The sequence below is a fragment of the Sinohyriopsis cumingii genome, chromosome 10 (genome assembly GCF_028554795.1).
Source record: "Sinohyriopsis cumingii isolate HCF-2022 chromosome 10, ASM2855479v2, whole genome shotgun sequence".
Classification (NCBI taxonomy): domain Eukaryota; kingdom Metazoa; phylum Mollusca; class Bivalvia; order Unionida; family Unionidae; genus Sinohyriopsis; species Sinohyriopsis cumingii.
This window is the reverse complement of record NC_142970.1, coordinates 105118596-105190684: the sequence shown is the minus strand read 5'-3', so window position 1 is coordinate 105190684 and position 72089 is coordinate 105118596. Positions and strand designations below refer to the sequence as shown.

At 38.9% G+C, this 72089-nt stretch overlaps 1 long non-coding RNA gene across 2 annotated transcripts; it reads left to right on the top strand.

The window, feature by feature from the left end:
* Positions 1 to 33546: 33546 nt before the first annotated feature.
* On the top strand, positions 33547 to 44483 carry LOC149790766 (uncharacterized). 2 transcript variants are annotated; one of them, XR_016423643.1, is made up of 4 exons: positions 33547 to 33603; positions 36230 to 36333; positions 42577 to 42612; positions 43945 to 44483. It is a non-coding gene; the product is annotated as an uncharacterized LOC149790766 (long non-coding RNA). The 2 variants fall into 2 exon arrangements; XR_016423642.1 differs by having other exon boundaries at positions 33553 to 36333.
* Positions 44484 to 72089: the final 27606 nt, after the last annotated feature.

Sequence of the window (72089 nt, the reverse complement as noted above, 5' to 3'; positions counted from 1 at the left end):
GAAACTGAAGCAAGAAGCCAGCGGCTATCCTTCCTGGTGTCACACTCCCGAAGACCAAATACAATTCAAAGAGAAATGCTACGAACAAGAAGGCATCTCTTTAGACCACATCGAGAAAAACGAAGGCAGGCGATCGTTTGCCAAAGTGATGTTAAATTGCTTGTGGGGTAAAATGGCACAACGACCGTGTTTACCCAAGACGGAATATTTGACAGAACCTTCCCGCTATTTCCAGATGATTCACGACAAAACCAAATACATGAAACACGTGGACGTCGTTCGAGAGAATTTGATCTTGGTCAATTACGAAGAAGATCTGGACTTTGTACAAGACGACCCTTTTGGAAATGTCATCGTTGCGGCTTACGTGACAGCCCATGCTCGCTTAAAATTGTACGAAGCTTTAGAACTGTTAGAAGAACTCGTCCTGTACTTTGACACGGACAGTTGCATTTACATCCATCACCCGATTCAACATCACCCTAGCATCGACGGAGACCGTTTAGGAGCCTGGACAGACGAGCATCCCGACGACAAGATTCTAAGTTTCGTCAGTGGCGGTCCCAAAAATTACGGCTACGAATACCGTGACAAACAAGGAGAAGTGCACACGACGTGCAAAGTGAAAGGACTGACTCTGAATTATCGTACCAGTCGAGTGGTCAACTTTGGGGTATTGAAAGAAGCCTTGCAATCGGGAGAGGATGGAAACTTTAAAGTGACCACCTATCAACCGAACAAGATTGTACGTTTACCCACTCATCACATCGTCAGTCGACCTTTGGAAAAAGTCTATCAAATCGTGTACCAGAAGCGAGTGCGACTTCCCAATCATTTCACCTTACCGTATGGACACGTTGGTATAAAACATTGGTTGTAAGAGGATAGCCCACCCACCAGAAAGATGACTTCGCCACAGCAAGAATCGAGTAAGAAACCCGATGAGAACTCCAAGTTCAAACCCTACCATTTTCCAGTCTTCTTACCTGACTATTGTGATTGTGCCCGTCGATTGGACACGTTTCAGAAATGGCCTACGGATAGGGAAGGATTACCTTCTTCGCATGTTTTAGCTAGAACAGGATTTGTGTACTTGGGACCTGAGTCAGGATTGGGATACGAGGTACAGTGTTTCGCTTGCGGACTGAAGTTACGAATGGATCTATGTATCTATAAAGATTCAGCTATTCTGGAACATACTCGATGGTCTCCGCACTGCCCTTACCTTTCTATGGCTTTTCCACCCATTACACTACGGTACAATGTTGACGGTACCTTAGAGACGGTACCTTCCGAAACAAGACATAAAAAACGTAAAAAAGGAAAGATGTACAAGCTGGAGACTGCATTGAGACTAGTATAAAAAGGGGGCTATGGTCAAGATTGATAGTTCATTGTGACTACCAAGACCGAGTGAACAAGATGAATACTTTGAAAGAGACATCGTTCCAGTTTGGGGATTGTAAAAAAGTTGTATCTTCCTCTAGTGTGACTAATATTGGATGGATAAGACCCAGGCATTGCGACGGAAAATGTCCGGAAGGAAACTGCGATTGTCCATGTGGTTACCATTGTAATTGCGTAACGGAGTTTGCAGACGAGTGCGATTGTGAGCCTTGCGATGGGACCGATGCTGTACGTTGTGACCTGAGCGATGCCGTAAAGCATCATGGGAACTTTGTTCTCACTGCCCCTGTCATGGAAAGTGATGCTGTGCGTGTCAAACCTGAGGGATGCGAAAGCGATGCCGCTCGTCCTCTTAGACATTTTACCGGGTTTAAAGAGGAATGTTCACCTTCACGTTTACCTCCCTACGGATGTCATCCAGCCCTGAGCAAACTCCTGTTCCTGTCACCCAACCCTCATCGAAACGAACCTGTGAAAAACGAATATTCGTTTCCTGTGCGTTTGTCGGAATACTGCGACTTTGAAAATCGTCTTCAATCGTTCAAAGGAAAATGGCCAAAGTATCTGGGAGGACCGACCCCTGAAGAATTAGCCAGAGCCGGATTTTTCTACTTGGGCGAAGGAGATAAAGTCAGGTGCTTCAGTTGCGATGTGACACTTCACCACTGGGAACCGCAAGATTCGGCCTACGTAGAACATGCTCGATGGTCACCGAATTGTCATTACTTGCCCTTAGTGGGACCGAGACATTGAAGTAACTTCTTACCATAATAATCTGTTCATGGATACTTTACAAGAGAACATTCGTGCTTTGCCTGTGGAGTTGAGAGAACGCATTTATCGAGAGTTGGTCAAAATACAAGTGAAACGTAAAGAACAATTGCATCCGTTACGTCACCGGTGTTTGAACCACTGGTACCTGAAGGCTATACAAGGATTGATTCAATTGAAAGTGTTCCATCGGACAGACATTGATCAACGATCCTCTAGTTTTAAAAAGGATTGGTTTGGTATGGACGATTCTACCTACATCATTGTAAACGTACTGCATCGAATTCCAGAGGAAGAGTTAACGAATTACCAACATCTTGAACACAATGTCAACTTAGTGAAAGAGGAAACTTCTGAACGAATTGTAATGTGTAGATTAGTGACTCAACGATTTAAATTCGACACTGAAGTGAAACCATGTTTGTGCAAACAGTACATTTCTTGTGTCAGACCAAAGAGGATTTAGTATGACCTATTCATGGATACTTTGCTAGAGAACATTCGTGCTTTGCCTGTGGAGTTGAGAGAACGCATTTACCGAGAGCTGGTGAAAATACAAGTCAAACGTAAAGAACAATTGCATCCGTTACGTCACCAGATCTTTAACCACTGGTACCTGAATGGTATAAGAGAACTGATTCGTCAGAAATTGTTTCAGTGGTCAGACCTTGTTCAACACTTTGAGTTAGTGAATGATGGAAATGTTCATTATTTTGGTTACTTCGAGATTCACCTACAGCAATACATTGAGGAAGACAAGTTAAAGGATTATCAACATATTTGACGTGGAATCTACTTAGAGGAAGAGGAAACTTCTAAACGAACTCTGAAGTTTCGGTTACAGTATGCAAGATTTAGATTCCCTACTGGAGAACGAAGATCTCTGGCTAGAAAGTACGTGTATTGTTTCCGAAACAAAGAGACTATAAAAACAGGCTGCCATGCCACGACTTATGTCACATGTCATCCAACAGATTCCGTGGAAGGAACTCAATGACCATATTCAAACCGTGGATCATTACCATCGATTATTACAAGAACTGTATCCATTCAATTTGGGACGACAAGTGGTGTGTGTCTTAGTGACTTGTTTTTTGGGATTTCGTTTACCAGCCGATTCTTTGTGGACTCTTTACGATCAGTACTTACCACCTCCATGGCCTTAAATGGTCACGAAAAACTCCTTTTGCTCAAAGCCTTGCGTTTTCATCGGGATACTTCTCGACCTCTACGGGAAAAAAAGATTCGTCAACTTTTAGCTACCCAAGACGTGTATGACGATGTGTGTGTAGCTTGTGACTTACATCCCCATTGGACAGATGTCCGTGCCTGGAAAGAATGGGATTTTGAGGCTTGGACCCAAGAAGTGGCCCAGTATGCACGAGAGTTGTTCAAGGAAAAAAGTTAATTTTCAACCCGTGTTAGTGACGGTGCCAAAAGAACCCGTCACCCAGGACAGGACTGTCGTGGACAGACCTGAAAGACCCTTTCGGGAGGACACTTGTGTGACCTTACCCCCTGTTGAACTGGTTAGAACATTACCCAAAAGATGTGATTGTTGTACAGACACTTGTGTTTATTCCACGTTCATCGTTATCATGTGCCTTTTATCCTTGTACTTAAGCCTTTGGGTTTTATGTATTTTTGTCTTTCGTATTCATGTTTGAAAAAAAAACATTCAATAAACGTGTTCTGAAAAAGTATATAAACTCTTGTCTTCTTTATTTTCGTGTCACAAGTGACATTTCTCACACCATGGCTACCTCTGCTGTCTCTGCTCCCTCTTCCTCTACTGTCAAAGTCATCGACGAACACTTAGATCGTGCCAGTTGGGAGGCTTTGTATCTTCGCCATCCCTTTAACATGCTCATTGCTGGACCTAGCGGTTCAGGCAAAACCGAATTCGTCAAACGTTTGATCGAACATAAACATCATTTGATCGATCGGCCACCTCAACGGATCGTGTGGTGTTACAAAGAGTGGCAATCGGCGTACAGCCTCTTGCGAGAAAGTCAAGGCGATTCCATCGTGTTTGTGGAAGGCATTCCTAAAGAAGACGACGGCATCGTCTCTGACTCCCGTCAAACCCATTTGGTCATTTTCGACGACATGTTAGGAGAAGACGAAGAAGAAATTAAATTGTGGTTCACGCGCAAAGGACATCACCGTAATGCCAGTGTCATTTACATCACCCAAAATTTGTTTCAACAAAGTAAAGCCCATCGCACCATCAGTCTCAATGCGCATTACGTGGTCTTGTTTAAAAGCCCTCGAGATAAATCGCAAGTGCAAGTCTTAGCCAAACAGTTAGGAACGCCTTGGCTGACTCAGGCGTACGACGATGCCACTCAAACGCCACACGCCTATTTACTCGTCGATTTGAAACCTACGACCCCGGAGGATTTGCGATTTCGTACCCACTTGTTTCACCACTGGTGCCAAGACGGAGGGCCTGTCCTGTACACGTCTCCGTCCTCGACTTCATTTCACTCCCCATCAAAAAATCTATAAAAACCTCAGACCCTTTTTCGTCTGTCTCACACAGTGTGAACATGACGTCCCTTCAGTCGCATCTTCCCGTCAAATTGATTCGTGCCTTGTATGGCATCAGTCGAGAAAAAGATCCACAAACACGAGCCCGTGTCTTAGAAGCTAGTCTCAAAGAAGTCTTACGATGGTTCACGGTGACGGCACGTCAATTACTCCAAGGAATCATTCAGATTCCTCATCAAACCCAACGCTTTTTTGATCGAAACAAAGTCGCTTTGGTCCAACTGGCCGATCCCCGCATCGACACTCAAACCAAAAAACAAATCATTTTGAAACCTGGAGGGAGCGGTACTCTAGGAGGGGTCATCATTCGCTCACTCTTAAGATGGGATCCTAATGCCCCCAAAGTTATCCCCAAGACAAAAGTCCAACGAAGCCCCAAGAAGAAAAAGAAAAAGACCAGGTCCCCAAGAAGAATAACTTCTCCAGTGGCAGGACCCTCCTCTTACCAGACACCACCACCCCGGAAAAAGAAAAGAAGCCCCCAGAAAAAGAAACAGAGAAAAAGTCCCCAGAAAAAGAAAAGTCCACAGAAGAAAACTAGTCGCAAGAGAGGCACTTCGGCCAGGACGCAACCTTACACTCGCAAACCACGACCTGCCACGGCAGTGACTGCGTCTCCGGCATCCTCACGTTCATCCACTTCTCCGTTGATGACACCCAGAACTGAAGAGTACTTGGAGACGTTGATCACACCAAGAACTTCTCCGTTGATGACCCCCAAAAGAACTTCCCCAGTGGCAGGACCCTCCAATTTAGTGGCAGTGGCTGCTGCTCACAAAGTACCTTCTCCCAAAATCAAAGTCCAAGAAAGATCGGGCATGTTACAAAGTTTACTGGATTTGTCCAAGCAAGAACTGGCTCGATTTAGTCCGTTGCGTACCCCTGCACGACGTGTCATGCCTGTCCTCAAACTGATAAAACGTAAAGACAATCAGTAGCGACGCGTTCCAGTATAAAAAGAGCCTGTGACCAAGTCGGGGTATCAGTGAACTTGTAAAAAAAATGTCACCTCCAAGAAGCCACAAAAGAAAGAGACAAAGGCAGACGCTTCATCCGACAAAGCGCTTAGCCAAGCATCGACATTACCCTAAGAAAAGACACAGTCGTTCCAAGGAAAAGAGGCGTCAACAAAGGGGAGGATTCCTTGGTGATTTTGATAAAAACATTGTCACCTTTATGACAAAGCGATAGTCCCAAAAAAAAAAAAGATAAAAGGGTGTGCGTTAAGTCATCGACGTTAGTGTCTGTTCGGTGAATGTCCCGGAACCCACAAGCAAAAATGTCACCCTCCAGAAAACCCCAAGGAAAGAAAAGGAAAGGACTGCCACCACGTTTAGCTAAACATGGGGACCTGTTATCTGTCCTGTCCAAAGCTTCTTCACCCCTACGAAAAAAACTCATTCAAACGGCCTCCAAAGAGGTCATCGATACCGTGTGCGAATGTTGTTTGAACGTTTTGAAAGGCACGATCCCTTTGTCCAAACACCAGAAACAATGCTTAGGCAAACATCGTCACGTTCTTCGCCAAATGGTTCAAAAGAAAATTCCCATTCGTCAAAAAAAGAAAATGTTAGTGCAACGTGGAGGCATTTTACCTCTCTTGTTAGGCCCCTTACTGAAAGGAGTCTTGGGAACCATGTTGGGAGGACTGGTGGGAGCAAGATAAAAAGGCCTTCGGAAGTCCCAAGATCTCAGAATCGACCCCTGACAACCCCATGGAAGGACGAAAACTAGCTTTAGTGCCTTACAAACGATGGATGGAATACCATCGGTGGCAAGAACAACGCACCCCGCATTTACCTCCCAATCCCCATTTGAGCGAAATGTCCCAGTTACAACACGAATTGCAGTCCTTGATGGATCGCCAAGATTTGTCCGAAACAGAAAAATCGCAAAAGTACGGTCAACTCTTGCAACGACTGCAACTCTTTCACCAGAAAGCTTTAGACGAAACAGCTCTACCCACTCTGAAAGATTTTAAGACCTTGATGAAAAGTCCAGCACCATCACCAGTACCAGTACCAGTTCCACCACTACCCGTGACCAAGACAGAAAAAGGAAAAGAAGAAGACGAAGAACGGTTTCAAACTCCACCAGAAAAAGTACGCAAGTTAACAACACCACCTACCTCCAGAATTGGATGGATTAAAAAGATGATGGCCACCCCTTCTTCCTCACAAGAGAAAAAGAAAGTGAAGACAGAAGTGAAACAAGAACCGATATCCCCCGCTCAGACATCCTCCTCCTCTTCAACACCTATTGCCGGTCGCACACGCAAAGCCTTGCAATCCAAGAAAATACCCCAAGAGAAAAAGAGTAGCCTCTTCCAAGAGTGGGTGCCTTATTAACACACCAATCAACACAAAAAATGGAAAAAGTCTTAGCCAGCATTTACTACGATCCCTCGCATCCTGCAGGTTACGCAGGAGTTCAAAAATTGTATCGTGCTGCCAAAACGCGACTGAAAAGTCTCCGTTTACCTCAAGTGCAACGATGGTTACAAGAACAAGCTACCTACACTTTACACAAACCCATTCGACGCAAGTTTGCCAGAAGTCGCACCCGAGTGGAAGGCATCGATCATCAATGGCAAGCCGATTTAGCCGATGTCTCTCATTTGGCCAGCTACAATCGTGGTTACAAATATTTGTTTTGTGTCATCGACGTCTTTTCCAAATTTGCCTGGGTCGTACCCTTGACTTTCAAATCGAGCAACGAGTTAGTGCGAGCCCTGCAACGGGTGTTGAAACAAAGCGGTCGTCACCCTCTTCGATGGCAAACGGACAAAGGCACCGAATTTCTGAACCAAGCTTTCCAAAAAGAATTAAAGAAACGTGACATTCATTTTTTTACCACCGAGAATCCCGAAACCGAAGCCAGCATCGTGGAACGTTTTCAACGCACTTTGAAAGAACGCATGTGGAAATATTTTACGCATCACCACACTCTGAAGTACATCGACATCTTACCGCATCTGGTGCAAGCGTCCAACCAATCTTACCATCGAAGCATCGGACGTGCCCCGCAAGACGTGACTCCCGACAACGAAGTGCTGGTGTTTGAGCGCCTGTTCGGTACGTCCCCGACGAGGGCTGTCCCCAAGAAAAGTGGAGAGTTGGCCGTAGGAGATTGGGTGCGCATTGGCAAAACCAAACGCACTTTCGACAAAGGTTACTTACCTAACTGGACGACCGAATTGTTTCGCGTCACTGGACGAGTGCATGGCCGTCATCCTGCCGTCTATATATTGGAAGACATGAACGGAGAAGTACTCAAAGGAACGTTTTATTTGCCCGAGTTACAACGTGTCACCAAAAAAGAAGACGACGTGTACGACATCGAAAGCATTCTCGAACGCAGAACCCGTAAAGTGGGCAAACGACGTGTCAAAGAAGTCAAAGTACGTTGGAAAGGATATCCACCCAGTTTCGATTCTTGGATCGACGCTTCGCAAGTCATCGACTATAAAAAGAAGAAGTGACCATCATGCCCTTTCACACAGCAGACGCAGCTACGTCGACCACTCCTTCTTCCCCTAGTTCTTCTGTGCAAGATTTACAAAAACAACCCTTGTGGGTGTGGTGTGGAGAACGTGTGCCTAAAACGCAAATCGTCTTTTTCTGCCAAATCTTCGTGGTGTATTGTGTCATCGGGGCAGCCATCGCCAATTTGAGTTTGCAACAAGGAGACAAACAATTGTGGACCATTTTATTGAGCAGTTGCATCGGTTACCTGCTTCCCAATCCCTCCCTGAAATTCTCCTCGAACGGGAACGTTGTGTCCAGTGCCAGTGCCAGTCACCACTCCAATCACAATCAGAACCCCATTTTAGACGGAGACACGCCTCTGACGTCCACTAACCCTTCGGACAGCCACAGAACTCTGGAATTATGAGTCACCAAAACCAATTTTACTTAACCTTACCCAGTGACAGTTCCATGGAGGTGTTTCCCAACAACACGTTGTGCTGTTACACGGCTAAATTACCTCAAGCCATCCCCTTAGATCACGAAGCCCATTGGGAAGTGGCTTTAGTAGAAATGATTCACCCTATACAGATCCAAAACATCACCGAAAAGCAAAACACTTTTGAGGTCGAAATCATGAACCAACAATTACAAGAAGCCATGAATGACATCGGGTTTTCAGGGATCACAAGACCATCCACCAGCAATCCAGCCTTCAAAATCTACACCTTCAAAATTTCAGCAGGGTTTTATTTTAGTGGCCAACATTTGGTGGACACTATTGCGGACAGGTTCGAGTTCACCTTTGGCAAAGCCCTGAACAGAATCAAAAAAGTGTCACCCTGGAGTACCATAAAGTGGCTCGTCTCATACTGATGAGATTTCAAGATACCCAAACGTTGTCCATCAGTTTTAATCGTGACTTGTTTGATATTTTAGGTGGAGACACAAACATGGCTCCAAATTTTAATCCGAAGATCAACAGCAATACGGAATTTTACAAGTTTTTTCGATTCCCTGTAGAACTGAACCAAGGACTGAATTTAATGTTCGTGTACTCCGATGTGGTGGAGTATAACGTGGTGGGACACACCTCTGTACCGTTACTGCGTGTCATTCCTCTCAAAGTGGATAGTACCACGACCAGTGACCAGGAAGGTGGAAACACCTATCACGTCCACCGGGAATTTGTGCATCCTCATTATTTGCCGGTCAGCAAGTCTTATTTGGACACGGTCAACATTGCTATAAAAGGAGATTTGGGACAAAATATTCCATTCACCAAAGGAAAAGTCACGGTGAAACTCCATTTTCGAAAACGGTTCTCTCACGATTCGTAAGTAAGTCATGTATCCAGTGTACCAAGGGGTTGCACGACAGCGAGGACACGGTTTAGGAGATATGTTAAAATCGGCCTTTCGTTCGGTGGCCCCAGTGTTGAAACCGATGGTGACACGCGGATTGCACGCCTTGAAAGATGCGGCACTGACGCAAGGCAAAGAATTTCTCCAAAATGTCATCATCGACAAACAAAACCCTAAAGAAGCCTTTATGAGGGCAGGCAAAAATGTCTTGCTGCAAACGGGTAAAGACATTTTGGGCCGACGAGACACACCTATAAATGCCCTGCACGCTACCGAGTCAGGCATTCAGCAAGGACAAGGCAGAAAGAGACGACGAAGAAAACACCCTTTCACCAGACTTCAAGCGAGAAAGGCTAAGAAAAGAAGAACGGTTCGAGACTTAGACGTTTTCGATTATTGAGAAAGAGGAAAAAAATGATGCACCGAGAGTCTTGCGCTTGTTCCAAGACGGAACTGGATCTGTTTGCCATGCCCCCCACGATGATGACGATGCAAGAATCCCAATGGGTGGAATTTCATCCCGTCTCCTCACTGACCGATTCTGCTCCCGTCGAGTTTGAAATCAAGGGACAGCCCGAAGATTACATCGATCTGAACAGCAGCTACTTGTATTTGAAAGTCAAAGTTCTAGATAAGGATAATGGTGAAGTAGCAGACACTGAGCCAATAGCTCCCGTCAACAATTTCATACATTCCTTGTTCAGCTCAGTGGACTTGTACTTGAACAACAAACTGGTTAGCAGCAGCATGGATACTTACCCTTACCGTGCCTACCTGGAAAATCTCTTGACGTACGGAATAGATGCCAAGAATACTCATCTCAATGCCTGTGTGCTGTGGGAACCTGATGAAGCGAAGGCATTTGAGGAAACAGATAAAGACAATGACGGCTTTGTGGAAAGACGAAGCAAAATCCTAGGTGGAAAGAGTTTAGAACTGATGGATCGTTTGCATTTGGACATGTGGTTGCAAGATAAATATTTGCTGAACGGGGTCAATTTCCGCTTGAGACTGAATCGTAGCAGTGCCGCTTTCCATTTGTTGGCTGATGCTGCTGCTGGCAATCCTAAAAGCCAAATTTTTGACGCCAAACTCTACGTACGACGCGTGAAAGTGTTACCCAAAGTAGGTAACGAAATCAGTCAAACGTTGAGCAGAACGACCGCCAAGTATCCCATACGACGTGTGGAAGTGAAAACGTTCACCATTCCCAAGGGACAGCATTCTATGATCGAAGATCATCTGTTTCAAGGACAGTTACCCAAGCGTTTAATCCTTGGTATGGTCTCGAATTCAGCCTTCAACGGAGCCTTCGCTGAAAATCCTTTCAACTTTAAACACTTCGACGTGAAGAAAATCGAAGTCAGTCGCGATGGCAAGACCTTGTGTACCCGACCTTTCGAACCTGACTTTGATCCCACAAAGATGAATTACTTGAGATCGTACTTGTCCCTGTACGAAGCCACCGGCCAGTTAGGAACCAACACCAGTCACGGCATTACGTACGACGATTACGCAGGAGGCTATGCTTTGTGGGCTTTCGATTTCACTCCAGACCAAGGCAGCGACGAGGGACATTTCCACCCTATAAAATCTGGCCAGATTCGTGTGGAACTTCAGTTTGCAAAAGAACTACCAGCAACAGTGAACGTCATCCTGTATGCAGAATTCGATAATACCATAGAAATCAACAGTTTGAGAGAAGTCATTCTAGATTATTAGAAACCATGGAAGACTGTTATCCCTCTTTACCTAGTGGAGAAACTTTGGAGATGAAATGTGAGGAGACCGTGGAAAAAGAAGAAGAAGAAGTAATCATGATGAAATCGAGATGGCCAGAACAAGAAGCCCATTTAGTCTCCTGTTTTGCCAAACACTTGGTCGACAAAATGACGGAATTGATCAAGAAAAATTGTTATGGATGTCAAAACGATCATCCCAGTCAAATTCAACACGATAAATGCCTGATGTTGAGTCAAGAAGAAAAATTGGACGAGTATCTGGACGAAGCTTGGAGTCTCATCTCGAACAAAGACGTGTTGCACCAGTGGTATAAAGACTTGCGTGAACATTCTTGTCCACCATTAACCACTCAAGAGATCCATCGTATCGAAGCTCTCCTGAATCAGAGTGAGGAAACAGAACGAATAACCGTTTATTCGTCAGACATTTTCAAGCAAAAAGTCAGGATCGAATTGACGACTTATTATTACCTGTGAAGAAGAAAAAAACATGGATACCTGGGAACTTTATTACCTTTTGAACCACAGTTCGTATACAGCTTCTTGGAATCCTGTCGTCTGTGCTAAAGATGAACTCCCTCATCGCAAACCTAAAGACCATCAAGCTTACGTGATCAACACGGACGATAGTCATCTCCCAGGAACCCACTGGGTAGCCGTTTACTTTCCTCAAGAAGGCTGTGTGGAATATTTCGATTCGTACGGATTGCCCCCTTTGGAAGACGATATCATCGACTTTATGAGAAGAAATGCTCAAACCACCCGATTCAATAATGTGAAATTACAAGGCACAGATTCCTTGGTGTGTGGACAGTACTGTGTGTATTTTCTGCATCATCGCAGCCTGGGCTATTCCTTAGAACATTTAGTGACTCATTTTGATCCTCGTTCTTCTGCTAGAAATGATGTGAAAGTAGATCGATGGTTTTGTGACCATTATGCTTATCTTTTGTCTCAAGCTAGGAAACGTAGTGTCCATCAATGGCCTAATGATTTCCAACAGTGGAAATCACAATTTCATTCACAACGTTGTCAGCCTTGTTTAAAGTAGATTGTAATTGAAGAAAAAAATGTTAGTGATTTGAAAAAAATTGTTTGATGTTATATTGTTAAAAATGTTAGAGTTGTTGTTTAGTGTTAAGTGATTTTTGAATAAAAAATGTTGTGTTTAGAAACAAATGCCTTTGTCTTTTGTTTAGCTATAAGAATGTTGGATTGATGCTCTTTGATTTCTTACTATCCCTCTCATGACACTCACTGAACGTTGCGGCTCGAAAACCGTGTGGGGGATGTTTTCCTTCACGTCCGCGCTTTCACTATAAGAACCGGGGTTGTTTCCAGTCTAACCATCCATTGTCGACTCATCCTCCTACGAAGATGTGTTCCAAACTAGCCAAGCTCAACGAAGCCTACGTGAATTTGCATAGTGTCAGACACAGTCTGATACCGAAGCCAGAAGAAATAGAGAATGTGAGAATGTTAAAAATCACTGAAGACCTGATAGAAGAGCTCTTCAGAGAAGAAATGAACAGGGAAAAAGAAGAATGGACAGAGAAGTACAGACTTCAGAGACAGCAGCAACAGCAGCAACAACAGCAACAACAGCAGCAGCAACCTGAACCTGACAGAGGCTTTGTCGATTGCCGTATCGACACCAAAGAGTTCTTCTTCTCTTTCCGAAGAAGCAGACCTATCGCCAGAAAGTCTATCCTCAGAGGACATCGCATTCTTAGAAACTAAAAAAGAATGCCATAGCAAACAAAAAAAACAGCCCTTTTCAGGGCTACCCCAATACTCTAGAAAAGAAGTAACGATCGATTTGCCAATGTGTGTGTAGGTAGAGTAGTGTGAAAATAAACACTAACTCTTTTTAAAAATGTGAGGGTATGTGTTGGTGTGTTTGTGTTTGTAAGAGCTCAAGTAAGTTGGTGTGGATAGTAGATTAAAATGATATCTTTTCTTAGTGTTTGAGGTGTAAATTTGGAGTTAGATTGAATTGCTTTGCGTATGTGGATAGTCTATTGAAGTGATTTATAAAAAAATCATAAAATAGTGATGGGTAGCATAAAAAGTGAGTGAGTGTTTCTTTTAGGTCCGCGCGTTGTTGTTTTTTTTGGTCATGATCTAGGTAAGATGAATTTTATGTTATTAGGGGGATGTTTTCCTTCACGTCCGCGCTTTCAGTATAAATTGAAACTCGTTCGGCAGTCCAGCTACCCTTGTTGATTGATCAACACCAAAAAATGAACACGAGACTTGAGAAACTGTTGGAGCTTCTTGTGCATCTGGAATATGCCAGGCGCATATTAAATGAACTGGCCGCGGAAGCCATTGTGGAGGAGGGAAGGATAAGAGAGGAGGAAAGAAGAAACAAAGAAGAGGAGGAGAGAAGATATAAAGAAGAAGAAAGAAGATATAAAGAGGAAAGAAGAAACAAAGAAGAGGAGGAGGAAAAGGAGAGAAGAAATTTCAAAATCCCAGAGAGCGAAAATTGGGATTCTGAAGCGACATATCCTGCCTCTGCTCTCTCCCCCCAAAAGGTAAAAAGTAACTGGGGGATAAGATGTGTATGTGGCGCCAGGCCTGGAAGGTGCCACCATTAACCAGGTGTCCATGAAGTTCCAAACAAAACAGCCCTTTTCAGGGCTACCCAATACTCTAGAAAAGAAATAACGATCGATTTGCTAATGTGTGTAGGTAGAGTAGTGTGAAAATAAACACTAACTCTTTATTAATAGTGGAAGTGTATGTGATTGTGTGTTTGTGTTTGTGTTAGTAACTAATAAAGTAAGTTTGTGTGAATAGTAGATTATGGGTTTCTTTATTGTTTCTTAGCGTATGTGGAGAGTATAGTTTGGGTTATATTATATGAAAGGAGAAAAGTGGGGATGTTTTCCTTCACGTCCGCGCGTTGTTGGGTCATGATCTAGGTAAGATCAATTTTATGTTTTTTAGGGGGATGTTTTCCATCACGTCCGCGCTTTCACTATAAGAACCCACAGTGTTCGTTGTTCAAACCATTCTGCAAAGAATAAAAAGAAGATGGCGTCAAACCAAATCGACAAAATACAAACCTTGCAAGACGTTTTAGACAACTTAGGAATAATGGAACAGATGCTATTAAGACTGGTTGAAGACCATTATTCCTATAGTCCCCATCGTGTGAGGATGGAAATTAATAACTTAAGGAAAGCAAAGGACAAGATTAGTGGTGTCATGAAAGAGATCAAGGAGGAGAAGGAGGATGAAGAGGAAAGAATAAGAATACGCAATTGGAACGAAAAAATTGAAAAAGAAGAAGAAAATGAAAAGAGGAAGAAAGAAGAGGAGGAAGAGAAGAAGAAAGAAGAGGAGGAGAAGAAAAAAAAGAAAGAGAAGAAGAGTGTAGGAGATAAAATAAGAACTTGGTGGAGGAAAAGAAGAAATTAGAAGAAGAAGAAGAAGAAAACCCAAAGGCCCTTTTCAGGGCCAGCCATATTTCTCGAAAAGAGATAGTCTTTGAATTGCCTACCCCTTTTTTAAAAAATTTTTTTAAAAAAAAAAGAAAAAAAATCCCATGTTCCATTCCCCTTGTCCCTAAACAAGCCCAAACTCTATTCCCCATGTTAAATTCCCCTTGTACGTAGAGTGACCCACGATTTATCGCCATGTTAATTCCCCTTGTACGTAGAGTGACCCACGATTTATCGCCATGTTAATTCCCCTTGTACGTAATCTGACCCACGATTTTTCGCCATGTTAGATTTCCATTGTACGTAATCTAACCCAGGGGGGGTCTGTAATGCTAATTCCCATTGTACGTAAAGTGCCCCCCTTCACTACTCAGCTCGCACAGTGATTATTCTGCCGTTGTTTCAGCGTGTTAATAAATTCAACTTCGAGATCAAAGTCACGTTTTTTCTGGGTTTTTTCTTCTCACTTTGTTTATAACCCTCTAATTTTTTTCTTATTATATCCTTGTCAATATCATCATTGATCACTGACTAGTCCAAGACAGTCCTTCGTAGCTGAGCTATTTTTCTAATTCGAGACACTGCAAGATAAACTAAGTTCGACCATTCGATACGATTATCAACGATCCAAACAACTGTATCAGTAATAGTTAATCCATGAGATGAGTGAATCGTCATTGCGTATCCAAGCGTCCAAGGAGATTAGTCAGCGTGTAGAGCATCCTCAACAACACTGACATCAACTACTACAATATCATTCAACACAAGATTCTGTTTCTCGGTCTGTCCTGGTATATCAACGTCAATATTCTGCCGTCGCGTATCAGCTGGTCGATAACACAGCGGCACTGGCAATGTTGGACATTTTTCTTTATTAACTGAAACAACCGCTGTTGAAGTGTGTCTCTGAGTATCTTACTACTTGCCACGATCAAATCGTTTGGTCTCCACGTTTGTAGAAATTCGTTCATAGAAGTTTCTGAAATTATTTTACGCGCTATTTCACATTGAATTTTGTTCGGTTGTAGTCTGATTAGTTCCTTGAACTCGTTTAATTCTGCATCAAGAGATCTATAATCATCAGTTACCTCTGAGTAATAATCAACAAAATTATTTAACCAATCGTGTGGAGATGGTTCAACAAACGGTGGTGGTTGGCCATGATCGTCGCACATTATCACAGCTGTATTTTTCAATAACAACCAATCTTTTTAATATTTCCAACGACACTGTGCACACTTCATCCCAAATGATGATCTTTGGAAGATATTTCTCTCCCATTAGATCTGGAGTCCATGTGTCACCGTTGTATTTGAAAAATCCGTGATAAATACAAGAATTAACTCCTCGTTGTTTCATCTCCCTGGCAAGTCTGTGTGTTGGTGTTAGAACAATCATATCATCGTGTTTCTGTCGAAATGATTTGATTACCCGAGCTGTCTTACCTAAACTTCCCGGCCCGTTCAAATAAACCGTTTTGTATCTGGATACTGGATCATACACGGATGGCTTCGACGATAATTCTGATATCTGACCGCTGCGATAATTATCTTTAACCGAAACATCCGCGGATTCACAATAACAATGTAACATTTCTTTTTTATTCTCCACAAACCCCATCATTCATTAGTGTTTGTAAACCGAGCCAGTAATTCGGAATATTTTCTATTCAAGTAAAATGAATCCTTTGCAACTCTAACTGCAGTGTTAGGAAATTTATTTATCTTCGATAGCAAATTTATACAAACATGAGCGAGCATTGAAGATTTTAAATGTGTATACTGAGGAAAGTCTCCATCAGTTTAACACACAATTGTGTCGAACTGTGTTCCGTCGGACAAGTAAGCGTCTTTCCGATTACAAAATATATTTCTCGCAGCGGCAACAGCAATTATAAAATGTAATTCAATATAATATATAATCAATCGTGCATGATGCCGTTTATGATCATATGCACCACCCTGAGTAAATTTGCCAATTATTTTTCTACCGAGATCTTTTGGTGTTTTTTCACTGTTGCTGAGTTTAATCCTGAGAATATTAGGAGCATTATCGACGATGACATCAGCAGGAGTATTTGGACATTTCCGCTTATATTCTTCGATGACCTTATGTACACTGATACGCTCCGGTGTTGGTAACCAAACCGAGGTCTGCGTACGATATGATATAATTGCATCAATGACCGTCAACGATATTAATACGTTACTGTCAAGCATATATCGTAATAACACTATTGGGGCCCAGCGTCGCTCCGAGAAGTGTCTACCAAACCAAACATAATAACACGGATGAAGATTTTTAGCGAATTCAATCGACACTACACGAGCAAATCCTGTCAGATCAAAATCGCCATTAATAGCCACTCGTGTCATCTCGTTTGTAGGATGTCCAAACCGCGCAAAATATCCAGCCCACTCACCCATCCCGATAAAACTTCCCAGATAGCACGCGACCATATCCACCGAAATTGACATCCTTGTGGTTATATTCGGCATTCCACAAAGCGCCATGTCCATATTCAATACAATTTAACTGAACATCTTCGAGGAACTCGGCGCGTGTTGGTCTCCATGATTTTCTCTCTCTCGCGGCGTGGGCAGCAAATGACGCGACTGTAAAACAATTTTTTTTAATAATTACTCAGTATTGTCTGAACATCTTTCCGCGAGTTTTCTCATTGCGAGTTGGAGATATTCTTTACGATATAAATCACCGTTGGGTCTTACAAATTGAACATATTCTCCATCTTCGGAACTCTTAAACAACCGCACTGACACAGGATCATTTTTACTTATCTGTTTAATAAAATCAAACATACTTTCTGGGGAGTAAAATCTCACTACACGATCTCGTGGAAATATTGTTACCTCGAATGTCCAAGCGTGAGCGTTATGATCAATAATTTCAATTGGTGTTCCCTTTCCTTTATTCGCTGATTCATATAAAACCTGTCCGGTTAACATTTTTACTACCATTGGAAATTTTAATTTAGTCGAGAACTCAGCGATATCGTTTCTTGACGCTCCGGCATCTTTGACCTGCTCAGGCTACTTCGCAATTTTTTTTTTACGTCACAGATCGGTTAAACTGTTTCCAGGTTTCGCATTTTTTAAATGTTCTGTTACTCGTTCGGCTACAAAATTCAACTTTGAAAATCTCATCGGGACAAGATCATTAATGTTAGGTCTATCATTTAGCTGATAAATTCCATAAATAACCGCAGTCACAGGATACGATCGAGCGTAATATGGTCTGTCTATCCCAGCTAACATTCCTGGTTTGGAATCTTTACTTAATACAGCAGTTTTTCCATTTACAAGGACAGGATCACGTTTGTCACGGATAATCCACGTATTGGAATCTGCTTGCACAATAAACTTTTTTTCTGAAAAGATATTTCTGATTAAGGTAGTCGATAATCCCTTTCGCATGTGTATCGTTCATTGTAGCATCAATGACTGAGTCGTCGCGTATAATTTTAAATGTAGACCACACGTGAGATGCTCCATCATCACGAAATTCTTTTTTGGCATCCCTGATAATATCAGTCAGATCAGTCAGAGCTCGCCTCCGCGAGTCAGGGGTTAGTCTGTCAAGATCGAATCTAGAAGCTTTCCAAGGCTTGATTGCAGATAATCTCTCAAACTCAACTATATATAATAAAGACAAACATTTAAATAAAAAATATTATATATAATGAATCACGTACGAGATAAATGTAAATGGCTTATGGCTGGTTCATTGACTCCCTGTAACAAATCCTGCGTAAACAAATTCTGCGGGCAACATTCACAATGTGTTCGTGATGGTAGTTTAGGTCTAAAGCCTTGCCTACGGTGTGGTGTCGGAGTGCGAGGACAAACACAGGTGTACGCGAGTTGTGGCGATAAACGGTATAGAGGAATTAAGCGTTATTATGACAAGAAAAATAAATACTCTGTCAAGGACAAGGTCATAAGAACTCCTGAAGGCTATTTAGCAAGATTTAAAGATAAATTATAATTTAGACAAATAATATTATATATAAAATGGAGCAAAAAGAATTTGTCAGACATCCGATCTTTAAGAATTATGAAGCAAACGGTGATAGCGTAGTTAGACACTGTAGGTTAAAAAAAAACATTTGTTGCAGTTGATAGTGCTGGTTATCTTAGATTTACCGCTGGGAAGAAAACTTATCACAATCACAGTTTTGTATTCTAATGTTTCTTTGGAGAGATCAAAGACGGTCTTGTGAACGATCATATCAACAATGACAACCTCGATAATTCTCTTTACAGGCTATTATATAAAGTGAGAATTCTGCACGAGGAGAGACTGGGAAATTCATAAAGATTCCTAGAGCGATTAAATCTTTCAATGTAGAGACCGGCGAAGAGATGATATTTCAGCCAATGACCGCGTTTTCAAATACTTTGGTATCCATTCACGTTCGTTCCAACGTGTTACACATAAAATATTCAAATCATTTTCATACCGGTTTGGAGACTGGATTTCGTTCTATTATATTTCATTGGTGTTAGATACAGATAACAGAGATAACTCTGCCGCGATTGTGTAAAAGTCAATGATGGAGTTACCTCCTTTGATTTCAGAAGATTGCGGAATACACGTCATTACCCTTTTAAAGGTCATATATTATACAGAAAATAAATAAATTTCGAGTAGAACTAAATTCAATGTTTTTTTTTGCAATCCAAAAGTAACGGTTTGAAATATATGGTTCCGTGGCGAACCGTCTATTGTATACACACTACAAGCCACAATGTGAAGAAGGTAAAAAATTATCTGTGTTACCTGCAAGGTTAACACGGAAGTAAAAAACATCCGATTACTTCCCATTGATAAAATCAAGGATTGTCAACACGGGCAGACGTATAATTGATTATTGGGATAAATAATTTTTTTTCACAGACAATATATATGTTTTACTGAATCCGTCTAGTTTTCTGGTTCGTGTATATTTTTCTACGATTATATTTAAGACAAAGGAAATACAAAACGGCAAATAAGTCACGCCCATCGCGTGAGCTATCCTTAAATTTCCAGGTATCAGTCAGCTTATATACTATAGGGTCCGTATTATTAACTGGGGTTTTCGAAACTCAACAAAAAAAACCCACCTTTCCGCCATGTCACCACGTGGCGGTAATACTTGTGCACCTCACGGGATTGATTTGGGGGAGGGAGTGCAAATCTGTTGAGCGTAGAAAATAACACCGTATCTGTCTGTGCCGTCCTACTGAAAATAATGTAAATACTATGTGTTGTGCAGTCCTTGTTGTAAATACCTGTAAATACTTGTAAATATCCGTAACTATTGTAAATAGTGTAAATACTTGTAAATACCTGTAAATAGTGTAAATACTGTATATATGTAAATACAATGCTGTAAAAATGCTGCTATATGCACTCTGCCGTCCTTAGAATTAAGTTAATTAGGTTTGTAAATATGTAAAAATGTAAATACAGTGCTGTAAATATGCTTCAAAACAAAATGGGTCAGCAATGACCCTCCCATTTTTCTTTCAAATATATAATATTTGGTATATGAATTACGAAAATATCAATGATGTAATTGTTGCTATTAAAAAATTAGAACACGACAGTATAAATATATCTGATGAACTAAATCCTGAAAAATTATTTCTGATTTTGAAACATAAAGGAAGATATATTTTACCCTCTTAATATTTATAAAGAAGATTCAGACGGCTATGTGTCAATCACTAGCTACGGGAGAAGAAACGCGGATAAAAGAATTTGTCAGTCTCTCTCGTGCAATCAAAAAAATTAGGTCGGAATTATCTCTTGAATATGAAGCAAAGAATATAATTAATTCTCGTGTGAGGCAACTAAGAAACATTATGTCAGATCGTGAAACGAAAGTTAGACTCGTTGATTTCAAGGATTTTATCAAGTAAAAGTGAAAGTCGTATGTCAGTCCACAAGGATGGAGAAATTTTTTTTCCTTAACCACTGACAGACTTCAATAATTTTGTTTTTGTTTTTCACTGAAATGTTAGATTTGTACGATTTTTATTAGCAAACACCCTATCAGAATTAGCAAATCAGTCGATGCGCACAATATATATATATATATATATATATATATATATATATATATATATATATATATATATATATATATATATATATATATATATATATAATATTTTTACTATTGCCCGTGCACAAAAAATAAAAATTATTATACTTGCTTGTGAAATCAGTAGATTTACAGATTTTGACTACTAAGTACACTTCAGAATTAACAAATCAGTCGATTTACACGATTTTGACTACATAAATACCATTCAAAATTGAGAAATTCTACAGATTTTCAGTAAAAAAAAAAATAATTTCCTGTAATATTTTTTATTCGACGTTGTAATTCCTCAACGATTTCTTCGATTTGATAGCTCCCGGTTGGTATTCCAACAACGTTCCTGTTGGGTGTACCATTTTGTTTATTTTTATTTGTAAACACAAACGAATTATTCGCTGGTAATCCACCAATGACTTTGATCTGATATTGGGCCAGCTGTGATATACTCGCAACTGTGGCAGCGCGATCTCGCTTAACGGAATCGCAGGTGGAAAATTAATACTGAATTCAGGTTTGGTTGAGCCCACTGTTATCATCGGCGTCCTTGCTGAAGTTGTATTTGCGGCTATCTACTGAAGTAATTCTGTCATTATTCATTTTCGTTGTTTTTAAATGGTGGACTTCATCGTATGTCTTAACTATTGACGCTAATTCTGAATCTGATATTGTTGTGTCGTCGAGGCTTGATGATATGAGCGACGATAATTTTGAGTATGCTGCTGCTGCTTTGTTTAATCGCGTAACCGCGTCAAGTTTTGTGTTTGTGCACGTTTATATCTTTTTCGCGATTATATTAAAAACACCTGCAATTGCCGCTGATGATGAAACGCATATTGTTACTGCGATTTCAGTTGTTACTGGCGTTAGCGCTGATAATACTACTCCAGTGGATGCAACTAACGCGGTAACCGAGTATACTGCAACGTCAAGAATAACGGCTCGTGGCTTATATTTGTATAATTTTGTTGTGTATTTGTCGATGATGGTTTTTAACTCTGATTGCCATTTCGCGTACTAGATCATATCTATATTGCTTGACATTTAATGTTGTCGTTGACTTCGTTTTTTGTCAATGCCATTATTATTTTACGCAGTGACCAATTGAGGTGTTTCAGCTACAAATTCCAAACACCACCAGTAACATGTTGCGGTTAATTTGTTATCGGCTGCTTCCAGTATAAATGTTTCTTCGGTTCCGCTTTTTAATATGATAGACACAACCCCTGAAAACTTGTCAGTGGAATGTCGCCAGGGGTACGTTGTAAATATCTCGAATTTTGCAGCACTGAACACACACAGTCTATACACACCAGTAACTGTTGCGGTAAATTTAATAGTATTATTTTGTTTTGACTATGTTGCAAACCCGGATGATAATGTGTATACTATGTTGGTAATATGCCCGGGAGTAACTCCGGGTGGGATTTGAATCAGACTAATTTTATTATCAATCTCAGGAATTCCACTGACGACATCTTCGAGTGTTTTCTTGATCGTGTTAATGTTAGTTTTGATATCTGAGAGTATTGCTTCAACGGTCAATGGGGTATGAAATAATTCCTCTGCGGTTTCATTAATTTTTCTAAACTTCTACGGAGATTTGTAAACGCGTTTACGTAAACGTCATACTCGGCCCACAAGGTGGATAATTTACCGTCAACGGTGCTGTAGTTAACGTCAAGATAATTTTTCGTCGCGACATTTTCGTCTGATGTTGAATCTCTTAAAACCACTACCTTGTTTCCATTCATGCTGAGTTCACCTGTCATTGTGTCACCGTTTCTTTTTAAACGACTAGCGAATATGGTTCCGACGGTTGTAAACAATGTGCCAACATATTTTTTGTTGCGGCATCTTCGTCGGGTGCTGGATCTTGTAGAACTGTTATCTTGTTTCCATTCATGCTGAGTTAACCTGTTATTGTGTCACCGCTATTTTTAAGCGATTAGCAACATATTTTGCAATTTCATCTTTGATGCCGGTAATAGACATACTTTAATCTCTGATTTGTCTGCTGTCAATGAACACAGGGACTTTATCCGGGGTAGCTCCAAGAACCCTGCGAACTATGTCATACCATCTGATATCGCTGGGTTTTAGCTTGCCATGCCGGTCTTGAAAAATAACAACCTAATCTGGGTCTGTTCCAGAGAGGGTTAAAAGATTATCGGTTTCATCCTTAGTCGCAAATTTTGATAAATCTACGTCGCCGCGTTTTTTACTCCTTATATGATCAAGAGATCTTCCGTAAATATCAACCATTATTCTTTAGGGATTGTTTAATTTATCCGTGGTATACTCGTGTAGGACTTTGTGAGATGGTTTGGTTGATTTGGATAACGCGTCAAGTACATTAATTACTTCACGGCCACATTTTGGAGGATCAGTTAGTGTTTGTGTTGGTAACGTTGAGTACCAAACTGGAATAGGAGTGCTTTGCACTTTGTGTACGTATTTTAGAAATTCAACTAGCGGTGCTAATCCATACGAATCAAAATAAACAATTCCACGTGGATATATCGCGTAAGCAACCTAGTGAGTTCCTGGACCATTGCTGTTATCGAGATTAATAATTCCCGTTTCTGGATTAATTGGTTCACGCGGTTACTGATCTCTCATAAAAACACATCTGAATTTTTTTAGATTTAATTGTTTAGCGGCATTGAGTAAATCAAAATTTGACATCGGCGTCAATGGCGTTTGGGGTACCATGAGGGCGGAGTTCCTGGAAGTCTTAGACCCGCTACCTTTTTTATATCCGCGTTCAGTTGCTTTCTTTAATGCCATTCCAGCAGCGGTTCCTACAGCACCTAACGCAGCTGCTTTTGCGACAGCTGGGGCAGCAGCAGCCATCAGCGTTGGTAGTGCTGCGAGAAGTGGAAATATACCACCGGTTTTAATCATGTCTCTGATAGCTCTTGGAGCGAAATTAAGTTGAACTCCGGTTTTTGCTTGCTGCACTTTATTGAAATGTTTTTGTTAAGTTTTAGTCAACGATAACTTGTTTGGACCACCACTAGCAATTTGATCTCGCTTCCATGGTATTTTTTTCCCGCATGCGATCGCGTTTTTTGATTGTAATTTTTTTTCTCACCGGGAGTCAGAGTGACATTAACGCGATTGTATGACATTTTTATAATTAACGCGATTGGTCTAATTGTCTACATGTTTTCCACTGGGGCTTCAATGACTCTCATTCGCCCACCAATACCCTCAAGTAACATTGTTTTATCGCTGAGTATAACAGCAATTGCTCTGTAATTAACACCACCTGAATTTACGCGAACTCGAAAATGTATATCAACGACAGATTGCTTAACTAAGTCAAGATGTTCCAGCGAAAACTAATAAATTGGGTACAGTGTTGTAAAATCTAACTGTGATATTTGCAAAGCAGTGTCTATATTTTGATCGCGTCCCAAAAATGTCATCAAACGATGATATGCACGTGCAACATAATTTTGATCAAAATTCAATTATATATCTTTAGATGGTTTTTGATATCCGTTAATTCTTAAGGATACTTTAGAGACACCACATTTATCAAATATCAATGGATTTCCTTCTTGATTGTTTACTCGCGGAATATCTTGAAAAGCAACAAAGATGTGTCTTGGTGCAGAAACACCTTACTGTGATGCAATATGCCATGTAAATGTTCCGTCGACGGCGCTTTGAACACTATCAGTAGTTGTTGTTAACCACGATAATATTGATTTACCGTCTTGATCCATAAACCACAATGAGAGTTTAAATAATATTACTTTACCAGGAGCAGCGCCGTTTTCTCGCCAGATAGCATCATTATCATCACCTTTTCTCACAAGTACAACTGTATGTTTAGCTCCAAAAATAACCTTTCGGACACTTCTACAAAATCCAAAGATGTGGGACAGTGGAATTGCACATGAAAATCTTCTACGATTAGTTTTCAGACATTAATTGACGTGCTCTAAATCCTAAGTTGTAATTTGGATTGCTATGAACCACCGACCATGCATTAGCGTCAGCGTTGTCGGCAAAGTTTCTTGGTCGTCTTACAATATCAGGCCTCCCATCGGGATGTTCAGAATTATCCTTAGCGAAAATCATAATCGGTCCAGCTGATCTAGTATAATCATCTGAATATCTTGCTAGGCCTATAATCATTGTAGCAACGTCAACATTACCTTGGATTGTCTCAATTTCCTTTCCATCAATCATATATATAGCACTTTTGAATAACGCCATGATACCATTATTAACAAATCCAACTCTGACATTAGCTCCGTATGCTGTATTAGCAACGACGTTTGTTACAAGTTCACCTGTGATTTCAACATATGCTTCAGAGGGCAAGAAATACCTACTTGTATCCTGAACTCGTAATTCAATTCGCCCAAGTTGATTTGGCGATACTGCTTCATAAGAATAATTTTGATAATCACGCACGGACTGATCCTTGAGTACTGATGCATCCATGTCAAACGCTGGATCAGATGTACGTTTAAACATTTTATTATAATTTGTTATCTTCTAAAATGAAGACCACTTCCTGATATCAGACTTGTATTTATTTGTTCAGCCCCTTGATTTATTAACGCTGTTAGTTTTTGATTTGCGGCTTGATTTATTACTTTACTGACATTTGCAGGCATCACTTCAATGCTTGGTAATTTGACTGGATGTGGCGGTCTGCGTATTAATCGTGCTAGTCTGTCCTTGATTGCCAAGAACGGTTACTGGCAACGTTACCAATAGCACCAGAAGCTTTAACACGAACAACGTCAAAAGCTTTCATTGATAATTGTTTGGCGATTGGTACTGCTCTGGGAGCTATCCTTCTGAATAAACCCTGAATAACATCAAAGAGTCCATCTCCTTAAGTTGTTTTATAAGTTGGTAATCGCGAGTTTATCACCCTAACTGCTACAGGTCCACGGTGAGCAATATACTTTAATTGCTTTAAATGACCATTCCTTGGCTCTCCACACTACATTGTGCTCTAGACTAAACCAACCGGGACTACATTCATCATTACCTAAATATAAACAGAAGCGAAAAAAGAAACGTTGTTTCAAAGCTGGCTGGCGTAGAACAGGAAGAAAAATTCCAGTTATCTCCCTTATGCCCTTTCCGGCTCAACTATCTTAAAACTCGACCATTAATTTAGATAACCTAATTCAAATCACGATTATATCGTCAACCTTTGTGTCAACTATCCAGTTCAATGCCCAATCAGTCGGCCCACCGGAAAAGCGCACAGAAATAGTTAACTTTATCAACGACCAGAATATCGACGTATTTTTCCTGACAGAAACATGGCTAAAAACATCAGGCAATGAGCCCAAGTGCGCGGATATAACACCCATTGGTTACTCCATCAAGTCGTTCCCCCGCCACTCTCGTGAAGGTGGAATTGCTGTCATCACAAAGAACTCCATGATCAAACGTCTTAATCACACCACAACATTCAATTTCGACCAGACATCGTTTGAACTAGCTCAATCTACACTCACAATTGAGCAAAGATTAATCCATTTTTTTCTGCCTATACCGCCCTCCTCCTCGTAGAAAAAACAAGCTGACTGAATCACTTTTGGGAGCACTTTCCGAATCTCCTGGAGTATGGACATTCAATAGGTGGCAACCTGATTATTCTTGGAGATTTCAACTTTCACTTTGACTGTCCCGGAAAACCAAACACATAAAAACTCCTAGATTCTATTAATATTTTCAACCTCAAACAGTCAGTTAACCAACCCACCTATAAACATGGTCACAACTTAGACTGGATTCTTCATACACCTGATGATAACATTATACGGTCCTCCCTGGTATCCCACGAACTTGCATCAGATCACCTCTGCATTATATGCCATCTTGACATATCCATCCCTAACCCTCCACTTTAATCTGCTACTAAGAGAAACATTCGTATGATAAATAGAACAAAACTAATGCATGACATCCAAGGAAACCTAACAACTTGCTTACCTCCTACAGCATAACAACTCGATAACTGCCTGCGTTCGTTGCTCGACAAAAATGCACCAACTAGCAAGTGCAAAGTATCAATTCAAAAGTGTTCTCCATGGTATAGCAGTGTTAGAGACCAGTTTCGCACTGCTAAAAGAGACCGTAAAGCTGAGAGGCTTTGGCCTTCCGACAGACTCACTATTCTTAATCAAATCTATGAAGCTGCTAAGAAGAACGTCACAAACATAGTCCATGCAGTGAAATCAGCCCACATTATGGAAGTTTCAGCTGCAAAGTGCTCTTCGAGATTACTAACAAGTTAATGTCAAGGAACAAATGTACACCACTTCCAACTACCTTCTCTCCAGTCAACCTTTCGGACATGTTTGCAAATTTCTTCTGTGACAAAGTACAAACTATTAGAGATAAGCTTGACACCACGATTTCAACTGACTCGTAGTCACCATGCAGATGGGATACAGAATTTGAGCGGCAACCATTAGCAGCATTTGAACCTGTCTCTATGGATTTCTTACGTATAATCCTGATGAAGAGTGCACCAAAGTCGTGTGAACTTGAACCAATTCCAACATCACTGCTGCTTGAGTGCTTAGATGGAGTGTTGCCTTCACTAACTCATGTCATTAATACCTCTGTCTCTTCCGGGGAATTCCCATCGTTTTTCAATCATCTCCATCCAAGTGTAAACTGAAACAAATATATATTCTTTATTTCAGTTATCTGTTGAAATGCTTTGGTAGCCGATGAGTGGCTTGATCGGTATGTTCTGTGGAGTCCTTTGTCCATTTCTTAATAAACACCAGTAGATAGTGTAATGACAATAAGTGAGCTTATGCACCAATCAGTGTATTTTCTCACCAACAATTGATTATTCATTTTTGTAAAAACAAAATGGCAATACGGTATTATCGATCATTTTTGCATTTTTCCTCACTAATCAGTATCTACTCATTATGGATAATATGCGTGCACACATCAGGGCCCCGACAAAGGTGAAGATTGAAACCAAGAGGACATAGTTAGGCATCATCCCATGTGGTACGACAAAGTTACTACAACCATGCGACATTTCCGTTAATCGCTGTTTCAAAGCTGAGCTTCGGAGGTTGTGGGAACATTGGATGACGGCAGACGAGCACAGCTTCACAACCACGGGACGTATGCGGCACGCTACATATTTCAAGGATGCACATTAGGTAAAGGGTGCATGGGACAGGATTCCTGAAACGGCTATTGCGAATAGCTTTGCTAAAACAGAAATAGTCAATGGGATAGAGAAGCCATATGAGGATAAGGAGATGGAGACAAACGACAGTGAGAACATTTCCAATGATCTGAGCCCTGAGATCTCCGACATTTTTAATTTCGATAAGGAAGACGAAGATTTCGAGGGATTTTTAGATATTGGAGTTGATTAAGTGAACTCTTAATCATTATTTTCTTAATTAGAATGTGGAACAGTTCTACTACAGGTAATAAAATGAATTAAAACATCGATGTGCTTTCAGTTATAATTGACATGTTAAATAATATGCATTATAAAACTGTTCATTTATCTAAATTTGAAACAGCATTTCACAGATATGTTAAAATATAATAAAAAGTATTTTTACTTATTTTTCGTTTGTACCTTTTCTGTCTCTTAATTTTCTTTACATTTCTCATTTCCCTATGGATAGCCTCATTTCCCTATTGTTAGCCTCGGTGAGTTTATCTCATCTGTTGAATCTTGCACTCAAGACTGGTTTCAGCTGGAACAATCAGATTAAGGCTTTAGACATTTAATTAACATGTACATAGCATTCACAGCCATGTGGCTCTTGTTGCAATGGATATCATAATTAAAACAAGCACTGACTGTTTATTCAGCTGTTTCAATTGATAATGGAATATAGCAGTGCCTTGTACAGGAATAAAATCACAAGCATGTTAGCATCGTTGATGCAATTTCACGATTGCCGGTGATATGGAATATCATACAGTTGATACAATTAATATTCATGATACCGGAAGTGACTAGTGTAAAATGTAAAATATGAAGCCAAGTTATTTACCTGCCCTCGTCTTATACTCCAAATCGACTTATATATGGACAAAGGAAGAAAAATTTACAAAATTAGTGAACTCGACTTATACTCCGCGTTGACCTAATGGCCGGAAAATACGGTAGATATGGTTATTTCACGTGACAATTTTTTTCCCATATTTATTGATAAGATATCAGATTAGTATGGAATATGTCATTCAGTTTTTTTATTAAATGCTTACATTCAATAAAAAATGTAGGTACAAATGGAGAATAAAAGCTCTAAATTACACTAAGATAGTTTATTTTAAAAAAAACCATCATATTTTACAATCTAAAGATTCAGGTTCAAATCCTGGTCATGGTTTTATTGCTTTTTTCACAATTGACCAACCACAGGAGTTTAACTTGAGTAGAATGTTACATTTAAAATTAATGAAATATGGTAAACAATGTGGTTCCAGTGTTTAATTTTACCAAGGGGAATTACTGGACCATGGGGAATTACGACTAAGGGGAATTACTGGACCAAGGGGAATTACTGGACCAAATGAAATTTCCAGAACAAAAAATAAATATTGTTTTATGTAACTGATGCACATTAGTATTAAAATAGGTAATTATTGTACCAGATTCAATGTGAGAAAATATAGTCTTTTCGCATTTTGTAAAATGACTTAAAGTACATATTAAATTTGTCTCTGGAATACATTTATTAGGAATTACCAGGAAAGAAAATGGGATTACCAGAAGAAAAAGGTGGTTATCAACCAAAAAAGGTATAAGTATTGTCCATGTTAAAGAACTTTTTAAATAAAATATATGAAATCAACTGTCCCATCATTATTCTCTGTATGTATTACTACTGTACCATTCGCAGCTTATCAGACCTTTCCAGTCAAGTACAACCAAGTGACGTCATTACATGAATCATGCTATAAATAGGACAAAGCTAATTAATTGGTATCCAAACCGCTTAAATCGAAGTTTATTTTGCTTTACCAGTATATCCCCTAGTGGTGCAAGACTGAGAGTCAAAAATCTCCTTCGTGTCAAAACCGACGGTCAGACTGAGTAACAAAACAAACTTTAGTATCGAAACTGGGGGTCAAATTAAGTTTGGGGTCTCTGAAGCACAAATGAGGATAAAGGGAAACACTGCTTTACATTATTATTCAGATAACTACAAATTATAAGTTCCATGTGTACAGCATTGTGTGGTGTGTATTTTAATGTATTTCAGTTTTATTTGTGTATTTTATTGTTTCTGGTAACCCCTTGAAACATCAGTTTGTACTATCAAAATTTGTTTATTAAATTTATGAAACATTTAAGTTCTGTGACAGTTCTTTCATTATTGAATATACTTTTTGATGCCCATTGACATTTCTTTTCTTCTGTATTATACCTACCAAGGATGTAGAGTTAAATATGTTCACTGTCAGGAGAAATGGACTTTCCAAAAATGTGTTCACTGTCAGGAGAAAATGGACTTTTCCAACTCGCATCTATTTGGGTTGCTCAATAGGTTATAGACAGGGGTCACGTTAATAGGTGAAGCGGTTGACTAAGTCACCTAAAAATGTAAATTTCCCCTCAGCCTGTTAGGAAAATGAAAACAGCTTGATATTTTAAAGGTATATTTTACAGCTACATTTTGAAATGACCCCCCACCACCACCACCACCACTTAGCCAGGTAGTTCCAGTATTGTATTGTAGCTCAAGGTGAAATGTAGGCATGCATTAAGCCATCAAACAGCTGGTGTTGATATCAATTGACCTATCACCAGTTGTCAATCATTCTGCTCAATTGACCAATCAGCGAGCGCTATTATACACACCTCCAGACACTGTTAACGTCCACCATTTTCCACCGACAAGCTGATTCTGTCGATATCGACTCGGCTATTGCATATATTTACAAACTTCGCAACGGTTCGGAGAAGTCGCCCCACTTCGTCTGGAGAAGTCGCCCCAAGGATCATATATAGTAATTCTGAGATACAGCCACATGGTTAAGGCTTTATTTATTGTTGTTTTTCTTCAACTTAATAACTTATTAAATTTATAAAATTTGCAGTTTTTCAACTTTTCCATTTGATCAACTCCGCTTCTGTACTTAACGAAAAATAAATGTTATCTGTCACTTTTGCTCTGATCTTCAAATCATTAGATGCATTTTAATATTTGTAGAGATAGTGTTATCAATATTTTTTATTACATTTACATCTAAAAATGAAACATGCGTACTAGATGCAGTATAAGTAAATTTTAGTCGTCGGGTGAAAATGATTTAGGCGATCAATCATTTTGTTCTTCAGTTCTTCAGTTGAATGCTTCCAGATAAAAAATATGTCATCTAAAAATCTGAACCAAAGAGATGGATTAAATTTTTCGTTTTGAATAAAATCCTTTTCTAATTCACCCATGAAAGGAAAGAGTATACATGAGCCATATTAATACCCATTATCTGTATGTAATTCGTATTATTAAATTGAAATTAATTATTTTCCAAGATAAGTTTTTGTTATTTTACAAATATCTTCGCTAGATAGGATTGTTATCAAGAAAATATTTGCAAACTTCAATACCATCTGCATACGGAATGTTGGTATATAGTGATGTTACATCTAATGATACCAGGTTTTAAATTATCAGATAGATGTGGAATATACTTCGACTTTTTAATGAAAGTAGTTGTATCTTTATAGTTGTATCTTTAATGTATGAAGGCAGTGATTTCATTAAAGGTTGTAAAACACTATCAATAAATTTGGATAGGTTTTCAGTTCATGAATTACAACGTGATATAATGGGTCGTCCTTGAAAATTTAAAGGTAAATTATGGTCAGGACTTTTATGAGTTTTGGGTAATATGTAGAATTTGGTGTACGTATGTTAAGAAGGAAAGTATCAAGCTCCTCATATACGGAATTATTATTTTTAGCGATCTCATTAATGCATGTTGAATATTTTTAATTTAATTTCTAATTGACGTTCAACTTCTTTAACATAATCATCTTGATTCACAATAATAATAGTGTTTGACTTATCATGCTTTTTAATCAATATACTGTCGTCAGTCATTAGATTATATACAGACTTAATTTCGTCCTTATAAATATTACTATGATATTGCTTTAATTTAGTTATATCTCTTGTGTGATCGCGTGCGTGTATATATATATATATATATATATATATATATATATATATATATATATATATATATATATATATATACATATATGAATCACGTTAAAGATGACTTAATTGTGTTATAAAAAGGTTATTTATTTGGGTGACAAGCTTTGGGATGACTTCTCCAGCCAATTGGGATGACATCTCCAACCACTTTGGGGCGACTTCTCCAGATACGTGGGGGCGAGTTCTCCGCATACCGACGTAACTTAGAGAAGTGCAAGCGATGGATAAATGCTCTCGCTTTCTGTCTCTGTCTCAATGTTGTTCCATATGGCAAATATTCCTCACCAATATCGTCTGGTATATCTTTTAAAGTTATCACACACGCCCTTTTCACAGAATGTTTGTCGGAGGTTAAGACGTTGTCAAGTCACATGCTCGGTAGGCGGAGCGATCTACCTTCTGGCATAAGATCAATTGCAATGGCACACAAACTCTTGCACATTCACAGGCATGTTGGGCTTTGTTAAGCTGGTTTGACCTTTAATTTTTTTCCCCGAGTAAGTTAGCAGTAATCACTGCCCGATTTTTTGCAAGTTATCCTTTGATGATAAAAACTAACAAACTTGTGTTTCAAAACTTAAACAATAGTATGTAAAGAACAATTTGTGTTTCAAGAATTGAATCAGTGATCTGAACATTTTAATTGCTGCGTGTACATTATTTTCTTCATAAAATCAGTTTGAAACTGAGTGCGAACCTGTCATACAAATTGGAACAAGCAGGAACATACAAACGTACCGGAACAAAAATAGATAATACCGGAAGAGGTTAAAACACAAATTATACTTCTATAACTTTTATGCTTTTAATTATATTAATTCAGTTAATTTTATACTGACTTTCGTTATTTTACTTTATTTTCAATTTTTTGTTTTTGTATTGATACTTTGATGTGGGGGAGGACATCATTGTTCAGGGGGAATAACTCTTATGTACATCAAATGTATTAATGCCAAAGTATATTGCTCTATATATATAATGTTTATTATTAACACTGAACCTTGTAAACATCATTCGATCAAATCCAGTGAAGAAATTTCAAACAGACCATTTATGTTTGGATACAAAAACTCTGTCAATAACACACTTCATACAGACATTAATTTCAAACTTACCGACAAACATCAATACCTTTTTCAGTCCAGCTGCCACTCAATGCATAGATACAACAAACTTACAGATTACCAAATCCCATTTTCCTACCATGTTTGCTTTCTTATACACTCGGTCTTAAGTCTCATTTTTATGTACAACTGTAAATATAAAAAATACGTATATAATTTTATTCAAAAGCAGCAATTATTAAGCTATTATATACTACCAACTCAGTGATGCAATATTGCTTTAGAACATGAATATACAAGTTTTATCAAAATGTCAGTTCATCAAAATATAATATCCGGGATGAAACTTTTGTAGACAGCAGAAACATTTCATTGTTGACCGACTAAAGCAAACCATTGTGCTCAGTTGTTATTGTTAGCACTAAAATGGAACAACACTCTACATTGTTCAACCTTTAGTTTGTATTTAATTGTACTTATCTACCGCAAACACAGTGCAGACCTTTTAGAGTGCTCGAGTTTTTGTGTTTTGTTATCCTGTCGTTTGCGTAACAATCGTTTGTGACTTTGTGCCCTTGAAAACAATTTTATGACTTCGTGCCCTTGAAAAAGGAATCGGTAGATTTTGAAAGAGCTTGTGCTATTTTCACGTCGGTTCTGTACCACTGTTGTTTGTCAGTTTTGCTTCTATTTATTGTTTCCCTGACCAGTACAGTCTTTTTTGAAAATGTGCCATGTGATTTGCTTTCTCTCCTCCCAGTTTAGTTTTCACCTCACTTCTCCCTTTCATGTCCATAAGGAGAAGTTACTGCTCTCTAAAATTCAAGACAAGTTTGACCATTATAGATGCCAACTGGACAATGATTCAAATAATCTGGAGTAGAATATGCCCTGGGTTTCGCCTTTCTTACATTTCTGAGATTTTTCCCAGGTCGAAATTTCTTCGCCTGAAACCTCCAGTCTGGCATAAATATCACCCCATCTTAATTTGTGTCTTAATGCCAGTTATCTTTCCAAAATATATGATGCATATAAGCACAACGAGTTCTGAAGTGATTTAGGATTGTCAGGACATGGTTGTTGGTTGTTACAAAGCATCAATGTCTGCATCATTAACATGTTCTGCTGCATTTGGAAAACAAACTCCATCATTTTCAACTGTTTTATTTTCAATTTAAGCATTTCGCCACATTTGCTAAACTGAATATAATTCAAGAGGAAAAATCCATAATGTTTCTTTCTCAGGTGCCTGTCGAATGAGGAAAGAAAGCTCATGAGAGTTCGTTCAAATTTGGCTACATTTTCATTTTGACAGCCAGAAAGAAGTTCTAAATATGGTCATTCAGCATAGAAGGAGGGATCAGTTTCATGTTCCTTATTTATCGAATTGACTTTTGATATGTTGCAAACGGAATAATATTATTATCCTCTTTTGATCCTTGTCTTCTTGTTTTCCAGCTCATTTTCCTAAACCTAGAGGCTTAGTTAACTATATATATATATATATATATATATATATATATATATATATATATATATATATATATATATATATATATATAAACTTGAAAGAATTTCATCTACTTCTATATCCATTTCTAATTCCACAAACACGAAAACATCAGCTTGTGCGATATTTCTTGTAGCAGATGACAAATTTTATAACATAAGCAAATGGGGTAGCTTTTTTTTAATATAAAAATTAGTCCAAGAGTGGAATTGCATCATTGCAAGAAACTAATCTCTTTACATGTGAAAATATAAGGATATATTTTTCACATGTGAAAATATAGGAATGAAAAATAACAATGAAAATAGTTTGCTAGTACTTTACTACTTTAAACTTAAGTATATAATGCTATTTTTAAGTTTGAACAGATCTGCATTTTCTATCTTCTTGGTGGTTCAGTTTGAGTCTAAGGTGTGGCAAATCATCAATTCGGTCACTTAGGTACAATACTAGGTAACACCAACACTCTTATTAAGTCACCGCATTGAGGTCACCACTTGAAACACTGTTACTGTCCGTCCCGAAAGTGCACCATCATTCCCATGTTAATTTCCCATTTGTTCCCGATCACCACATATTTATACTAACATTTTGTATTTTATTTGGTGGTTCAATTAGATTATAATGTTTGGCAAATATTATGTGTAAAGTCAGCACTCAAATCAATATAACCCAATTCAATAAAGGTAATCAACAAACTAAATTTGTCAGTTAGTCTTATTTGTTAGTACTGAAATGTTGGAATATGGAAATGTAAATATTACTGGAGATGCGAAGTTTAAATTAAGTTCTGTATAATTCTACAAGAAGCATACCTGTTATTTAGTGTGTGATCACTCCAGTGGCATGAGTGGTTAGAGGATCAACCTTTGATGTGGGAGGTAATGGGTTTGAACCCCGGCTGAGTCATACCAAAGACTTATAATAAAAATGGTACGTTAGCAGCTGCCTTGCGCTCACCATTAAGAGGTTAGTGTTGGGACCGGTCAGCCTGGTGTCAGGATAATGCGACTGGGTGGAACGTGAGTCTACATGTATGTGGCACGATGCCCCAGTGCTTGACATCACTATAAACTGCTACACTGCAGACATGGTAACGATATGACAAAAAACAATTTAAAGCTATGTTAAAGAGCAAAATCACACACATGTATATTTATTGTGTGTGTGATGGGTTTATGATTTTGTCACACCTAGACACAGATTTGATATCATGCCACCTCCACCCTGCCCCAAAACACCCTTAAAAGTGAAACCTTTAAAGGCCTTTATACCCTTTAAATACGGTAAAAATTGTAACTAGAGCATTTTTATAAGTAAAGTAGATTTTGTAAGCAAATCCAGAAATTTCGTTCTTTAAAAATCTGCTGCCTCTGAATTTTTTTACCCTGGGTAGCTGCCTTTTCTGCCTAAAGTGAAAACTGTAACAGTGTGTGTGTGTGTGTGTGTGTGTGTGTGTGTGTGTGTGTGTGTAGAGCTTGGCAAGATAATAGCAGATGAATATTCAGAGGTTAACTTGCTTCTGTATTTGTCTATATCACAATGTTTATCTAATTGCATTATATTCTTTATAGACTTTTAGCCTTCAAACACAGGCACATCCTTAAAGGCCCTCATGCTGATATTTCAAGTGACATACCAGCACAAACCAGCAGAGTTCACCATTATAGATGAGAAGGTAAATGCAACCTTTTATGCAGTGTTTTGCTTCAGTTACAACCTTTTATGCAGTGTTTTGCTTCAGTTACAACCTTTTATGTAGTGTTTTGCTTCAGTTACAACCTTATGAACTTATTTAATTGCGATATGAAGAATAGAGTTTCAGCTGAGTTTTAATTTCACTTTTGATTCAAATAATTGCATTGTAAGACCAAACTCTTGTCAAAAAAGCACTGTTCATTCATGCTTCAACACTCCATCTGTATTTACAGGGTCATAAAGCTTAAAATAAAATTACATTGTATATGATGGGACCTAATTTAAGTTAATTTCTTTAGATAGCTGATCGTTGAAAAATTATCTGTCTCACAAACACTTCAAAAGGTCTCTCAACACATGATTAAGTTCAATTAATCAATGCACCTTATTACCATGTTTTTAAGTATATATATATATATATATAACAAAAGATAATTTTAAAAGTTTCGTTTACGTAATTATACATTTAAGCAAAGAACTAGTTTTATATCTTTAATTATTAGAGTCAGATCCATATAGAGAAAGTAGTATTATTTTCCTATCCATTTTATCTCTTATGGCCTAGGAGTTCTTAAAAACTTTACATGACTTTAGAAATTAAATTTATTTGCAAAACACATAAGCTCTCCACTGATCAAAGTTAATAAAATAACTTAAAAGCATTGAAGTCTGACAGAAGCAGGGACATGCACATATAAACAAATCTACCAAACTTAATTTGATTACATGTTGGGGCGACTTTGATTTGGTCCAACTGATACATGTATTCTTACCTATAGAAGTCTGTCTGGAGAAGATTTTAGCAACAGTGGACAAGAACCATTTAACGGATAGAATTTTTTAAAATAAATATGTAGATGACCTGATTAGATATTCAGGTCGCTACAACCATCTTTTTTTACACTGTGTATAAGTGCACATATGGTACATATATAAATGTTTACATAATTATTTTTTTACAGAGACCATTAATAAGTGTGTTTCAAAATATTTTTGTTAGAGAAGACTCACTATATGGTATTTATTCGAAGTCGACGGTGCATATCAAACTAATTATCTCTGTCTCCCTGATTCTTACTCTCCACAAACAAACTTATCTAAAAAAATTTGCACTTATGCCAGCCTGGAATTTCCGTAAAGCTATTTAAAGATGTAAGGAAAAAAGATTCATTATTCTTATCAGTGAAAAAACATCCATAATTATGTACGAATGTTATGCATAAAAACTTACGAAAATAATAGGCTTATATTGTTTTGTAAAATGATGCTATGAACATTTCCTAAAGGCAAGTTTTACATCTAGATCAATGGTTTAAATTATACTTCCAAAAAGCTTTAAATGTTAGAGCTTCTGGAGGTTTGGATCAACTAGGGTTTCATCCTACTTGCCCTTGCCTACTCGTAGGTGCCCCCCTCCCTCGTGTCCCCCCTCCACGCCGCAACAATGTTCAGATCGGCTCCTTACTGGAGTTTGAAAAGTAGGTCTCTGTGATCAAGTTGTAAGGGACCATTTCAGGAATGTCCACGCAGTGATGTTGTTGAAATGGAGTTGTCAAACACAATTTGACTTGACCTTGAAAAATGGGTCACTAACCTAGTTTTGTATCAAGATGCAAGTACTCATAAAGGTAAATAGCCATACCAAGTTTCATCACCATCCATGTAGTTCTTTCAAGTATGCATGTGTAGAGCTTACCAGAAGTCAACAAAATATTTACTTTATGGTATAGATTAAAAACTACTTAAGTTATTTAAACATTAAAACCAATATCATATGGGTCTTCATTGACAGCACATGTACTACTTTGCGAACAGAATGTCCAAGAATTTAAGACAAGACTATGTCTAGCTTTTAATGGTCGAATGTTGAGCCATCTCCAGTAATCTTCAGCTATAGCAAGATTTTCAAATTACATGTGGCTGCTGAAATGCACATATTGGATGTCAGCATAGTACTATTTTATTTATGACAATGTATGCATCATTAAAAGTCATTTAGTGAAAATCTCATGTCATCATGATCATGAATTCAGGGGGTACAGTGATGAGGTTTTTAAGATAGTCAGTGGCAGCAGCCATGTTGAATGCAAAACTGTTACCATTTTCATTGAGAACCATCCAGGTATCATAGGAAGTCTATTTGTGAAAACCACTTGTTGATATAGACATCCAATTCGATTGGAGTAGAAATAAAGATTTTCAAGATGGCTGCTGTGAAAGGAATATCGGTTGTCAGATTGGTACCATTTTAATTTACACCTGTGGAACCAACTGGACATCTTAAGAAGTCTGACTTCTGGTTAAGGTCCCACATCAATATGACTTCCTGTTTGAGTATAATTTTGATAGCAAGAGTTTTAAGATAGTTGCCATGGTGACCATATTGGATGTCAGGTCAGCACCATTTATATTTAAGACCATCTAGACAGGACTAGACGTTTTTAAATGAAAATCTCATGTTGATATGATCATTCAGCAATAACAATATTTTCCTGATGACTGCCGTCTAGGCCATATTGGATATCAGCTGGCCTTGTAGGCCATGCTGGACATCAGCTGGGCAACATATTTATTTAGGACCAGCTCCATGTACACATCATAAGAAGTCTTTTTTGAAAACCCCCTGTTGATATTACCATTTATTCAGAAGGGTGTTTAAGATGGCTGATGCACCATTTTCATTTAAGACCTACTTGACCATGGAATAAATGTGTGTATAAAATTTCATGGCAGTCCTCCAAGTAGTTTAGGAATCATAGAAACACAAAATTGTGGTAGACAACAGACCATCCCACCAGCTCTTTTGGTCTGTAGCCAATAGTAGTAAAAGTAGAAATAGTGTGTGTGATTTGGATTTTTAATGTAGCTTTAACAATTATTCAGTCCTAAAGCTAAAAATTGCAACACCAACAAAAGGCAATTGTAGGAACATAAATCCTTTAAAATAAACCAACCTTTTTTTCGGAGGGGGGGGGGGAGAGAAAACATTATTAAGGTTGCAGTCTGCATGAGTGAGAACTGTTTAATAATTAAATTAAAAAATCTGAAACATTTATTAAATGGCACTAATATTCTTATGACATGGTTGTAATAATATTGTTAAATAAGATAATCACATCTTGTAGTTGATACAGAAACATCAGAGAGCATTACAGAAAAATGAAATACGAATTAATTAAAATGCATAAATGCATATTTTGAAAAGGACTTCCTATATGGCCACAGGCCTTACGATGTGAAGGACTGGCCTCTAGATCAAGACAGATAACATGCCAAGCCAGTCAGGTGCAAAGTGTTTCATTAATATAGCCTATATTTGAAGTTTGGCCAAAATCACCAAAAGATATGGCTTCAAGACTGGCAACAAGATCAACCAATCACATCATTAATATGTATACATGCATCTGATTCACTTTTGATATTGTCCAAGAGTTTGATGACAAAAGCCTATAATCCCACTCTGATCAAAATCAGATTGCTACCAGAGCAATGATAATCTCAGTCAATCAAATGCAGTCTATTTAATTAATATAGATATGTATATCTGAAAGTTGATCAAAGCAAATACTCTTCTCATTTTATATACATCTTTTAGTTAGCACTGTACAGTGATGTGCAGACATGTTGTTAAAAACCATACATATAAATATATACTGTGATGGGGCATACAACATGTTAAAATATCAAAAGGACCATTCTGTGATACCAAAGTTGAGGCTATTACAACAAGTCATTACTCTACTGTCTGAAAATAATGTGTTGAAACCTTAACTAAAATTTCTTGAGTGACAAGATTTTCAGATTAGGCACTGTTACAGCCATTTGTGATGCAATGTTGGCACAATTTTCATTTAGGATACAATACAGAGCATCAGTAGACGTTTGACCATTAATAGTCTTTTGGTGGAAACCACATTTTGATATAACTATTCAATCAGGAATTAATTAAAATATTTTCAATATGCACATTGTGGCAGTCAAATTTGAAATTGACACCATTTTCATTCATGACCAGCTAAACATTATAATTAGTCTTCTGGTGAACACAATGCCGTTTGACTTTCCATGGGGATGTGGCAATAACTAATTTTCAAGATTGTTGTCATTTTCATTTAGTACCAATTAGATATCACAAGATTTTTAATATGGTGTCTGCGGTGGGTGTAATAGAAATAATTTCAAAAAGGCTGCTGTGGTGACCATATTTGATGTCATATTGGCACTATTTCATTTGGGGTCAGCCTTACCTCATAGGACTTTTAATGAAAACCCCTTGCTGATATGACCATCCAACAAGGAGCAAGCAATAACAAGACTGTCAAGATGGCCATTGTAGCAACCATATTGAATGTCATAGAGTAACCATTTTCATTTAGGACCAGTTAGAAATTGTAAGACGTTTTCTGATGAAAATGAAATACCATGTTGATGTGACTCTCTGTTCAGGTGGAAATTGATAATAAAATTTTAATTTAAAAGCTCATGTCAAGACAACTTTCCTTCAGGTAAGTTAGCAACACAATTTTCAAAATGGTTGTCATATTGGCCATGTTGGACATTAGATTATGCAAATTTTGAACCATCTCAACAAACTAAAATGTATTCTCATTACATTTATATATTGATATCATCCAATCCTAAGCAGCGATATGATTTCAAGATAGCTGCTGTGACAACTATACTTGACGTCTAACCAGCACCGTTTTTAGTTACTATGACCTAGACCTTGGGATGTAAGTGTGTGCACAGTTTTATGAGTAGATTACAAGCAGTGGTGACAAACTTGTGCTAACAGACATACTGAAGCAAGATGACAGATGAAAAACAAGTGATCCCATAAGCCCCACTGGTCTTTAACCTATAGAGCTTAAAACCTAGTGTATTTTCACAAAGTAACTATATTAGGATATGCTTAATCTTGATATCTATAATTTTCTACCTGTAGAATTCATATTTTAATGAGAGAAAGTCATAGACTCCTAGTTATCTTGGAGTGACAGCATTATTATAGCATAGCCAATACATCAGCAATAAATTCTAACAAAAGCTACAACTGATGCCTCACATGAATAGTACGCAGTCCACTCATCTATGAGGCTGACCATTCAATTTTCGGGGGTTGGTGGGTAGAGGGACGGGATTGTTTTGAGAGAAAATTTCCAGCCCTCAGCATTTATTCCCACTTTCACCAGTACTGGTCAGAAAGGGTCTTCTATGTAGACTACATGTAAATACCGTAGCATGGAAAAAGTGATGTCATCATTGAACAAAATAAAACTATTTAAACTGCACTGGCGAACTTGAAAAACAAAACAATTTGATTTTCTAATGGTGCATTACAGATATACATCCAATTATCATGATTTCCATTTCAAATAAACAGTATCCAATAAATAAACTTAAACCAACTCTCAACAATTGAAAGTCATGAAAACAATGTAGGCCATGCAAATATCAGCTTAAACTAAGGCTACAGCACTTGTCAAGATGCATGCTCTATCCAAGTTTCATGATGACAGTGAGGACAGTATGTTAGAAGCTAAAATCAAACTGTAATAAAGTCAATCCAAGATTAAATATAGGTCACAAAGCACTTCATTTTTCCTTTGGATAAAAATGCTGTTTCCCAGAATGCTGAAGTTGTCAATGAGTTTATTTTCACTTAATGTGACCTCAACTAAAGAGGAAAACCCCATGCTCGTTTGGCAACAAATCAGTGGATTATAATTAGAAGCATAGCCTTAGCACAATAGTCAAACAATGTTTAACAAGTGCTGGAAACCAAGTCACGGTGATGTTCACATGCACTAAACAATTTTGATATCAATATGAGAGATGAGAAATAAATCGTGAATGCACATATAATTTCCTCAGCTGCCTTCAGTTGATGCCGCTGATGCATCTTCATTGACCAAAGATATTTTTATCAACTTTACATGTCTTGAATAGGGATAGAATTTGATCGATTTCACTGGTTTGTGAAGAAAAAATTGCTGATTTATAAAATAGCATCATCTAACTCGTCATGGTTTTTAAAGAAATGGAGTTTTGTAACCAAAGATAATAGTGTGACAAATGTTGGTTCAAAGTGTTCCTTCTTTTTCATGACCTATTTAATTTTAGATGCAGAAACACACAACTTCCACCTTTTCAGTTAATATTAATTGATATATGTTCATTTTGATTGCCATTCATCTGAACATATTTTTCTTAAACTTTTCAGCATCAAGCTAGCCAGAAAACCCCAAGAAGCACGTAGGTAAACATGTTTGATACTCTTGGTGTATTTATTGTACTTATTTAATATATTCCTTATACCGATATGTAACTTTCCAGTTAGATCAAGATGATCACGTATACTTTGAAAATTGTATTATTCCTGTAAACATTAAAAGAACACTTGACTGGAGCCCCACAGAAGACCCTAGATTTATTACATATATAGTGATTGACCAGACAATCCCATGGGGCCAATAAGCTGTAGGTATGGTAGACAAAATTAGATTCAGGTTTTTATTCCTTTCTAAGAACTCTTACTGCTCTTTTCATAAATAATTATTCACAATTCAACTCTTAAAACTAATATTTTCAACCAAACCTAACCAAAACTATAAAAATTATGTTGTTAGGCATAATCTGTATAACATTATTGTGACAGTATTTAAGATGGTGCAAGTAAAATGGTTTTACCAGTTGAGAGTTAACATGTTGCATATTCATTAGGAATGCTTCAGCTCAATATGACCTAAGAGCTCATCCTAAACAAACATACATGAACGTTAACCATTATAATTTAAAATCATAAACATGAAAAACATACAAGAATCAGGTAACCAACAGAACAGAAACCTGCAAAAGACATTTGAGTGTTGTGAAAGTAAATATCACATTTAACAAGCCTAAGAAAAGAACTGTAGGTACTGTATCACAAATAGTCTTATGGTGGAAACAATATGTACATATAACCACCCAATCAGAGACACTAGTGATGGAAAGATTGATAAGATCTGGATGTCAGATCAGCACCATTTTATTTAAGACCAACCAGACATCATAAGAAATCCTTTAGTTATAGCCACAGGTTGATATGACCATCTGTCACGGAATAAGGCAAGCAAATAATTTGGTAATGCCTTAGAACAGTTTGGGTAATTGATTTCTTAGAGGGATACAGTGTTACATAGGGTAGTTAATATTTTTTTTATTTTGGTGACAGGGCAATACATACATTTCGGCATAGGTTACTTGTGGCGAGATACCCATATAGTACGATGTGCACGGGTTCTTTTCCCCTGGTCATGTACATTTGTTTTCTCCGCATTTATAGGAGACATACTGTCTTATGTGACACAGAGATCGCTTGGATCTTGTCAAGGAGTTTCAATACACTTATGTCTTTCTACAGCCATAGGGGTCATTGTTAAATAATAACAAGTCAATGTTGTATATGTGTCATTCTTGAAATTTAAAATACTAGAACATTGTTGGTCTGATACAGGGCTTTATTTTGACATAAAACAATGTGGTAGCATGTATTTATTTTGTATTTCCTCTCTGCATTTTATTTATGACCAGCTTGGTATATTTATAGCGGCATGGATGGATGGATGGATGGATGGGCTGGATGAGCCAGAATGGTGAAGCCATGGCCTGCAGTGTGGCAACAAAGCCATTTCACCCAACAGTTTATCTGTTACATGACAGGAATTGTTAAATAGGAATTCAGGATTATAGAGAAGACCAAGGAATAGCAATTCCGAGCCCTGGATAAGGGCATTATACATTGTGGTGTGTTTACAAGGACATATGATTGTGTGAACCGTACATACTTTTCTCTGCATCATATGGTTGTGTGAACCATAATTATTTTTTTATGTCTTGTGATTCTATGAATCATACTCGTGCTTATTCCTTTGTATCTTATGATTCTGTGAATCACATTCATTTCATTTCATATATTGTGGATGTATGAACCATATTCATATGCTTTTCAAATTTGAATCTGTTTGCTTTTTATAACCTGTTCGGTATTTAGTCTTATCTCATATGTAGCAGGTGGGTTTGTGAGTCTACTTGTGTATGCATTGTCATGAATATTTATTTTTCATTTCATAAATTTCCATTCTCTCACATTGTGTTGTGTTATCACTCAGTCCAAAAATCCATTCGGTTTCAATCCTGTTACACCATCCACCTAGGAGGAGTAACAACAAGTTTCAATGTGGCTTCCATAATGGATGTGTCAGCAGCGCAGTTTTCTTTATAACCAACGAGATATCAGAGGAATTTGGGTGAAAATGCCCATGTGAAAATGACTTCCCATTTACGTCATCTACAAAATCTTTAAGTGAACACCTGTGTTTGTATGACCACCCATTCAGGATGAGTGGTGACAAGATTTTCATGATGGCTGCCAAGGTAGTCATATTAGAACTCAGAGCTTCTCCATTTTCATTTAGGACAGATTTGAGGCATCATAAGATGTCTTCTGGCAAAGAGCCCACGTCAATGCATTTTTCCATTCTGGAACATTGATAACAAGATTTTCAACATGACTGCTGTAGTGGCCATGTTGGATGCCAGATTGGCACCATTTTTATTTAGGACCAAGTTGGCACCATTAACAGGCATTTCCATCAAAACTCCTTGTTGATCTGACCATTGATTGAGCAGAAACAATAAGATTTTCAAATTGGTCACTGGTGGCCTACTTGGATGTCTGAGCAGCACCGTTTTCATTTAGGACCAACTAGAGTATGGGTTGAATGCATGTGTAAAGTTTCCTTTAAGTAGTTTTGGAGTATTGATAATTAATGCTAAAAGGCAGATGAACAATGGAAAAACAGAAACTCTATGACCAGTACAGTTAATGAACCACACAATAATTACATTGTTTAATATAACAATGTATTTTGGATTATAAATTAGATATTTGTGTTTTAATGTGAAGCACAGTTTATGTGACATTTTGATTTACACGGTTATATATTGACATCTGTCATGCAAACACAAACACAAAGTAACTACCTCAAAATAACTGAATCCATTTGGCTGACTAATTTATACTTCAAATATCCAAAACGGTTGCATATTAGGCAGCATCAATATTAGAAAGAAGATGAATCATTAGCCTTGAACTTTTTGATCTTTTCTTTTATTGCAGCAAAGTACGAAACCAACAAATTCTACATTTGTCTCAGCAAGTTTACTGATTTCTTTATTGTGAAAGAATGTCTTGGGTTATAATGTGTTCTCCAGATATATTGGACAACAAATTCTTTGTTATGAAATAACCTATGAATACCTTGTATGAATTCACCATATCTTTAAATATAATATTTCTATGGAAATACTTTGAACACTCAGCAGTTAAAAAGAAATATTTTTATCATTAATTGTTAGAAATTCTTTCACCCAGTAAAGCATCTGTCCCTTTTGATGGATGCTTGTTTAATAATGTTGAAGTCACATTTGATGGCATATCACTGACCAGAGAAGATGAGCTAAACTTGACTAGAAATTAACAGATAATGCTTACAAAAAAGAGAAATGCCATTTATGGCATTTTGATATAACACATGAAGGAACACCAGTTTATTGCATTTGAACCTTATTTCAATAACTTCAATATAATTTAAGTCACAAGTGCCCATACTTTAGCTTATTAGCCAAACACAAAAAAGTTATGACTTCAAGCTCTAGATGAAGTAGATCTCTTTGTCCTCCATGTTGTTTTCCTTCCCCCAAATTCATCTCTCTATAGATGAGTTCTTTAATCAATGGAACTATCATAGACTAAGTTCAATGAGTCATCAATCTCCTCTTGTCCTTTGGATGCAAGGTGTCCTCTTGCACTTGGCCAATTTAGGTCATGATTCTATCAACGTGGAGACTTTTGGTGTAGACCATAATGGACCAATTGGAGAAACTGAAACAGAAAATAATGTCCAGGTGCCATTCATTAATGTACTTGTACCCCCAAATGCATCAAATCACGTGCTGACCCTGTGTGGTCCTTTGTCTGATGATGAAGGTTTCTCACATACCCACATTGGCTGAATCCGAGACTCGAACCGGCGCAGACAGAGGTGAGATGGCAGTGATCCTAACGGAGAGCGCTTTATATGGTGAGTGGACACATTAGTTTCCACAGAATCAAATGCCTGTGAGCCTAGACTGAAACTAATGATGCATTTCGACACCTGAACATACATTGAAAAAGTGCCTTACATTAATATACTGACCCACCATGATCCAGGTAGAACATACATTGTACAAAAATACCTTTACAATAACATACTGACCAACCATGGTCCAGGTAGAACATATACATTGTACAAAAAGACCTTTACATGTGTTGGAAATTGGTTACCGGTATGAGTATTTAAGAAATTGAAAATCGGAACTGATGTTGGAACATGGAACTGTGTTTCTGTATTTGGTCACGATGGCACATTGTGCTAGAATGCAACCTATCTTCTTTGGGTTCGACTAATGTGGTTATGTGAGAAAGCTTGCCAGTAGCTTCTCGTGGGTCGGTGGTTCTTTCTGGTGGTTTTCCGGCTTCTTCCTGCACCTTTAATACTGGCCGCCATGTAGAGCATATCTTGTGGTGAACAATGGCGTTAAATCCTACAACAACAACAACACAACAAATCTTCTTTGGGGTAAAATGTGTCAAAGGTCAAGGTCTTTGCTTTGTAGGGGAGGTGATACTTCATTACAGACAAGTAGTAAATATAGTGCAGTTTACTTCTTGAATCACTCATAAGTTAGGTTAACATGGGCTGTGTAAGGGAGGTGAGTCTTGTTTACAGAAAAGTAATTAAATACAATAAGTATGGCTTATTCAGTCTGTCATAGATAACTTAATAGTGTCTGTCTGAGGGAGGTGACTCTTGTGCACATATAGATTACTAATGGTTATTTAAGGGAGGTAATTATTCAGATGTGATACAAATAGAGTAGGAAATATATACAAGGTAAAGTTAGAACCTGATTGGGTATGACAAGTGACTTTTGGTGTTGCACTGAAAATGCATTTTTGCCTAATTTATGCTTGTTTATGAAAACCAGGTACAAAACATTTGGTTGTGTGGACCATGTGTAATATAACATATCCGTAGTTGGCAGATGAAGTTTTTCCTATTAATTCTGAGTTTTTTAATTAATCAATAATATACGGGTTATGGCACAATCTGCCATAGTCAGAACATTATGTTCTTACATTGATTGTTTGGTATCCTTCAGGATTATGTTTCAAAACATATAACAGTCATATGCCTTGTAATTATGGTCATATGCCTTGTGATCATGTAATATGCCAAGTGATCATGTCTAATGTCATGTGATCATGGTCATATGCCATGTGATCATGGTCAAATGCATTGCGATCATGACCATATGCCATGTGATCATGGTTATATACCTTCTGATTGTGATCATATGCATGGTGAACATGGTCATATGCCTTGTGATCAGAGCATATAGATTATACTCATGGTCATATTCCTTGTGAACAGACCATGTATTCATGTGATCATGGTCTTATACTTGCAATTATATTCTTTGTGCTGAGGTCAAGCTACTGTATACAGTCAAAAGTATTAGCCTTGTGGATTCATGGAAGACTAATTCATTGAATGGAGAACAAATTTAAATGTATCAAAAGTTATTTGGATCAAGTAGTCGAAAAGCTGTCATGTGTTAATGTTTCTTGTAAATAGAAATTAAAAAATAAATATTTGAATAGCAGTAATATGTCACCTGCTATTATTGCATTGCTTTATCCTATCCTGGAGTTAGTCACTAGGCCAGCAATATTATTCCCTACTTTTTAGTAATAAGTAAATTAGTAATTGGACCATGATACAAAAACAACATGAATCCAGTCTGACATTGTAGTCTATTTTCAACAACTGGAATATCACCCCATTCCTCCAACCCATTGCACTTATTGACAACAAAAATTGATCACTGTGTATTATTAGTAGTTCAGCTCCTGAATTTTAATCTTAGATAACTAGCAACGGAGTGCCACGTGCCAATCAATGGACACCAGGCACTGAGCGACAAAAAATGATACCATAATGATAGCACATCTATGCTTTGGGACCATATGTATCAACCCAACAAGTTGTTATACCAATTGTATCATCCCAGCAAGTTGTCAAACCAGTTGCTACGACAAAACAAGTTTTTATGCCAATTGTATCATCCCAGCAAGTTGTCAAACAAGTTGTATCAAACCAACAAGTTGTCAAGCCATCCTACAATCTGCAACAGAGCATCCCACTGACAACAATTGGTAAGTTGACTTAGGCAATTCACTGCAGTCCCAGTACAGGTCACAATTCCATCCTTGCTCCTCATTTTGGAGTCCTTTCAGTCTCAGACCAAGCTCCTTGCTCCCTATTCTGATGTAATTTCTGTCCCAGTCAAAGTCACAATTCCCTCCTTGTTCTGTTTTGGTGTCCCATGAGTCCCAGTCCATGCTCCTTGCTCCCTGCTGTGGTGTCCTTTCAGTCCCAGTGTAAGCTCCTTGCTTCCTGATACCGCTCCAGTGACCTAAATGATTAGAGTGTCCACCTCTGATGCGGAAGGTTGCAGGTTCAAACCCTGGTCGAGTCATACCAAATACATAAAAAAATGTTACTAGCTGCTGCCTTGCGTGGCACTCAACATTAAGAGGTTAGTGTTCGGACTGGTCAGCCTGCTGTCATGATAATGTGACTGAGTGGGAAATCATGCAACATATCTGTGGCATGATGCCTTAGTGCTTGACATCACATTAAACTGCCACACTGCAGACATTGCAACAATATGACTGAATTTTTTTAAGCTACACTGCTCCCTGCTCTGATGTCCTTTCAGTCCCAGTCCAAGTCACAATTCCCTCCATGATCAACATTTTCTGTCTTTTCAATCCCAGTCCAAGCTCCTTGATCCCTATTCTGGTGTCCTTTCAGTCCCAGTCAAGTCAAAGAAAAAATATATTCTTATTGTATGAGACTGGGATCATGTTGTTTTATGTTCTAGATTTCTACTTACTAATTGATTATGGGAATAAACTCTTGGGACAGGGGACTGGGAACTTATGCTAGGAAAAGATATAGCATCATAATAATGATAGGCAAGTGCCAGTCTGAAAGCTAATTTTTATTAATACTCAGATTCATTGAAGCTTGATCAGACTCGTACATTTACTTTTCTCAGTGACTTCAATTGATCTTATTTTCAACTAGCAGTACAGTGGTACTGATAAAACAAACTGTGTGACCTATAAACTGTAATTTTGATTTAAGTACCCGAGTTGTGTATTGCATAATGTTGCTGGGTAATATTATTTTCTTATATTATCTACATGTTTCAGTTGAATAATATCCACCTTTCATGAAATTCACCTTACAAAATATATTTTATTTTCAGACACCTCTGTGACACAAGAAAGCAAGTTGTGTCTTTTGATCAGAACTCAAGAAACATATCATGATGCAATACCAGAGACAGTCTTGGGACTCTTTATGGAGGAAATAAGGGTTGAATTATCCGAGTTTGACCCAGTATTTGAAAGACTTTATTTTTGTCTGTATTTGTATATGTTATATACGTTTAGCATCTTTACATTTGTTTAACACATACATACAATCATAGATGATGTACCACCAGGGAAAATCATGGACTTGTTGAGGAAATGTGGTTTATATAACACATCTTGACTCAATATTTAAGGATTTTGTAATTGCTACCATTTTTATTTATGTACCATGTGCCAAATATTATGATCATTACCTTTTAGTTTTTATCATGTAATGGTAGATGTTTAAGTTTATTTGCTTTATCTTCATGGCAATGTTTAGCTTTGTTGGTCATGGGACAAAAGCTAATGTTTTGTCCTGTTGTCCGTCAACTGTTATATGTCCTAATTGCACAAGTCAGAAATCACGTCCTTAAATGACATGGAGAATTGCCATTAATCTTTGTACACACATTAATTCCATGCAGGTCATTCTTTTATTTATTTTGTGTGTTTGTCTTTTGTCAGTGATTGTGAATAGAGTTTTGGTGCATACCGGCTTTTTGTCTTGTGTATAAGTTATAAAAAGGTTGTTTTCTAATATTTTATTTCAAGGTTTTGTTTTTATTATATTTAGAAATGTTCTGGATGCAAACTTTTGACCCTCATTCTGGTGATTTTATTGTGTCTTATAAGGTTACCATAAACATAATTATTTCATTTCTCCTTTAAGTTAAGTATCTGGATTTATTTACTGTTGTGTTCAGATATAATTTGAGAGGAATCATTTATTCAAAAATTATTCATTGTAATTACAAAGTTATCACTGATATTTGGGACTAAAGCACTGTTTTGGGATTACTATGAATTCATTCCCACAGATTCTGGATTGGATCATTGTGATACATCATGACTGTTGCCACATCACCTCATCCAAGACTATTTCCACATCAGGACATTCAGTACTGGAATTCAGTCAGAATACTTTACCTTTAGACATGTTATAGAACCATTTAGGATTATCTGGGATTTAATTCACAATAATGTAAGTTTCTTTTCAATATTTGCTTGGTAATTTAGATATGCTAATTCGTTGATTTTAATAAACTTGTTGTTTTCACTATATTTTGTTGCATAACTTAACTTAAGAACATAGCATCTTAACATCATAAATGAAAATGGTAATGCTGAAACCTCAAATATGGCCACCAAATGGTTATATTGAAGTTGTCAATATTTCAGAATGAAAGATCATGTCAGCTTAGAGTTTTCATGAATGACTCATAATTTATAGTTGAAAATGAAAGTTGTGCTGATCTGACATCCAGAAAGCAAGCATAATGTCCATTATGATAAATATGTTATGGCTACTTCTAATAGATGGCTGGTCGTTTTCGTTTTGTGCTTTTGCCAAAAGACATATGATGGTTTGGTGCCAAGCCAATATCTAATGTGGCTACAATGACAGCCATGTTGAAAACATTGTTAGTCATATTAGTATTGTGCTTTCGCTGAAAGACAGCTATCTTGAAAACATTGCTATTATTGCATCTTCAAAATGGCTGCTAATTTGAAAAGCTTGAAAGCTTGTTATTGCAGAAGAATAATGGAGATGGTTTCAAGTAAGAACTGGTTTTATTTCAAAGTTCCCAGATATTCCTTTTGGTCAATAGATTGTCAGTCTCTTCAAGGGACCTTTGTGTGCATTAATGAGAACTTTTGAATTATATACTTTCTGTAATGTTATTGCCAGTTGTTTACATATTAACACATCTATGCCAGTCATGTACTGTAATAGCTTGAAAATCTAATCAAGTCATATGCTGTAATGGCCTGTAAATCTGATTAAGTCATGTACTGTAATGGCCTGTAAATGAACAAGTCATTTAATGTAATGGCCTGTAAATCTGATCATGTCATGTACTGTAACAGCCTGTAAATCTGATCAAGTCATGTACTGTAATGGCCTGCAGATCTGATTAAGTCATGTACTGTAATGGCCTGTAAATGAACAAGTCATGCACTATAATGGCATGTAAATCTGAACAAGTCATGTACTGTAATGGCCTGTAAATCTGATCAAGTCATGTACTGTAATGGCCTGTAAATCTGATCATGTCATGCACTACAATGGCCTGGAAATCTGATCAAGTCTTGTACTGTAACGGCCTGCAGATCTGATTAAGTCATGTACTTACTGTAATGGCCTGTAAATCTGATCATGTCATGTACTGTAATGGCCTGTAAATCTGATCAAGTAATGTACCGTAACGGCCTGTAAATGAACAAGTCATGCACTACAATGGCCTGTAAATCTGATCAAGTCATGTACTGAAATGGCCTGTAAATATGATCAAGCCATGTACTGTAATGGCCTGTAAATCTGATCAAGTCATGTACTGTAATGGCCTGTAAATCTGATCAAGTCATGTACTGTAATGGCCTATAAATATGATCAAGTCATGTACTGTAATGGCCTGTAAATCTGATCATGTCATTACTGTAATGGTCTGTCAATCTGATCAGGTCATGTACTGTAACGGCCTGCAGATCTGATTAAGTCATCTACCGTAATGGCCTGTAAAACTGATTAAGTCATGTACTGTAATGGCCTGTAAATCTGATCATGTCATGCACTACAATGGCCTGTAAATCTGATCAAGTCATTTACTGTAACGGCCTGCAGATCTGATTAAGTCATGTACTGTAATAGCCTGTAAATCTGATCTAGTCATGTACTGTAATGGCCTGTAAATCTGATCAAGTCATTACTGTAATGGTCTGTAAATCTGATCAGGTCATGTACTGTAACGGCCTGCAGATCTGATTAAGTCATGTACCGTAATGGCCTGTAAATCTGATCAAGTCATGTACTGTAATGACCTGTAAATCTGATCATGTCATGCACTACAATGGCCTGTAAATCTGATCAAGTCATGTACTGTAACGGCCTGCAGATCTGATTAAGTCATGTACTGTAATGGCGTGTAAATCTGATCAAGTCATTTACTGTAATGGCCTGTAAATCTGATCAAGTCATGTACTGTAATGGCCTGTAAATCTGATTATGTCATGTACTGTAACGGCTGTAAATCTGATCAAGTCATGTATTGTAATGGCCTGTAAATGAACAAGTCATGTACTGTAATGACTGTAAATCTGATCAAGTCATATACTGTAATGGCCTGTAAATCTGATCAAGTCATGTACTGTAACGGCCTGTAAATCTGATCAAGTCATGTACTGTAATGGCCTGTAAATGAACAAGTCATGTACTGTAATGACTGTAAATCTGATCAAGTCATATACTGTAATGGCCTGTAAATCTGATCAAGTCATATACTGTAATGGCCTGTAAATCTGATTAAGTCATGTACTGTAACGGCCTGCAGATCTGATTAAGTCATGTACTGTAATGGCCTGTAAATCTGATCAAGTCATGTACTGTAATGGCCTGTAAATCTGATCAAGTCATGTACTGTAATGGCCTGCAGATCTGATCAAGTCATACACTGTAATGGCCTGCAAATCTGATCAAGTCGTGTACTGTAATGACCTGCAGATCTGATCAAGTCATACACTGTAATGGCCTGCAAATCTGATCAAGTCGTGTACTGTAATGACCTGTAAATCTGATCAAGTCATACACTGTAATGGCCTGCAGATCTGATCAAGTCATGTACTGTAATGGCCTGCAAATCTGATTAAGTCATGTACTGTAACGGCCTGCAGATCTGATTAAGTCATGTACTGTAATGGCCTGTAAATCTGATCAAGTCATGTACTGTAATGGCCTGTAAATCTGATCAAGTCATGTACTGTAATGGCCTGCAGATCTGATCAAGTCATACACTGTAATGGCCTGCAAATCTGATCAAGTCGTGTACTGTAATGACCTGCAGATCTGATCAAGTCATACACTGTAATGGCCTGCAAATCTGATCAAGTCGTGTACTGTAATGACCTGTAAATCTGATCAAGTCATACACTGTAATGGCCTGCAGATCTGATCAAGTCATGTACTGTAATGGCCTGCAAATCTGATCAAGTCGTGTTCTGTAATGACCTGTAAATCTGATCAAGTCGTGTACTGTAATGACCTGTAAATCTGATCAAGTCATACATTGTAATGGCCTGCAGATCTGATCAAGTCATGTGCTGTAATGGCCTGTAAATCTAGTCAAGTCATACACTGTAGTGGCCTGCAGATCTGATCAAGTCATGTACTGTAATGACCTGTAAATCTGATCATGTCATGTACTGTAATGGCCTGTAAATCTAATCAAGTCATGTACTGTAATGGCCTGTAAATATGATCAAGTCATGTACTGTAATGGCCTGTAAATCTGATGAAGTCATGTACTGTAATGGCCTGTAAATCTAATCAAGTCATGTACTGTAATGGCCTGCAGATCTGATCATGTCATGTACTGTAATGGCCTGCAGATCCGATCAGATCATATACTGTAATGGCCTGTAAATGATCAAGTCATGTATTGTAATGGCCTGTAAATGATCAAGTCATGTACTGTAATGGCCTGTAAATATGATCAAGTCATGTACTGTAATGGCCTGTAAATCTGATGAAGTCATGTACTGTAATGGCCTGTAAATCTAATCAAGTCATGTACTGTAATGGCCTGCAGATCTGATCATGTCATGTACTGTAATGGCCTGTAAATCTGATCAAGTCATGTACTGTAATGGCCTGTAAATCTGATCAATTCATGTACTGTAATGGCCTTCAGATCTGATCATGTCATGTACTGTAATGGCCTGCAGATCTGATCAGGTCATGTACTGTAATGGCCTGCAGATCTGATCAAGTCATGTACTGTAATGGCCTGTAAATGATCAAGTCATGTACTGTAATAGCCTGTAAATGAATAAGTCATGTACTGTAATGGCCTGTAAATCTGATCATGTCATGTACTGTAATGGCTTGTAAATATGATCATGTCACGTACTGGAATGGCCTGCAGATCTGATCAAGTCATGTACTGTAATGGCCTGTGATTCTGATCATGTCATGTACTGTAATGACCTGTAAATCTGATCAAGTCATGTACTGTAATGGCCTGCAGATCTGATCATATCATGTACTGTATTCGGCCTGTAAATCTGATCAAGTCATGTACTGTAAATGGCCTTTAAATATGAGTAAATCATGTGCTGTAATGGCCTGCAGATCTGATCAAGTCATATAAAGTAATGGCCTGAAAATCTAATCAAGCTACATATATTTCATCAAAATATATTTTGTGCTGTTGTGCTAAAATGGATTCAGGCATTTAAGGATTTTGTATCCCTCCACTGACAATACATGTATCAGGTATCGGAATACTGAACTGCTGCCCAGCTAGTAAATATTCTTCTTTGTTTCTTATCACTCACTTTCAAAGAAACTATATATGGACAGGTCTGACGAGACAAAACCAATGCCTTCATGAAAACATAATACGGACAGGTTCGATGAGACAAAGAAATCCAATGACCTTGTGAAACAATACAGACAGGTCTGACAATACCAAGAAACCCAAATGACCTCATGAAAGCATAATACGGACAGGTCTGACAATACAAAGAAACCTCAATGACCTCATGAATGCATAATACAGATAGTTCTGACAAGACAAAAAAAACCCCCTAACTAATGAAACTGTACAATAGATCTCAACCTATCACATATATAACTAATAAAACTATATCTCTCACCCCATTACAGGTATAACTAATAAAACTATAATATCTCTCACCCTATCACAGGTATAACTAATAAAACTGTAATGTATCTCACCCCGTCATTGGTATAACTAATAAAACTGTATAATAGTTTTCAGTATATCACAGGCATAACCGAAAAAGCTTTCTAAAAGCTCAGTAAAAAGGAACATTTCTCCTATATTACAAAAATATATTTACTGTAAATGCAAATGTCATTAAAAAATCATAGACTAAGTGTAAAACTTCATTTTTCTTTATTTAGTATACAAACATATATATATATATATATATATATATATATATATATATATATATATATATATATATCGATATACTGTTATGAATTACTAACTCTTTATATACACTATATATGAATGTGTGTATGTGTAAAAACAGCTGCATAATGATTAGGGTAATGAATTTCGCTTCATTGTGTGGTGTAAAAAAATTCATATTAACTGATTTGGGTTAATTTGTGGCTTTTATTTTGTAACAGTTCTGTCAAGATAAACTATGATGTATTGTTCAGTTGACGTGATTACTATACATTTTAATTAAATTTGAAAACTATAAATATCGTCATACTGACTGGTGATGGTTTGGGATTTGCTGTCGTTATTCCCACTGGTTTTATGATAATCATAAACGTACATGCTGTGCAAGCTCAAAATGCTTTGCTCTCTAATGTGCCATTTTTTCTGTATTGATCTGCATTGACACTATTAGTCAAACAAAGTGGTTACAGTATATTTCTTTTTTTCTTCTTGGCATTTGTTATTATTTTGATAACAATTTGTAATGACAAGATTAGAATGTTATATTTTACAGGGTTCATGACATTTCTAGACAATTGTTATTTTGTTGATAACTATTAATAATGATATGATTAGAATGTTATAATTTACAGGATTCATGACATTTCTAGACAATTGTTATTTTGTTGATAACTATTAATAATGATACGATTAGAATGTTATATTTTACAGGGTTCATGACATTTCGAGACAATTGTTATTTTGTTGATAAATATTAATAATGATACGATTAGAATGTTATATTTTACAGGATTCATGACATCATCAAGCTTGAAAATTAATCACATGCTATGCATGAACAACAAATCACTTCACTGCATCTGTTTCATGCATGGAACCATAGTGATTCAGTGGTTATCATGCTGAACTACTGATCAAAGGGGTGTGGATTTGAATCCTACCATCGGACCAGCCTGGGTCAGCTACTGTGGTGTGTTTTTGTGCAAAGCACTTTATTCCAATGCCTCAGGTCTAATTAACCTACTTGTATTGCAGTGCTGTAAAGCACCAACTTAACAAACAAACAAACTGGTCATACGGTTTTTGGTTTTCATCACACCTACTGCATAAACAACCCTCACTACACTGGTTGTTCATACAGTTTTTGGTTTTCATCACACCCTCTGCATGAACAACCCTCACTACACTGTGGTTGTTCATACAGTATTTGGTTTTCATCACACCCTCTTCATGAACAACCCTCACTACACTGGTTGTTCATACAGTATTTGGTTTTCATCACACCCTCTGCATGAACAACCCTCACTACACTGTGGTTGTTCATACAGTATTTGGTTTTCATCACACCCTCTGCATGAACAACCCTCACTACACTGTGGTTGTTCATACAGTATTTGGTTTTCATCACACCCTCTGCATGAACAACCCTCACTACACTGTGGTTGCTCATACAGCATTTGGTTTTCATCAGACCCTCTGCATGAACAACCCTCACTACACTGTGGTTGTTCATACAGTATTTGGTTTTCATCACACCCTCTGCATGAACAACCCTCACTACACTGTGGTTGTTCATACAGTATTTGGTTTTCATCACACCCTCTGCATGAACAACCCTCACTACACTGTGGTTGTTCATACAGCATTTGGTTTTCATCACACCCTCTGCATGAACAACCCTCACTACACTGTGATTGTTTATACAGTATCTGTTTTTCAGGTTTTATGACTTTACAAATGCAGCATGATATGAAATTCTGCTCTTAAGTAATTATGTACATTTATTAAATTGTGTCATGATTTTTTAATAAAATTCATGATGAAATTTTTACGTCTTTTTTCTGATTTGAATAAAAATTCAGGGTGTAATTTTGTATGTGTATGTGATGAGATTACTGATTAATAAATTATATATTACAACATAAGGACTTGTACAAATACATAATTGTGTGTGAAGTTGCTATAAAATGGGAGGCAGTCACAATCAGACTGTCAGTATGATGTCCATATAGAGTGGGAGGGAGTCACAAACACACTGTCAGTATGAAGTCCATATAGAATGGGAGGGAGTCACAAGCACACTGTCAGTATGAAGTCCATATAGAATGGGAGGGAGTCACAATCATACTGTCAGTATGAAGTCCATATAAAATGGGAGGGAGTCACAATCACACTGTCAGTATGAAGTTCATATAGAGTGGGAGGGAGTCACAATCACACTGTCAGTATGAAGTCCATATAAAATGGGAGGGAGTCACAATCACACTGTCAGTATGAAGTCCATATAGAGTGAGAGGGAGTCACAATCACACTGTCAGTATGAAGTCGATATAGAGTGGGAGGGAGTCAACAGCACACCATGTAATCAAAAGTCTGTATAGAATGGGAGGGAATCAACAGCACACCATGTAATCCAAAGTCTGTATAGAATGGGAGGGAATCAACAGCACACCATGTAATCCAAAGTCTGTATAGAATGGGAGGGAATCAACAGCACACCATGTAATCCAAAGTCTGTATAGAATGGGAGGGAATCAACAGCACACCATGTAATCAAAAGTCTGTATAGAATGCAAGGGAGTCACAAGCATGGTCTGTATAAAGTTGGAGGGAGTCAAGTACACCATCAGCACGAAGTAACTGAAAGGGAGTCACAAGAATACTATGTTAGTATGAAGTATCAGAGTGGCAGGGAGTCAGAAGCATACAACTTCAGTATGAAGTCATTCTAGATTGGGATGGGAGTCAAAAGCACACCATGTCTATAAAATCACAGTGTGGGAGGGAGTTACAAGCACACTATGTCAATATGAAGTAACAGTGAGGGAGTTGCAAACATATTATAGTAGTGAATAGGGATACCCTAGGGACAATGGGAATTAGCATTACAGACCCCCCTGGGACAATCTGGGGACTATGGAAATTTAACATGGCAAAAAATCGTGGGACAATCTGGGGACAAGGGGAATTAGCATTACATGGGAATAGAGTTTGGGACTGTCTAGGGACAAGGGGAAATTGAACATGGGGGGAATAAAGTGTGGGTCTGTCTAGGGACAAGGGGAATTGAATATGGGATTTTTTTTATTATTTTTAAAATAAAAATTATTTTAAAAAAGGGGTAGGCAATTGAAAAGTCATTCTCTTTTCAAGAAATATGCGTGGCCCTGAAAAGGGCCTTTGGGTTTCTTCTGCTTCTTCTTTTATTTCCTCCATTTCCTCATCCACCCCCTAATCTTTCCCAAAATTCCTTTGTTCTTCCTCTTTTCTTTTTATGGTAACCAGTCTGGGTGCCCCATAGCTCTGAACTTCTCTTGTATCTTTATCCAATTGTTGTTGAGTTTTTCAAATGCGTCTTTTTTCTTTAAGTTTTCTTTCTCCTTTCTTTCTTTACTCCACTTGTCTTTGATCTTCATGACCTCTTCCTCCATCACGTTTCTCATAAGTTGTTCCGATTTCTTAATCTGGTCCAGGCCTTTTTTGACAAAGGACCACTCTGTCCATTCCATTACTTCTTCCAAAAAACACCTTACTTCTAGCACATTATCCATCGCTTCTTTCAAGTGGCCAACCTTTACATACTCTGGATCTATAAAGCCTCTTAGTCTTTTTACTTCTTCTTCTATCATCTCTGCCAACAGATCCATGGCTGATTTTAAGTTTGTCACTTGCCTTCTTACAAAATCCCTGGTTACTTCATACTTCCATTCACATTCAATCCTTTCCACTGCATAAGCTCCATCCACCATCCAATACCAAATGTCCTTTAACTGGTTAAACAATTCTGTTACAGCTACTATTTTCTTTCCTTTATTCCTTAGAATGGTGCGAACGACGAACGTTGTGGGTTCTTATACTTAAAGTGCGGACGTGAAGGAAAACATCCCCTTAAAACAAAATTGATCTTACCTAGATCATGACCAAACAACGCGCGGACGTGAAGGAAAACATCCCCCACTTTTCTAATTTCATATAATATAACCCAAACTATACTCTCCACATACGCTAAGAAACAATAAATAAACCCATAATCTACTATTCACACAAACTTACTTGAGCATTTACAAACACAAACACAAACACACAAACACTCTCACTATGAATAAAGAGCTAGTCTTTATATTCACACTACTCTACCTACACATTGGCAAATTGATCGTTATTTCTTTTCTTGAGTATTGGGTAGCCCTGAAAAGGGCTGTTTTTTTGGAACTTCATGGATACCTGGTTAATGGTGGCACCTTCCAGGCCTGGCGCCACATACACATCTTGTTCCCCAGTTACTTTTTACTTTTTTGGGGGAGAGAGCAGAGGCAGGATATGTGGCTTCAGAATCCCAATTTTCGGTTCCTGGGATTCTGAAATTTCTTCTTCTCTCCTTTTCCTCCTCCTCTTCTTTGTATCTTCTCTCCTCCTCTTCTTTGTATCTTCATTCCTCCTCTTCTTTGTATCTTTTCTCCTCCTCTTCTTTGTTTCTTCTTTCCTCCTCCTCCTCTCTCATCCTTTCTTCTTCCACAATGGCCTCCGCGGCCAGTTCGTTCAACAGGCGCCTGGCATATTCCAGATGCACATGAAGTTCCAACAGTTTCGCCAGTCTCGTGTTCATTCTGGTGTTGATCAATCAACAAGGGTAGCTGGACTGCCGAACGAGTTTCAATTTATACTAAAACTGCGGACGTGAAGGAAAACATCCCCCTAAAAAAACATAAAATTGATCTTACCTAGATCATGACCAAAAAAAAGCAACGCGCGGACCTAAAAGAAACACTCACTCACTTTTTATGCTACCCATTACTATTCTAAAATATTTTTTATTAACCACTTCAATAGACTATCCACATACGCAAAGCAATCCAATCTAACCCCAAATATACACCTCAAACACCAAAAAAGACATCATTTTAATCTACTATTCATACCAACGTACTTGAGCACTTACAAACACACAAACACATACCCTCACATTTTTTAAAAAAGAGTTAGTGTTTATATTCACACTACTCTAGCTACACACATTGGCAAATGTATCGTTATTTCTTTTCTAGAGTATTAGGGTAGCCCTGAAAAGGGCTGTTTTTTTTTTTTTTGTTTGCTATGGCAACCTTTTTTTAGTTTCTAAGAATGCGATGTCCTCTGAGGATAGACTTTCTGGCAATAGGTCTGCTTCTTCGGAAAGAGAAGAAGAACTCTTTGGTGTCGATACGACAATCGACAAAGCCTCTGTCAGGTTCAGGTTGCTGCTGCTGCTGCTGCTGTTGTTGTTGCTGCTGCTGTTGCTGCTGTCTCTGAAGTCTGTACTTCTCTGTCCATTCTCCTTTCTACCTGTTCACTTCTTCTCTGAAGAGCTCTTCTATCAGGTCTTCAGTGACTTTTAACATTCTCACATTCTCTATTTCTTCTGGCTTCGGTATCAGACTGTGTCTGACCCTATGCAAATTCACGTAGGCTTCGTTGAGCTTAGTTAGTTTAGAGCACATCTTCGTAGGAGGATGAGTCGACAATGGATAGTTAGACTGGAAACAACACCGGTTCTTAAAGTCAAAGCGCGGACGTGAAGGAAAACATCCCCCACACGGTTTTTGAGCCGCAACGTTGAGTGAGTGTCATGAGAGGGAGAGAGAGAAGTCAAAGAGCATGAATCAAACATTCTTATAGCCAAACAAAAGACAAAGGCATTTTTTTTCAAAACACAACATTTTTTATTCAAAAATCACTTAACACTAACCAACAACTTTAACATATTTTAAACAGTAATCCAACATGATAACATCAAACATTTTTTTCTTCAAAAAAATGACAAACATTTTTCTCAATTCACACTCTACTTTAAACAGGGCTGACAACGTTGTGAATGAAATTGTGATTTCCACTGTTGGAAATCATTAGGCCATTGATGGACACTACGTTTCCTAGCTTGAGACAAAAGATAAGCATAATGGTCACAAAACCATCGATCTACTTTCACATCGTTTTTTGAAGAAGAACGAGGATCAAAATGAGTCACTAAATGTTCTAAGGAATAGCCCAGGCTGCGATGATGCAGAAAATACACACAGTACTCTCCACACACCAAGGAATCTGTGCCTTCTAATTTCACATTATTGAATCGGGTGGTTTGAGCATTTCTTCTCATAAAGTCGATGATATCGTCTTCCAAAGGGGGCAATCCGTACGAATCGAAATATTCCACACATCCTTCTTGAGGAAAGTAGACGGCTACCCAGTGGGTTCCTGGGAGATGGCTGTCGTCCGTGTTGATCACGTAAGCTTGATGGTCTTTAGGTTAGCGATGAGGGAGTTCATCTTTAGCACAGACGACAGGATTCCAAGAAGCCGTATACGAACTGTGGTTCAAAAGGTAATAAAGTTCCCAGGTATCCATGTTTTTTTCTTCTTCACAGGTAATAATAAGTCGTCAATTCGATATTGACTTTTTGCTTGAAAATGTCTGACAAATAACCGTTTCTTCGTTTGGTCTCCTCACTCTGATTCAGGAGAGCTTCGATACGATGGATCTCTTGAGTGGTTAATGGTGGACAAGAATGTTCAACCAAGTCTTTATGCCACTGATGTAACACGTCTTCGTCCGAGATGAGACTCCAAGCATCGTCCAGGTACTCGTCCAATTTTTCTTCTTGACTCAACATCAGACATTTGTCGTGTTGAATTTGACTGGGATGATCGTTTTGACATCCATAGCAATCTTTTTTGATCAATTCTGTCATTTTTTCGACCAAGTGTTTGGCAAAACAGGAGACTAAACGGGCTTCTTGTTCTGGCCATCTCGACTTCATCATGACAACTTCTTCGTCTTTGTCTTGAGATTCTTCTCCTTCCACGGTCTCCTCACATTCCATCTCCAAAGTTTCTCCACTAGGTAAAGAGGGATAACAGTCTTCCATGGTTTCTAGTAATCTAGGATAACTTCTCTCAAACTGTTGATTTCTATCGTATTATCGAATTCTGCATACAGGATGACGTTCACCGTTACATCAGGGTCTCGGTCTTTAAACTGAATTTCCACACGAATCTGGCCGGATTTTATAGGGTGGAAATGTCCCTCGTCGCTGCCTTGGTCTGGAGTGAAATCGAAAGCCCACAAAGCATAGCCTCCTACATACTCGTCGTACGTAATACCATGACTGGTGTTGGTTCCTAACTGTCCGGTGGCTTCGTACAGGGACAAGTACAACCTCAAGTAATTCTTCTTGGTAAAGTCAGGTTCAAAAGGTCGGGTACACAAGGTTTTGCCATCGCGACTGACTTCGATTTTGGACACGTCAAAGTGTTGAAAGTAGAAAGGATTTTTATGGATAGCTCCGTTGAAGGCTTCATTTTCGACGATACCAACGATCAAACGTTTGGGTAGCTGTCCTTGGAACAGATGATCTTCGATCATGGATCGCTGTCCCTTGGGAATGGTGAAGGTTTTCACTTCCACGCGTCGGATCGGATACTTAGCGGTCGTTCTGCTCAACGTCTGACTGATGTCGTTACCCACTTTAGGTAACACTTCCACACGGCGTACGTAGAGTCTGGCTTCTTGGATTTTGGTTTTGTAACCGTCACTATCAGCCATTAAATGGAAAGCGCTACTGCTACGATTCAGTCTCAGACGAACATCCACCCCGTTCAGCAAATACTTTTCTTGCAACCACATGTCCAAATGCAAACGATCCATCAGTTCTAAACTTTTGTTGAGTCCCATGATTCTGTTTCTTCGTTCTACAAATCCCTCATTGTATTGTTTCTTTTTATCAGTTGTATCAGTTTCCAATAATTCAAACTGGCCCGCTTCGTCAGCTTCCCATACCACACAGGCATTGAGATGAGTGTTCTTGGCATCTATTCCGTACGTCAAGATATTTTCCAGATAGGCACGGTAAGGGTAAGTATCCATGCTGCTACTGACCAGTTTGTTATTCAAGTACAAGTCCACTCCGCTAAACAAGGAATGCATGAAATTGTTGACGGGAGCTACTGGCTCATTGTCTATATCACCTCCTGTCTTATCTAGAACTTTGACTTTCAAGTACAAGTAACTGCTATTCAGATCGATGTAATCTTCGGGTTGTCCTTTGATTTCAAACTCGATGGGAGCGGAATCGGTCAATGAGGAGACGGGGTGAAATTCCACCCATTGGGATTCTTGCATCGTCATTATGGTGGGGGGCATGGCAAACAGATCCAGTTCCGACTTGGAACAAGCGCAAGACTCTCGGTGCATCATTTTTTTCTGTGTTTCAATAATCGAAAACGTCTAAGTCTCGAGCGGTTCTTCTTTTCTTTGCCTTTCTAGCTTGAAGTCTGGTGAAAGGGTGTTTTCTTCGTCGTCTCTTTCTGCCTTGTCTTTGCTGAATGCCTGACTCGGTATCATGCAGGGCATTTATAGGTGTGTCTCGTCGGCCTAAAATGTCTTTGCCCGTTTGTAGCAAGACATTTTTGCCTGCCCTCATGAAGGCTTCTTTAGGGTTTTGTTTGTCGATGATGACATTTTGGAGAAATTCTTTGCCTTGCGTCAGTGCCGCATCTTTCAAGGCGTGCAATCCGCGTGTCACCATCGGTTTCAACACCGGAGCCACCGAACGAAAGGCCGATTTTAACATGTCTCCTAAACCGTGTCCTCGCTGTCGAGCAACCCCTCGGTACACTGGATACATGACTTACGAATCGTGAGAGAACCGTTTTCGAAAATGGAGTTTCACCGTGACTTTTCCTTTGGTGAATGGAATATTTTGTCACAAATCTCCTTTTATAGCAATGTTGACCGTGTCCAAATACGCCTTGCTGACCGGCAAATAGTGAGGACGGACAAATTCCCGGTGGACGTGATAGGTGTTTCCACCTTCCTGGTCACTGATTGTGGTACTATCCACTTTGAAAGGAATGACACGCAGTAACGGTACGGAGGTGTGTCCCACCAAGTTGAACTCCACCACATCGGAGTACACAAACATCAAATTTAGCCCTTGGTTCAGTTCTACCGGGTTTCCAAAAGCTTTGTAAAAATCCATATTATTGTTGATCTTGGGGCTCAAATTGTTTGCGACCATTGTTGGATGTCCACCCAAAATTTCAAACAAACGACCATTGAACCTGAGGGACAACGTTTGGGTGTCCTGTAATTTCATTAGTAAGCGACGAGCCACTTTATGGTAGTCCAGGGTGACACGTTTGTTAGTTTGTTTGTTCAGGGCTTTGCCAAAGGCTAACTCGAACCTGGAAGCAATGGTATCCACCAAATGTTGGCCACTAAAATAAAACACTGCCGGAATTTTCAAGGTGTAGATACTGAAGGCTGGATTGCTGGCTGGTCTTGTGATCCCTGAAAACCCGATGTCATTTATGGCTTGTTGTAATTGTTCGTTCAGGATTTCGACCTCAAAAAAGTTTTCAGTTTCAGTGATGTTTTGGATTTGTGTAGGCTGAATCATTTCTACTAAAGCCACTTCCCAATGGGCTTCGTGATCTAACTGGATGGCTCGAGGTAATTTGGCCGTGTAACAGCACAACGTGTTGTGGGGAAACACCTCCATGGAACTGTCACTGGGTAAGGTTAAGTAAAATTGGTTTTGGTGACTCATAATTCCAGAGCTCTGTGGCTGTCCGAGGGATTAGTGGACGTCAGAGGCGTGTCTCCACCCAAAATGGGGTTGTTGTTATTGGAGTGGTGACTCACACTGGCACTGGACACAAGGTTCCCGTGGTTCCCGTTGGAAGAGAATTTCAGGGAGGGATTGGGAAGCAGGTAACCGATGCAACTGCTCAATAAAATGGTCCACAATTGTTTGTCTCCTTGTTGCAAACTGAGATTGGCGATGGCTGCACCGATGACACAATACACCACGAAGATTTGGCAGAAAAAGACGATTTGCGTTTTAGGCACACGTTCTCCGCACCACACCCACAAAGGTTGTTTTTGTAAATCTTGCACAGAAGAACTAGGGGAAGGAGTGGTCGACGTAGCTGCGTCTGTGTGAAAGGGCATGATGGTCACTTCTTTTTATAGTCGATGACTTGCGAAGCGTCGATCCAAGAATCAAAACTGGGTGGATATCCTTTCCAACGTACTTTGACTTCTTTGACACGTCGTTTGCCCACTTTACGGGTTCTGCGTTCGAGAATGCTTTCGATGTCGTACACGTCGTCTTCTTTTTTGGTGACACGTTGTAACTCGGGCAAATAAAACGTTCCTTTGAGCACTTCTCCGTTCATGTCTTCCAATTTATAGACGGTAGGATGACGGCCATGCACTCTTCCAGTGACGCGAAACAATTCGGTCGTCCAGTTAGGTAAGTAACCTTTGTCGAAAGTGCGTTTGGTTTTGCCAATGCGCACCCAATCTCTTACGACCAAGTCTCCACTTTTCTTGGGGACAGCCCTCGTCGGGGACGTACCGAACAGGCGCTCAAACACCAACACCTCGTTCTCGGGAGTCACGGCTTGCGGGGCACGTCCGATGCTTCGATGGTAAGATTGGTTGTACGCTTGCACCAGGTACGGTAAGATGTCGATGTACTTCAGAGTGTGGTGATGCGTAAAGTATTTCCACATGCGTTCTTTCAAAGTGCGTTGAAAACGTTCCACGATGCTGGCTTTGGTTTCGGGATTCTCGGTGGTAAAAAAATGAATGTCACGTTTCTTTAATTCTTTTTGGAAAGCTTGGTTCAGAAATTCGGTGCTTTGTCCGTTTGCCTTCGAAGAGGGTGACGACCGCTTTGTTTCAACACCCGTTGCAGGGCTCGCATTAACTCGCTGCTCGATTTGGAAGTCAAGGGCACGACCCAGGCAAATTTGGAAAAGACGTCGATGACACAAAACAAATATTTGTAGCCACGATTGTAGCTGGCCAAATGAGAAACATCGGCTAAATTGGCTTGGGATTGGGAGGTAAATGCGGGGTGCGTTGTTCTTGCCACCGATGGTATTCCATCCATCGTTTGTAAGGCACTAAAGCTAGTTTTCGTCCTTCCATGGGGTTGTCAGGGGTCGATTCTGAGATCTTGGGACTTCCGAGGGCCTTTTTATCTTGCTCCCACCAGTCCTCCCAACATGGTTCCCAAGACTCCTTTCAGTATGGGACCTAACAAGAGGGGTAAAATGCCTCCACGTTGGACCAACATCTTCTTTTTTTGACGAATGGGAATTTTCTTTTGAACCATTTGGCGATGAACGTGACGATGTTTGCCTAAGCATTGTTTCTGGTGTTTGGACAAAGGGATCGTGCCTTTCAAGACGTTCAAACAACATTCGCACACGGTATCGATGACCTCTTTGGAGGCCGATTGAATGAGTTTTTTTCGTAGAGGTGGAGAAGCTTTGGACAGTACAGATAACATGTCCCCATGTTTGACTAAACGTGGTGGTAGTCCTTTCCTTTTCTTTCCTTGGGGTTTTCTGGAGGGTGACATCTTTGAGTCTTCAGGAGCACCAAAAACACTGATACCCTACTTGATCACACGCCTTTTTTTATACTGGAACGAGTCGCCACTGATTGTCTTTTCGTCGTATTAGTTTGTGGACAGGCATGACACGTCGTGCAGGGGTACGTAACGGACTAAATCGAGCCAGTTCTTGCTTGGACAGATCCAGTAAACTTTGTAACATGCCCGATCTTTCATGGACTTTGATTTTGGGAGAAGGTACTTTGTGAGCAGCAGCCACTGCTACTAAATTGGAGGGTCCTGCCACTGGGAAAGTTCTTTTTGGGGTCATCAACGGAGAAGTTCTTGGTGTGATCAACGTCTCCAAGTACTCTTCAGTTCTTGGTGTCATCAACGGAGAAGTGGATGAACGTGAGGCTGCCGGAGACGCAGTCACCGCCGTGGCCGGTCGTGGTTTGCGAGTGTAAGGTTGCGTCCTGGCCGAAGTGCCTCTCTTGCGACTAGTTTTCTTCTGTGGACTTTTCTTTTTCTGGGGACTTTTTCTCTGTTTCTTTTTCTGGGGGCTTCTTTTCTTTTCCCGAGGTGGTGTCTGGTCAGAGGAGGGTCCCGCCACTGGAGAAGTTCTCCTTGGGGACCTGGTCTTTTTCTTCTTGGAGTTTCGTTGGACTTTTTTCTTGGGTATAACTTTGGGGGCATTATGATCCCATCTTAAGAGAGAGCGAATGATGACCCCTCCTAGAGTACCGCTCCCTCCAGGTTTCAAAATGATTTGTTTTTTGGTTTGAGTATTGATGCGGGGATCGGCCAGTTGGACCAAAGCGACATTGTTTCGATCGAAAAAGCGTTTGGTTTGATGAGGAATCTGAATGATTCCTTGGAGCAATTGACGTGCCGTCACCGTGAACCATCGTAACACTTCTTGGAGACTAGCTTCTAAGACACGAGCTCGTATTTGTGGATTTTTTTCTCGACTGATGCCATACAAGGCACGAATCAATTTGACGGGAAGATGCGACTGAAGGGACGACATGTTCACACTGTGTGAGACAGACGAAAAAGGGTCTGAGGTTTTTATAGATTTTTTTTATGGGGAGTGAAATTAAGTCGAGGACGGAGACGTGTACAGGACAGGCCCTCCGTCTTGGCACCAGTGGTGAAACAAGTGGGCACGAAATCGCAAATCCTCGGGAGTCGTAGGTTTCAAATCGACGAGTAAATAGGCGTGTGGAGTTTGAGTGGCATCGTCGTACGCCTGAGTCAGCCAAGGCGTTCCTAACTGTTTGGCTAAGACTTGCACTTGCGATTTATCTCGAGGGCTTTTAAACAAGACCACGTAATGCGCATTGAGACTGATGGTGCGATGGGCTTTACTTTGTTGAAACAAATTTTGGGTGATGTAAACGACACTGGCATTACGATGATGCCCTTTGCGCGTGAACCACAGTTTAATTTCTTCTTCGTCTTCTCCTAACATGTCGTCGAAAATGACCAAATGCGTTTGACGGGAGTCAGAGACGATGCCGTCGTCTTCTTTAGGAATGCCTTCCACAAACACGATGGAATCGCCTTGATTTTCTCGCAAGAGGCTGTACGCCGATTGCCACTCTTAGTAACACCACACGATCCGTTGAGGTGGCCGATCGATCAAATGATGTTTATGTTCGATCAAACGTTTGACGAATTCGGTTTTGCCTGAACCGATAGGTCCAGCAATGAGCATGTTAAAGGGATGGCGAAGATACAAAGCCTCCCAACTGGCACGATCTAAGTGTTCGTCGATGACTTTGACAGTAGAGGAAGAGGGAGCAGAGACAGCAGAGGTAGCCATAGTGTGAGAAATGTCACTTGTGACACGAAAACAAACAAGACAAGCGTTTATATACTTTTTTCAGAACACGTTTATTGAATGTTTCAAACATGAATACGAAAGACAAATATACATAAAAGCCAAAGGCTTAAGTACAAGGATAAAAGGCACATGATAACCATTAACGTGGAATAAACACAAGTGTCTGTACAACAACATGTTTTGGGTAATGTTCTAACCAGTTCTATAGTAGGGGGTAGTAAGGTCACACAAGTGTCCTCCCGAAAGGGTCTTTCAGGCCTGTCCACGACAGTCCCGTCCTGGGTGACTGGTTCTTCTGGCACCGTCACTAACACGGGTTGAAAAGTAACTTTTTTCCTTGAACAACTCTCGTGCATACTGGGCCACTTCTTGGGTCCAAGCCTCAAAATCCCATTCTTTCCAGGCACGGACATCTGTCTAGTGGGGATGTAAGTCACAAGCTACACACACATCGTCATACACGTCTTGGGTAGCTAAAAGTTGACGAATCTTTTTTTCCCGTAGAGGTCGAGAAGTATCCAGATGAAAACACAAGGCTTTGAGCAAAAGGAGTTTTTCGTGACCATTTAAGGCCATGGAGGTGGTAAGTATTGATCGTAAAGAGTCCACAAAGAATCGGCTGGTAAACGAAATCCCAGAAAACAAGTCACTAAGACACACACCACTTGTCGTCTTAAAATTGAATGGATACAGTTCTTGTAATAATCAATGGTAATGATCATTGAGTTCCTTCCACGGAATCTGTTCAATCACTTGATCATAAGCCGTGGCATGGATTCCTGTTTTTGTACTCTCTTTGTTTCGGAAGCAATACACGTACATTCTACCCAGACATCTTCGTTCTCCAGAAGGAAATCTAGAATACCGTAACCTACAGTTCAAACTTCGATTAGAAGTTTTCTCTTCCACTAAGTAGATTCCACGTAGCATATGTTGGTAATCCTTTAACTCGTCTTCCTCAATGTGTTGCTCTAGGTGAATCTCGAAGTAACCAAAATGATGAACATTTCATTCATTCACTAACTTACAAACAAGGTCTGACGACTGAAACAATTTCTGACGAATCAGTTCTCTTATACCATTCAGGTACCAGTGGTTAAAGATCTGGTGACATAACGGATGCAATTGTTCTTTACGTTTGACTTGTATTTTGACCAGCTCTCGGTAAATCCTTTCTCTCAACTCCTCAGGCAAGCTCAAAATGTTCTCTTGTAAAGTATCCATAAGTATATACACTGTTTTTGGAATCATTGGGTGGTGGCCAATAGTCTCGTTTAACTTTGTGCCTAATGTAATATCCATTCATAATCAGTCTTCTTGTACTTTGGAACAGAGCATAATTTAAAAACGGTTGAATCACTTTGCGTTTGCGTTTCACTTGTATTTTGATCAGTTTTCGGTAAATGCGTTCTCTCAACTCCACAGGCAAAGCACGAATGTTCTCTAGCAAAGTATCCATGAATAGGTCAAACTAAATCCTCTTTGGTCTGACACAAGAAATGTACTCTTTGCACCAACATGGTTTTACTTCAGTGTCGAATTTAAATCGTTTAGTCACTAATCTACACATTACAATTCGTTCAGAAGTTTCCTCTTTCACTAAGTTGACATTGTGTTCAAGATGTTGGTAATTCGTTAACTCTTCCTCTGGAATTCGATGCAGTAAGTTTACAATGATGTAGTAGAAAGAATCGTCCATAACAGACCAATCCTTTTTAAAACTAGGGGATCGTTGATCAATGTCTGTCCAATGGAACACTTTCAATTGAATCAGTCCTTGTATAGCCTTCAGGTACCAGTGGTTCAAACACCGGTGACGTAACCGATGCAATTGTTCTTTACGTTTCACTTGTATTTTGACCAGTTCTCGGTAAATGCGTTCTCTCAACTCCACAGGCAAAGCACGAATGTTCTCTTGTAAAGTATCCATGAACAGATTATGGTAAGTTACTTCAATGTCTCGGTCCCACTAAGGGTAAGTAATGACAATTCGGTGACCATCGAGCATGTTCTACGTAGGCCGAATCTTGCGGTTCCCAGTGGTGAAGTGACACACCGCAACTGAAGTACTTGACTTTATCTCCTTCGCCCAAGTAGAAAAATCCGGCTCTGGCTAATTCTTCGTGGGTCGGTCCTCCCAGATACTTAGGCCATTTTCCTTTGAACGATTGAAGACGATTTTCAAAGACGCAGTATTCCGACAAACGCACAGGAAACGAATATTCGTCTTTCACAGGTTCGTTTCGATGAGGGTTGGGTGACATGGGCAGGAGTTTACTCAGGGCTGGACGACATCCGTAGGGGGGTAGACGTGAAGGTGAACATTCCCCTTTAAAACGAAACCCAGTAAAATGTCCAAGAGGACGAGCGGCATCACTTTCGCATCCCTCAGGTTTGACACGCACAGCATCACTTTCCATGATAGGGGTAGTGACACTAAAGTTCCCATGATGCTTTACGGCATCGCTAAGGTCACAAGGTACAGCATCGTACCCATCGCAAGGCTCACAATCGCAATCCACTTCAGAAGCCTCACACTTGAATTGTGCCTTTCTAAACAACTTGTTTTGTGTTTCTCTGAAAGTATTCATCTTGTTCGCTCGGTCTTGGTAGTCACAATGAACTATCGATCTTGCCTAGGGTTCCTTTTTATATACAGACCAATACCGACGTGTCCATACGGTAAGGTGAAATGATTGGGATGTCGAACTCGCTTCTGGTACACCATCTGATAGACTTTTTCCAAGGGCTGACTGACGATGTGGTGAGTGGGTAAACGTACAATCTTGTTCGGTTGATAGGTGGTCACTTTAAAGTTTCCATCCTCTCCCGATTGCAAGGCTTCTTTCAATACCCCAAAGTTGACCACTCGACTCGACTGGTACGATAATTCAGAGTCAGTCCTTTCACTTTGCACGTCGTGTGCACTTCTCCTTGTTTGTCACGGTATTCGTAGCCGTAATTTTTGGGACCGCCACTGACGAAACT